The sequence below is a fragment of the Coptis chinensis genome, chromosome 6 (assembly GCF_015680905.1).
Source record: "Coptis chinensis isolate HL-2020 chromosome 6, ASM1568090v1, whole genome shotgun sequence".
Lineage (NCBI taxonomy): Eukaryota > Viridiplantae > Streptophyta > Magnoliopsida > Ranunculales > Ranunculaceae > Coptis > Coptis chinensis.
Genome location: NC_141461.1, coordinates 18,212,719 through 18,284,807, shown reverse-complemented (window position 1 = coordinate 18,284,807; position 72,089 = coordinate 18,212,719). Strand labels below are relative to the sequence as shown.

General features: G+C 36.5%; 2 protein-coding genes and 1 long non-coding RNA gene across 3 annotated transcripts; all 3 read right to left on the bottom strand.

Moving 5' to 3' along the window:
• Window positions 1-40,054: 40,054 nt before the first annotated feature.
• On the bottom strand, window positions 40,055-42,536 carry LOC147491896 (NEP1-interacting protein-like 1). Its single transcript, XM_086565763.1, has 5 exons — window positions 42,064-42,536; window positions 41,349-41,527; window positions 41,111-41,194; window positions 40,851-41,015; window positions 40,055-40,764 (listed from the first exon to the last, which is right to left on the bottom strand). Exons 1-5 carry the CDS (start codon window positions 42,212-42,214, stop codon window positions 40,642-40,644), a joined length of 702 nt encoding a protein of 233 aa, XP_086421889.1. The 5' UTR covers window positions 42,215-42,536; the 3' UTR covers window positions 40,055-40,641.
• A 1,162-nt stretch (window positions 42,537-43,698) lies between these two features.
• LOC147491895 (chromatin modification-related protein EAF1 A-like) lies at window positions 43,699-58,118 on the bottom strand. The gene is made up of 22 exons (XM_086567353.1): window positions 58,091-58,118; window positions 57,803-57,830; window positions 57,637-57,691; window positions 57,504-57,555; window positions 56,567-56,889; window positions 56,071-56,508; window positions 55,850-55,969; window positions 55,500-55,631; window positions 55,146-55,226; window positions 54,228-54,288; window positions 53,625-54,151; window positions 53,442-53,495; window positions 51,577-51,634; window positions 51,281-51,468; window positions 49,939-49,998; window positions 49,774-49,854; window positions 49,470-49,607; window positions 49,207-49,323; window positions 47,905-47,996; window positions 47,494-47,709; window positions 47,004-47,397; window positions 43,699-45,498 (listed from the first exon to the last, which is right to left on the bottom strand). Exons 1-22 carry the CDS (start codon window positions 58,116-58,118, stop codon window positions 44,977-44,979), a joined length of 3,765 nt encoding a protein of 1,254 aa, XP_086423479.1. The 3' UTR covers window positions 43,699-44,976.
• An 8,599-nt stretch (window positions 58,119-66,717) lies between these two features.
• Window positions 66,718-69,791, bottom strand: LOC147491894 (uncharacterized). The gene is made up of 2 exons (XR_015198139.1): window positions 69,694-69,791; window positions 66,718-66,946 (listed from the first exon to the last, which is right to left on the bottom strand). It is a non-coding gene; the product is annotated as an uncharacterized LOC147491894 (long non-coding RNA).
• Window positions 69,792-72,089: the final 2,298 nt, after the last annotated feature.

The following is a 72,089-nucleotide window of genomic DNA, read 5'->3' as shown; positions in this document are numbered from 1 at the left end:
TTTTAATGCCGATCGTTTTGACATCTCATTCGTTCAATTTGGAGTTAAAACAAATAGAAATTCCGCGTTTGAAATTTTGGGACATTTCGGAACATAAAGGGAATTTCCGGAATTCATTTAGGGCTTGGACCAAAAATTAGAACCTAACCCAAATCACGTGTATGGTCAGATACCAAACAATCAGATTTCTAAACGGTCAGATTTTCCATTATAAAATCCAACTCTCCTCATCCACTTTCACTCATCCCATTCTCTCATTCTCCACAACTTAATATTCATATATTTTCATCTTCTCCAACGTCATGGATCCGATCGAGAAATTCAACAAGGAGCAACGTGATGGGGCTTTCACAGTGATCCTGATAACAGTATTTATTGTGGTGATACTGTTAATCATGCATAACATCATCCAAAATATCTAGATCTATGTAATCTACATATCTATTTCCCTTCGTCGTTTTGTACATTAATGTGCATGGTGTGTTAAATAATTCTCAAACATTTGTACGATTTACGTATTAAATGGAGAAGTTCACTATTTAATATTTGTGTGTATTAGTTGTATTTTTTTTTCCTTATCATAAACATAAATAATTATCCACACCATAACAAATAAGCAAAATCAAGAACTCACAAACATAATTCAATCTTAACTTATTGGATTCTTAGAAGCTCACGCACGCTACACGATACGCCTAAAACTTGTCGTGCACGCCGCTCAATTTATCTATCCATCTTCCATTATTGAGGTATGATCATCAATTCAAAAAATAACTGTAGGTCTAACTACCATGTGAAACCTTCCTCCGTGTTTTCTAATGATAAGCACCCAAAAGTGTATTATGAAACCCCGTTGAGACATATAAATTTGGTTAACTATGTGTTTAATAATCATAAAATAAATATGTTTTCATACTTTTGCAGGTATTCGCAGTAGACATGGAAATATGGTTTAAACCTGCGATAAAGCACGAGGAACGACATATATATGAAATCTTCCAAATCCGCACAGAAGCATCAAACTTCCGAAGCTCCTACCTCTTGAACCAGGACTCCGAATGTGACAAGTGAGCTGCTCAAACAATCAGGGCGATGAACTCTACGCATAGGCGGGAAGTTGTAAAATTGCCCAAAGACCGGACCGCCACTAGATTGCACATAGGACCCACTATACGGGCCCACAAGATTGGATGAGTCATCAATCATGGAGCATATCAAAACAAAAATGACAAATTATTGGTGCAAAGTTGACACCTTGCATGTAATTAATTAGATTAGGTGTTAATAGTGAAAAAAAGGCAAGGTGTCACTTTGTTTTAATGTAGTGGATAAAAATGAAGTAAATGTGGTTTGATGTTTCACATGGGAGAAAATGAGATGTCTCTCAAATGAAGAAGAAAACAAAACAAGGGGGGGGACACTCCATTTACTCCCTTGACTTCTTTTCCTTACCTTGTATTATTTTAGTTCCTTAGTCATTTTTATTATTTAGTTTTAGTTTTTGTAAGAAAAGCTTGTAATAGTTTTAATGGAGGAAACTTTGGTTTTCTTCTAGAAAATAAATAAAAAACAAGTTAGTTTAGTTAGTTTTTCTTCTTCCTCTTCCTCTCTCTCTTTTTGTTATTCTAGTTTGTAATCCTTTATCCCAAGGATCATGAGCTAACTTCCCTTTTGGGGAGTTAATCCAACTCATGTGAGGGAAAATAATTGTTGTTGGCTTGGTAGGTTGTTAGGAAGAACAACTAGACTTACATCCTATCCCAAAATGATAGTTGGTGTAGTGTCTAGTTAGGAATCATGTACTGAGCTTAGAGATAAGTCATTGCTTGATTCCAATTGCTAACATGTATGAGTTTAGAAATGAGCCATACATGTTAGGGATCAAGTTTTCTTCCATTAGGGCTTGTCTATGAGTCTATGAAGAATCAAATGAACCTTTTCAAATCAACAACTAAATGTTATTTTCACATGAGGAGGATTAGCTCTCCACCTTTTCTTTAGTAAATTGTATTTTGTCTTAGTTGCATATTTCAAATCTTAATGTTTTTCTTTAATGTTTGCATAGGAAAGAAACCTAGTATTAATATAAACTTACTCACTAGTTCCCTAAAAGTAACAACCAAGTTGTAGTTGTCCTAACATTTTGGTTGGTTCGATCCTTACTTCAACTTTACGAACGCGAAGATCATGAGTAAGGAACTTTGAATTCGCTCTTTCGCCAAATTAGAGAGTCAAATCTCTAACGTAGTAAAAAGCTAATATCATCTAACATTGGAACACCTCATTAATTGTTTTTGGAAATCTGACATGAAAAGACGTACTATGGATACCCATAGTTGTTGTGCATACTTATGTGAAACAACATTACATGGTTCACTTGTGTTTTCAGATTTTAATTCTGGATCTAACTGCACTTGGCATATTGATTCATACAGACTCATATATTGGCTATAAATCTCTTCTTTTCAGCCAGTTTCTTCTCACGCATTCTTCACTATCCTTCCCTCACTCATCCTTCCAAATGGATCAAGCAAGAAAGATAGTGCCCGAGAAGAACTACCTGAAATTTTTTGGTGATGGCCGATTTTCTCCTTTTTTATGACACATAAATTGTACATCGATGATGGATGCCTCTTCTATATCATGCAGAAGCAACTTATTCCAGAGATTTGGTCTTGATGTTCTACCAATTTAGCGGACCTGAAAATGGAAAATTCTATTTCCATGCCTATGGACAACAATTTGAATTGACTGGGGAAATTATCTCAAACATACTTCAAATTCCAATGAATAACTCGGAGTTCCATCTTTCAGAGTCCACATTTAATTCCATCAAAAATTTACTACGGGCCACCGTATCTCATGGCGAAGTCGGAAATAAAAATCACATTGTTTTTCAACGCTCTTTGAAACAGAATCAACGAGCTGTGCTCCACTGGTTGGGACACAATGTGGTGGGTACGTCAAACCAATCTGAAGTCACCAAGCCTCAACTCCGCCTACTTTGGATTATGCATAATCAAAGAGATGATTTTTGCATAATCCAACACCTCTGGAACGTGATCACCAGGAAAACAAAAAGGTTAGCACCTCTGCCTACTTTAGTCACGAAAATTATGATGCGTTGGGGTTATCCAGCAGTTTCTCTAGAAATACCTCTTCAAAGAGCGGTTGTTACTGTACATCACAAAGACTGTGCCAGTGGTTCTTGGACCCCAGATACTCTGCCAGATGAAATGGACGGCCAAAACTCAAACTCTACACATTTCTTTGATGAAAATGTCATGTAGAACATTTTTAATCCCATGGAAGGTATTCAATTTCTTCATCAAGGCATGAGGGAACTACACGCACGTCAGGAAATTCTAATCAACTCTCTTATGGATTTCCAAGAACGTCAAGCAATGCACGATGTTCAACAAGAGGAAATCTTGAAAATCATTCTTAGTCCTTGCAAAATCACGATCTCCTAATAGAGAATCAAACTTCACTCTCTGTCAACCAAGGTAACATTCAACTGCAGCTAAGCCAACAAATTGATGCACTGACAAATCTTGTGCACGATCTGCGTCTCCATAATCATCATGATCCGTGATTTTCTTCTTAAAATAATAATAAAATAACAATAATAAATAAATAATCTAGTAAATTATTACATTTTTCGTCATGTGCTATAATAATCTAAAATTTTTGTTATCTTTGTGTCTTCTTTTGTAAGAAATGCCTACTAGGATTGTCATATTTCAAGTTGTGATAATAACAATTTTAATGTATTCTTTTAAACTTGATTACAGGAGGTTTTATCTTCTTGCATACTCATTCCTCTATCCAGTCAAATTTTCTTGGACATATTTCTTCTCATATCTTTCCCCATCACTTCATTCCATCAAACATGGCATCTTCATCGAACGTAGCATCTTCATCAAACAAGACACCTCCAAAACTCATCCCTGAGCAATCCTTTCAGGCTATGATGGATTCCAGTATTTATGGCCATCTCTTCCGTGACTACATCACTAACATCGGGTGGTCTTCCTTAGTTCTTCAACCTAACCAAACTTATTCTCCAAGTTTGGCTGCATACTTTTATGCTAATATAGAAGACACACCAGCATTCAACCATCCGCATTGCTTCTACTTAGACGGTTTCACAATCCTAGTTGGTGGCACACGACATATTTTTTATGAACAACAGCTTGCCCTAACTTTGGATCTTCCATATCACGAACCGGCCGCATCATGGCATTACATCTATCACAATTCTTACCGTTCCTTTCATTGGCATGTTTTTCGCGAAGCTTACAGTGATGGTCTTGGGATTACACGAGAAGGAGATGGCCATGTGCCATGGCACAACATCACCATTCCCTTAGCAAGCATGACCATGAACATGGGGACTGCGATGTTATTTATACTCTTGAACATCATAGGAGATTGGGACTTTTCTACTGCCAATGAGGCTGCCTGCGTAGTATTCAATGCACTGGCTCAAGGTCATACATTATTTGATATCTTAGGTTGTGTTATCTCCAATTTGAAACGAGCTCGCAATGTTCGGGATCGGTATATACTGTTATCGGTAACCGCTTGCCGAATTATGAGGACACATTTCCCGCAGTTTTCAGCTATATTTTATGACTGGGTTAAGGTTGATTCTATGTGCCCGACAAACAAAATAATCCGCTCATTGAGATTTCGGCAATGGCGACGTCCCGCTTGGTACCTGAGGCATGTTCGTTGTTACCCAAAGGATGAAAAAATGATGACACATTTGAACAAATTTGGAGACAAAGAATGGGCAGAAATTTGGCAGACTATTATCTTTTGGCGCAATGCTAAGGAAATGCATTTCATTATAGAGGATGCCAGACCAACACGTCCTGCTGGATGGTAAATTTAAGTATGCCATTGTACATATATCTAACTGTAAATAGTTATGTTTCGTGTGCTACTATTTTTCTTTGTTTATTTATGTATAATATATTAGGTTATCCAAACTTTGTGTTCCAGCAATCCAGCCCTAATTTTTCTCACGCTACTCAGGTACTTTCATTCTTTATTTATTGATACTTCGAGGACTAAGCATCATTCAGTTTGGCGGTGCTTTAAACCTGTAGCAAAAATTATGCAACTTGTAGGCTGTATATAGTTTTTATTTTCTTGTTAATAAATGTACTTAGTGACAAAGTCTTATTTCTTTTTCAATGATAAAAATTGTCTAAAAATCTCATATTAGCATTCGAATTAGGTTTTGTTTTTAAGAAACTTAAGATAATATGTATGCAATAGTTTTTACATCTTTTCATGAGTATTCATGCACTGAGTATCATCGATTGTACATAGCAGTAAGTTTCTAGAACCCACGATTAGTCTACTTAAACTATCAATCCTGTGAGAATCTAACCAAAAAGCCTCGATATGTGTGATATGTGAGTAATGACACAGAGGAGTAGTGTTCCGAGTAGAGAAAATCACGCGTCTACTTACTTGATCACCATTCGAACCCTAGGCGAGAATTTAGGCCGTCTTTGGATTGACATAGCCAAAAATTCATACTTGTTATAAATTCTACCGCTAGTCACTCCACTGGACCTTTCAGCAAACCTTTCACGTTCACAAAAAAATTTTACCCATCTATTAACCCAAAATAAAATAAAAGAACCTACCTACGTGATGAGTATGAAAAATAGGATGAAATGTAGAAAAATAAAGAGAAACACTTGTCCCAAACAAAAGTTAGTTACCTGCTTTTGGAAAGAAAAAAATAGAATCATGTTTCTTAAGCCTTGGAAAAAAAAATGAAATAAGTACAAAGGCTTAAGAGCAAAAAGTAGGAAAACTCAGGTAAAAGCAGGAAAAGAAAACAATGATTTCTCTAGTGTAAGTATCTTGAAGACCCTATTCTCTCATACTTGTCATTTTTTATTTTCCATTTCTATTTTCTTCTACACCATCACTTAATCCCCACAATACCTAATAAAGACATCTAGCTCAATTAGGAGTAGGATGGTGTGATATTAAGTAGTAGATGTGATCAATCGACCTCGGCTCCTCTGTTGTCATTGAGGTATGAGGAAAAGTGTGCCACTGCACACTGGAGTTAGCAAAACCTTAGTGGAAAAATTATGAGTGAATTTGTGTTTCGACACATACCTGTGAGAACCCATTTAGGGAAGCTCTCCAAAGGATCCAGAAATGGCCCTGCTTGTATATTTCAATGAAAAGTTCACTGTATGCATGTTCATATGTAGATGTTTTAATTATTGTATGCATATTAACTCGAGTTTCAAAGGAATTAATCCTCGTTCCCCGCTAAGGAGATGTATAGATATCTGAGATTAATTTAGGAAACAAAGATGTATAGATATCTGAGATTAATTTAGGAAACAAGCTTTTGTTACTGAGTCGTTGTAGTATAAATGAAGTTTGTGAGTATCTTCTCCAGAAAACTCTCACGAGGCTATAACTCGTCCATTAGGGAATTCCTAGTGGTTTAAGGCCTTGTTGCATACGGTCAATGCAACCGCACTCTGCAAAATGAGATTTAGTTAGTACTACACATTTTTGGCCATTTATCTGTTTTAATGTCTCTTCTTTGCTTGAGGACAAGCAAAGTGTTGTTTTAGGGTAGTGTGATAAGCACCCAAAACTGTAATATTAGATCTCATAGAGACATAGCAATTTGGTTAATTATGTGTTTAATAAGCATGAAATAATCGCAGTTTCATGTTTTTGCAAGTTGGAGCTATTAACATAAAAATAATGATAAAGCCAGCATTCAAGCACGAAATAGGGAGTATACAGAAACTTTCCGATTAAGCCCACATGAAGTCTAACAAAATCTAGACTAAAGCCCAAAGACTCAAACAGTACATAATCCAGTCAGAAATGGGATTACGTGCACAGAAGCGTCAAACTTCCGAAGCTTATATCTCTTGAACCAGGACTCCGAATGCGATGAGTGAGCTGCCCAGACGATCAGTGCGACGAACTCTATGCATAGGCGGGAAGTTGTAAAAATACCAAAAGACCGGACCACCACTGGACACTACATATGGACCCACTAGGCAGGCCTGCAAGATTTGACGAGTCATCATGAAAGTCAAGACAAAGGTGCAAATAATTGGTGTAAATTTGACACCTTGCATGAAATTAATGAAGTGGTTGGATTTAGGTGATGATTATCTAAAAAAAGGAGAGGTGTCAAATGGGGGTTAGTTTTGGATAAGAGGAAAGTAAATGAGGGGAGAGTGTTTCACGTGGAAAAGGAGAAAAAGGCTCTCTTATGTAAAGGGGGATGATTTTGGAAGTAGGCTAGCATTTACTTCCTTGACTTTTATTTTCTTTTTACACTCCTTGTCTTTATTTTTTTAGTTTTTAGTTCTTAGTTTTTTTTGTAAAAGCTTGTAAGATTTTAATGGTGGAAAACACTTTCTAGTTCTTGTAATAAACTTCTTCCTTAGGTAAAAATAGGTTGATATATCTTGTTTCTTCTCTATCTCTCTCATTTTTACTTATCTTACTTGTAGTTTTAATTCAATCCTAGGATCATGAGCTAGAACCCTCCCTTTATGGAGGGTTAATGATGCTTAAGTGGCTTTTGTACTGATTTTCTAGTAGTTGTTTATGAAAAACAAACTAGACTTTATATCCTACCCCAAAATGGTAGTGGTGTAAAGTCTAGTTAGGAATTCAGTTGATGACTTAGAGATAGGTTCTCCTTAGTTTCTCATGCTAGCAATATAATCTTAGAGATAAGTTGTGTTGTTAGGGATCAAAAATACAATCTGATTAGGATTTGTCTATGAATTCTAAAAGAATGTAAGATGCAATAAACTAGAGTCAAACAATAGAGGTTGTTTTCACATGAGGAGAACTAACTCTCCACACCTTTCTATAAATCGATTTTTACTTTGTTTTTAGTGTGCATGTTACGTAACTTTAAAGAATCTAGAAGAAAACTAAATAATTTTAGTATAACCAACCATAAAGTATAAAAAAGAAACTTACTCACTATGTTTCCTAACTTAGAGCAATAGAAATTTGTATGATGTCCTAGAACTTAGATTGGTTCAAATCCCTACTCTAGCTATAAGAACAAAGACACGTGAATAGGAACTTGTATTTATACTAAACCGATAATAGAAACTTTCAATCTAAAGACTCCAAAGTGTAAAGATCACTAGGATTACCGGTTACTTCAAAGGCTGTGTTTGGCATTTTAGGATTAGGTACGGCTTGATCTGGAAACACACCTTTTGGTAGGGCTTTCTCTTGGGTTAACTGTTGGATGGAATGATTAATGGATTGTAAAACCTGATGGTTAGAATGATTCATGGATTGTAAAAGTTGTTGGCTAACCTGTATGAAGGCGTCGAGACGATCCGGTTGTGAAAGTGTAGTGGCCATAGGTGGTGTGACTGGAACTACCTCACGTTGATTATTAACGGGTGGATTGTGATAGTTATTAGTAACTGGAATGATACCTTTATTAGCATTATAATTATTAATTATTATAATTACCTTGTCCTTGTCCTTGTCTTGGTGGAACTTGATTGTAATTTGGCGCTTGCCTAATATTTTGATTATTAAACCCTAGAGGTGTAACCTGATGATTATTTTTCCAATCGAAGTTAGGATGTTGTCTCTAAGGCGCGTTAGGTTCGCTATTAATGGAACAAACATTGTCCGGTTGAGCGGATGGTTGTTCATAGACTAGAGGACAATAGGAGTCAGGATGCTCAAGGCTATAACAAAAATTACATGGAAGAGTGTTGACGTTCATGATAGGAGTAGGTTGTTGTTGGACAGAAATGTCTTCTACCTTTTTAGTGAGAGATTCGATTAAAGTTTTCAGCTCATGATCAGATTTAACCTCAAACATACTAGTAGTCTTAACTGTGGAAGAAGAATTACTAGAGCGGGGGATGTCATTACCCCCCTCCCCCCCAGTTATTTTGACATTTAGATTGATCTTCCAAAAACCTATAAGCCTCAGAGGCACCTTTACTAAGGAAACTACCCCCATTTATTATGTCAAGAACCTCTTTATGGTGATGTAAAAGCCCTTTGAAAAAAGCACGAACAAGCGTGTCTTTCGCAAGGTTATGATGTGGACACTCGATGAGAAGATTAGTGAACCGATTCCAGGCCTCTGAAAAAGATTCATGAGGATTCTAGAGGAAGAAATGAATCTTTTGAAGCATTTCATCTGTCTTTAGCGGTGGGTAAAACTGTTCCATGAATATTCAATTAAACAAGCTTGGCACATGAGTCCACAGAATTAGGCGCTTGGGCAGTTAACTAAGATGTCGCCTTATCGGCGAGGGTGAAAGGAAACACCCTCAATTTAATTTGCTCTGAACCAACAGTAGGATGATGAAATGTGGTAAGAACTTGTTCTATCCTACGCATATGCTGATAAGGCTTCTCATGGTCTAACCCATGAAAAACTAGTAACAAATTAAATATATTCGGGGGGATTCAAAAATCCCCCACTGGGTCTGCAAGAACGATGCATGACTTAGGGCTATTGTTAATGGCCTTGCAAAAATCAGAGAGAGGAGTCTCTGTTTCGTCAGCCATTGGTGCCGGTGTAGTGTGTGGTATTCTAGATAGGCGTGTGCATTGACGTTTGCGATAAATAATAGAAGATGGTTTACTAGTACCGGACTTTAATCTCATACAAGGCTAAGGGCTAAGGCCAATAAAAATACAAACCATTAACAACAGTCAAACAACCCTGATATGCTAGAATTAATCCTTTAACAGAAAAGGCGAGGAGTGGAAGAATGAGTACTTGAATGCCTCCTTGCTACGCGTTTGAATAACGTCTTGTATAAGCGATCACAATGTATTCACGAAGATAGAAACACTAAATAACTTAAATGAAATGAGTTGGAAACTAACCTGTGAAAATTGGGCAAATTCGTGTGGCGGCGTTTGGAACTAAGGCGTGAAAGGCGTGGCGCCTTTGCCTGAACCAATATCTAGTGTTTTTAGGGCGTGCGCGCTCCCGAGATAGCCTACTATAGGCGCGGGGGCGCTCCATGTAGATTTCTGGAAAAAAAAAATTCTGAACCAAACAAACACAGTCAGAACCAAACAAGGGTGGGTGGGTTTAATGGGGTTTTGGTAGGGACGAAAATACTAAAGGAAATGAATTTAAACAAAACTAAGATGGCAACGATGCCATTTGATAAACGTAAAAAGTCTTGTTTACTCCTACTTAACTAATTAAACTTAAACAGAAGTAAAGCTATACTAATTTACTCTAATGTATCAAAGTTATCTACTCTCGTGAATCATGAAATAAATAGAGTAGAGAATTCGTTCCATTCCTAGTCCTTTAAACGTAAGTTTTCGCTAGTTTAATCAATACTAACAAAATGAATGAAAGTAATGAAATGAAAATATACTAATACGGTGATTGAATACTAATTAAAATGTTCTAATTTATACTACGGTAATTCAATACTAAAATGTGAATATGAAGAAGGAATTAGGGGGATTTAAATCCACTTGATGTACTCCTAATATGCTAGTGTAGATTATTTCAATCCTAATCAAATAAGATTAAGTGTTGATCCCTAATTACTCATGGCAATCTCTGCCAACTAATAATTAGCATGTGAGGAAGTCCAACCCATTCTCATGGTAAATCAACTATGATACTAGAGTGAAACTCTTGAAAGCAATAATCCTAACTAACACATCAAGTCTTCATCAAGCTTCAACAAACCCCTCTAATGGAGGTTTAGCTAGAAGTCATTAGACTATCATGAACATATAAATAAGAATGAAACATAATGAAGAACAAACTTTCTTTTATTAATCAAATGAATACTGAAGAACAATAACTTAACTTAAATTTAAACTAATAACAAAGTCTAAGTCCTAACTATCTATCTCTAATTAATTATATCTATCTAAGTCTAAGTATATCTAAATATATGTCTTAGTCCTCTTTATATAAGAGAGGCTAGGTTTACAATTTCGTGCATGGGCTTTGGAGCCATGTTTTGGGCTCTTATATCAAGCCCAAAACCTAATTACATAAGTCCAAAAAGGGTTTCTATGTTAGAAATTATTGCAACAGATTTTTTATCCACTTTTGCTCCTCTGATTGAGTCAAGGCCTTAATTTTAGAAAGCTCTTTCCGAGCCGTTCATTTTGACATATAATAGGCCCAATTCCGAGGTCTGAGTCCAAAGATATGGCCTACGGAAGTTCTGTTGACTTTTCTGCTCTATTTCTACCCGTGTTGACTTTGACTTTTCAGCGTTGACCGGGCTTTAAAAAGGTTTTTTCTCCTTGAATCTTGGCATTTAATCATAGAACTTCTTAGCAACCAACCTTTGCTCTTTTATCTCACAAAAGTGACATGTTTCTTCACATATTTGACTCTAATGCCTGAAATACATAAACGCACGTAAACAGTACTAACTCATATTTATTATACACATAATTAGTCTAAATCTAATGATATTAAGAGGTTAAAACTACAGTTTTGGGCTCTTATCACTAATCTAATGATAACACACATGTGTGTGTTTGGATCTAGAATGAAAACTCGGATTCTTGCTAAAATGGATAACGCTCTGACTGTCACATAGAACTACAAATTGTTTCTGCTTTAGCCCTAGTTCATCGAAAAACCTCTTCATCTACAGCATCTCTTTGCAACACTCAGTGGCTGCAATATACTCGGCTTCTGTATTGGAGAAAGCAACACACTTTTGCAACTTAATTGCCAAGAAACTGGTCCCTCTGCAAAAGTAAATAGATAACCGGAGGTGGACTTGATCGAGTCAACATCACCTGCTATGTCTGCATCAATGTAGCCTTCAAGTAAGGGCTTACTCCCACCAAAACACAAACACGCTTTAGAATTGCCCTTGAGATATCTCAATATCCACTTAACACCTTCCCAATGCTCTTTACCTGGATTAGACAAAAATCGGCTTACAACACCAATGGCGAAAGCAATATTCGGTCTTACACACACTATTGCATACATCAAGTGCCCACTGACAGATGCATAAGGAATCTTTTCCATCTGACACTGCTTATGCTCACCCTTTAGACATATATCTTTGGTCATGCAGAACTGGCCACCTAGCGGACAACTAACTGGCTTCACTTGATCCATGTTGAATCTCTTCAACACCTTCTCAATGTAGTTTTCTTGAGAAAGCCACAACTTCCCACTCTTTCTGTCATGAGTGATCTGCATCCCAAGTATCTACTTTGCTTGACCCAAATCCTTCATCTCAAAGGACTTACTCAAGTCTTTCTTTAGCTTGGATATCTTGTTAATGTTCGGGCTAACTATCAACATATCATCCACATACAATAAGAGCACTATGAAATCCCCATCTGGAAATTTCTAAACAAACACACAATGATCGGAAGCAGACTTCTTGTATCCTTGTTTCACCATAAAGGAATCAAACTTTATATACCACTGTCTCGGTGTCAGCTTCAACCCATACAAACTCTTTATCAGCTTGCATACTAGGTGCTCCTTTCCTTTGACCTCAAACCCCTCTGGTTGGTCCATGTAGACATCTTCTTCAAGGTCACCATGAAGAAAAGTTGTTTTGACATCTAGTTGCTCAACCTCTAGGTTCATACTTATGGTCGGACCAATACCACCCTGATAGAAATCATCTTAACTACAAGAGATAAAATTTTATCAAAGTCAATACCTTTCCTTTGACCGAAACCCTTCACAACAAGGCGAGCTTTGTGCCTTGGGTGTGGATTATTCTCCTCATGCTTGACTTTGTAGATCCACTTATTCTTGAGAATTTTTCTTCCTTTTGGTTTCTCAACTAAGTCATAAGTGTGATTCTTATGCAAAGAATCCATCTCATCATGCATGGCATTCAACCACTTTTCTTTGTCTATACCTTCAAGAGCCTCTTGATAGTACATAGGTTCTCCAACATCAGACAGTAAAACATATGTATGAGGTGGATATTTGGTTGAAGCTTGTCTCTCTCTGTCAGACCTCCTTGCCCCATTTTATTGTGCCTCAGGAGGATGCACTTCATCTGCATCTTCTATATCAATAGGTTCTATCCCATCATGAGCAATAGGATCATCATCATGAGCTTCAATTCAAACCCATGGTTCTCTATATTCTCAATGCCTTCTACACATTACACAATAGGAACTTCTGGTTCTGAATCAACAATATCATTAGTGAAAGCTTCTAGCTTCTCACCATCCTCAAAGTCTACTATGGTTTGGTTTTCCAAGAACACAATATCTAGACTTCATATCATATTCTTGTTAATCAGATCATAGAGTTTGTAGCCAAACTTCTCATCCCCATAACCCAAAAAAATACACTGCTTGGCTTTGTCATCAAACTTAGATCTCTCATCCTTGGGAATATGAACAAATCCCCTACACCCAAATACCCTCAAGTATCAATAATCAGCATCTCTGCCTGACCATACTCTCTCTGAATAATCATTATTCAGAGGCTTTGACGGTGATAAATTTATCACATGCACAACTGTACGCATTGCTTTTACCCAGTAACTTCTCGGTAACTTAGAGTGAGACAGCATGCATCTCATCCTTTCTACAATGGTACAATTCATCCTCTCAGCTATACCATTTTGTTGTGGTGTCTTGGGAACGGTCTGTTCATGACGAATCCCATGACTCTTATAATACTCTTCAAATGGCCCTATGTACTCACCCCCATTATCTGAGCGAATACACTTCAAAGGTTTCCCTATCTCTCTTTTCACCATGCTATGGAAAATCTTGAACACGCCAAGTACTTCATCCTTGGTCTTCAGACTATATGCCCATATCTTTCTTGATGCATCATCAATGAAAGTCAAGAAGTACAAAGCTCCCCCATGGGACTTTACTTTCATAGGACCACATAAGTCAATATGAACTAGCTCAAGGACATTGTCCTTTCTGTGAGACAGGAATCTTTGGAAAAACACCCTGTGTTGTTTTCCTACCAAACAGTGAGTACATCTATTTAAATGTGTACCTTTGATGTTTGGCAATGTCTTTTGCTTGGCAAGAACTTTCATGCCTTTTTCTCCCATATGACACAGTCTCTTATGCCATAGCTCGGAGGAAACTTCTTCTTCTGCCGCATTTACTTCTGCTTTACACAAACTAGCCTGTGTCTTAAAACGAGAGCAAGTTTTCTTCCATTTGGCTGCTCCAATGGAACCTCTGCTCAGTTTCCATACCCCGTTACCAAACGAGTTTAGAAAGCCATCATCATCTAACCTCCCAATGGAAATTAGGCTTAGCCGAATGTCAGGGACATGTCTTACATCCTTGAGTGTCAAGGTGTAACCGACATTAGTTTCTACATGAACATCCCTAATGCCTACAATCTTTGAGACGTCACTGTTACCCATTTTTACCTAACCAAATTTACCACAGTTGTAGGTAGTGAAGAATCCCCTGTGCGGTGTGATGTGATAGGATGCTCCTATATCTATCACCCACTCTGTATCCTGGCATGAGGTACTAAGACAGCACACACCGTATCTATCACCCACTCTTTATGTACATAGTTATTCTTCTCATCCCTCTTAAGTGTTCTGCACTCATACCTGAAGTGGGACCTTTGGTGGCACAATAGTAATATTGTCTCTCTGCCTTAGGAGTTCTAGCATCACCCCTAGATTTGCTTCTGTCATCACCTCTAGAATGAGATGGTTTTCTGCTCTTACCTCTCCCCTGCTTCTCTGTGACAAGAATCTCTGAGTGAGATGAGCTGCTTCTTGAACCCCTTCTTGTTTCCTCATTCAACAATGCCCCGGTTGCCATCTCCATAGAAATAACTCCATCCTTAGCGACTCCATTAAGAGAAACTGCTAACGTCTCCCAATTGTCGGGTAGAGAGTTTAATAGAAACAAAGCCTCAACTTCATCTCCCATATCAATCTTCATCAAGTGCAACTGATTGATGGTATTCTGTACTTCATTAAGATTCTCATACATTGAAGAACCTTCTTTGTACTTCATGTTAGCAAACTTCTTAATGAGCAACACTTTGTTTCCGGCCGACTTCCTCTCATATAGGTTTTCGAGTTTCTTCCACAAGCCAAAAGTTGTAGTCTCTTGGAATACATGGTGGAAGACACTGTCGTCAATCCACTATCGAATGTACAAAATTGTTTTTCTATCAAGCTTGCTCCACTCAGCCAAAGGAATCGCTTCCAGTTTTTCTCCCCCAATCTCAAAAGGTTGTGCCAAGTCCTTGCAATATAACAAGTCTTCCATCTTGGCTTTCCAAATAGTGTAGTTTGCTCTATTTAGACTAGTCATACGAGTGTTCACTGAATGGTCCATCTCTACAAGTTATTTAAACTCAAATCTCCTCTCAAGAATTTTGTCAAACACCTTCCGACGAGCAAAATTCGGATAACAACCTAGGTTAATCTAACCTGGCTCTGATACCACTTGTTGGGGAATAATGATTCCAATTGATCCACACTATATAGATAACTTGTAATATGAACATACTACTACTCCAGACAAATTCTAAATATCTACTACAACCAACCTAGCATGCCCAACTCTCTAAACAACTATCAACAACAAATAATAATGCAAAGAAAAGTAAAGCATACCACAACACAAAGATGTACCGTGGTTCGGCCAATGATGTCTACTTCCACAAGAGTTAATCCTTTTATAATGTGGGAAGGAAGATTACAATCACTCTTCTCAAGTCTCTCCACCTTACTAGATCACTCCTCTCTTTTTACAGGCTTCTCTCTCTGCAAAGGTTTTCTCTCAATCTTGATTGCTCTCAAAATTGGGTTTCAATTTCGTGACTTGTATTGGCTAGGTTTTCCAAAACCTTACTTTTGTTTTTATACCAAAAACAAATTTCGCGGTTACTGTAGCAAAAATAGAAACTGCAAAAATAGGCATGGGCGCGGGCGCGCTCTCGGCAAGGCCAATTCAAGCGCACGCGCCCACAAACCTTATCCCCCAAACAGTAACAAGGGCACGGGCGCACCTTTGGGCTAGGCCAATTTGAGCGCGCGCTTAGACCTCATCACTAGAACAAGACTTCTTTCTTATCCTCATGTGAGGGATAACTCCAACAATAAGAAGAGCACATTTTAAAGACTATATAGGTGACAAATATCAGATATTGTAATTCATATTGTATTACGCTTCAATTTTATACACAATCCCGCTGTCATTCTAATTTCAGATACTAAATTTATTCTCAAATTAAAACACTACACGTCTACACCCACTAACTACCAATTGCTCCACTATTACAAAATTGAAGCAAATTATTACAGAATCTTTGTTGCATTGGTTCAATATTCACCTTCAAGTTTTAATTTACATTTGCAAATGACTTTTGGTGAGTAAATAGATTAAGTATATATTAGATGAAACATAAGAAAAAATGGACAAATGGAAAATAAACGAAAAAATTCACTGTTAAGTAATTTAATTATTTATTACTTTTTTTTATAAAAAAAATTGTCAAAGGTTTTGGCATACCCCAACCTGCATAAAATTAAACTCTCAAGTACACGGTACGCACCTCATAAGTCCTCCACAATTCATTTTAAAACCCAGTAGATGTACAATTACAATACACTACTCTAAGACATAAATAATTTAGATATATTAAGTGAACTCTGAAAAAATTGCACAACATTTACATGGTGTATCTAGTTGATGTATAATCTGTTACCATATTATTATATAATACCATTGTGGCTTGTCCATCTTGTTGGAAGTGTTAACCACTCTTTAGGAGTCGATTCTGACCATAATGTATGTATGTATGTTTTTTTTTTTTTTTTTTTTTTTTTTTTTTTGGGTGATTGGCAAGCCTGTTTTTAATGAGATCAATAACTCTTTGATGCTGGCGGGGTTCGACCCCTAGACCTTTGATATTGTCACCGAAAGGTTTTACCGACTTTGCTAGTTGGCACCTGCATTCTGACCATAATGTCATATACCTATAAGAGATACTTGTTACTATTCCTAGAACACAACTGACTAATTGCTAGAGTTGTCAGCATAAGCATGAAGTGTTTGTCCTCTATATCCACAACCATTGATCGGCATTGTCCATCTGTGTTTGGCACATAACCCCTAGGTTCTAGTCAAATCCATTATCACTATTGAGCTGATTTTATATTGTAACGGAGATGACTTAGCTAGAACCTTGACTTCATAAAGTTCATATGTTTATTCAATATCTTGAATGAACTACTGCAAGTCTTCATTGACTGAATGATAATGTTGGGTAGTTGTTGAGGATTAATTCTTCTGTATTTCATTTTCCTTTTATTCCTTTCAGACTGTATTTTCTACATGGTTGCACACAAAAAAATATTTTCATAATGTTGATGGCACCAGTGACAAACCAAAAGGGAAAAAACAGGACTATGAAGGGTAAAAAGTATTTTGGGACAATGGCATAGTAGCGTTCATGGTGCCAATTACAAACCAAAAGGGGAAAATGAAACACATCTGAATCAACAAAAACTTATAGTTATAACAATATAATTTTATAAATCTGCAAGAGAATTTATTTAATCGCAATTAATGAACAAGTAATGACAATAATTGTAAAAGGATACTGATTTCAATCCACCTCATTACCTCTCTTTTTTATTTATTTACTTTTTTGGTTGTCAATGATTATCTCCTTAATTACTTCATAGGACCACGTACAAACAGTGCTTCAAAGCAAAAATATATAAATAATTGTAGAGTTTACAATTCAATAATATTAACAAACCATTTTAATTGACACCCAACAAACTTTTTAAAATTAAATAGGTAAATGAGTCTCACTTGGTTTCCACATTCTAACAAATACTTGGACTATTATAAATATGGATGGCAACAAAGTTTGAACAACCATCTCTATATGCGAAAATTGAATTGATGTATAGATACTTAAAAATAACCTAAGTCCTAAGATAAGAATTTCTCAAAGCAAATGCACGCATATCCACTATTAGTTGCTTGTGGATATCAAATCTGCCAAATAACCACAATAGTTAATTTGAATACAACGACATCAAAAAATATCAAAGAAAGTCTATTATGCAATCTCAGGTCACTCTTTAACACTCATTAATAGCCATAAGTACTTTTACTGCACTCATGAAAATTTGTAGAAAAGTTTATAAAGTACCTCAACCATAATGAGGAGAAACTCCATAAAAGACCAAATTTGGGCATGTGGGTGTGCCAAGTGATCAAAACAATTACTGTTCCAGTATTTTAGAAGGAATGTGCCTACAAAAGCTTTTGTCCCATACTACTTGCATCCAAACATATCTAATGTAATTTGTGCTTATTAAAAACTCCAACCCAGATCAGTTAAATTACAATGTAGTCCAATCTATATATGCCTTACTGCAATGCTCAATATTCACAAAAGAAAAAAATCTCACAAATAATGTAACAACAAAATCTAGCTACAAAGCAAATTAGGAAAAAGTCGGGGTGTACTGTAATTAATTTTTGGTGTCGGGTATAATACATATAGATCAATGCAATAAGTGGATCCAAAACAAACCATCAACTCATTACTCGGAAAAGTTTGTAATGTGATGAAAGCAATTGAATTATGATAATTTTGCATTAGAACAAATAAAAAACTTTGTATAAGCAACATTTATGTTGTCTATATGCTAACTAAATGAAGAATATCAAGAAGGATATGATAGTATATAAGTTTTAGAACGCCTCATGCATCCAGGAAGATCTTTCTGAAATCTCTCTACATTTGAATGAAATCCTCATTAGACACCTTTCTGAATTCCTCATTTAACAACTTAGCAAACAATCCCATGAGAAATCCACTACAGCTAACATTCTAAGCCCAAGGTTGTATAACACCTTGACTAATTTTATATTAATAGATGGTGGACTGAAAGGCCCCATCCAGTGTTGGTTTGATTAGCCTACAAACCCTTACATTTTCATATATTTTACTATGCACTTAGCATTCCGAACTCATCACAGGACTCCCATAATTAACCATGACTCAACAAAAAAGATAGCCAAATAATCAATGACCGAACAACAAAACTCGACAAAATGAAATTGGGCAAATAATAAAGGAGAGTACCGCAAAGATGGAACAATGGATGAAATGATCGAATCGAAGAAATTGTTCATGTATGAAAGTTACCGATTTCCGTGACAACCCATTCCTAACAAATTGCTACAGGATTTGAACCCTCGATGTAGCATAATTTACGCTCAACATTGAGCTTCAACTGCAAAGTTTAAGAATATAAATATAGGCTAAGCTAAACTACGACACACTCCACATAATAAAATTAGGCAAATAGTAAAAGTATAACAAATGTAAAAGGATAGTCATCGTTTGTAATGAAATAATGGCATCAAGCAGTATCTCGGGCATTTTGCTAATGGCACCATTAGTTCTAGAATGGAAGAAAGAAACTTCTCAAGAATTCTATAAGTTGCATTTTTCAATTCTAAATATGTAGTAATGCTATGATCAACCTACTCAGGCTTATGAGACATATTGGTCAATCTAGTGAAGACTTCACATAGTATCCTATGGTATAATAACTACAATAGTCATAAACATGATTCTTTTGGCAGGCGTTTAGCTAATATATTGTTGGGGGAATTACTATTGATATCATTCCTTTAAATACATCATTCCTTTAATGTAAGAATTGTTACAATGTCCACCATCATCATTTAAAGAAACCCAAAACCTAACAAATCCTTTAAAGAAAGATACGGGCCTCTATGCAAATTGAAAATTAAAGGCGAACCAAATGAAATCAAATAGAGAATAAAGTAAAGAAAGTTCAATTGTTGCAAGCTTTCGATCAATGAAGAATGGGAGGTAGTGTTGAAGAAAAAAAAATCCTTAAAGAGAGCTTAGAATGAAGAAAATAATCAAATGTATATTTGCGCTTAGAAATTAATAAGTTCCAAAGAACTAACCTTCCATAATAGTCAATTCAAATTAACTTGCTTTCATCAATCTAAGTCTCCAAAGCACTATTAATTTTGTCATTTGACTATCTAAGCCACTTGATGTAGAGACTTAGATTCATAGGGGGTTTCATTAAAAAAAGAACATGAAGCGTCTTCACACATCAAAATTTGTTTTATCTTGTCATCTCTTTCCGGATTGCATAGGGTCGTGGGGCAGGGGAGGATGCAGGATTATCCAATAGCGGGGGAGGGGGGCTACTATCACTAATTCTCACTACTATTTTTTTTTTTTTTTTTACTTTTTGGGGGTGAACAGTTCCACTGTATTTTTTGTTTTTGAGCAAAGTTGGGGGCAACTCTTGGATCCATACATACCGTGGGTTTCATTAAGCGAAGAAGATGAAGCGTTTTGTGCATTTTTCAAGGGGATTTAATTAGTGGTTTTAAAGCTCAAACGTTATGAAAACGCACTCGTTCTCGATCTCTCTCACTAATAATAGTCTAATACTAACCCCAAATGTAATGTACACATTATCATCGGCCCACTTCTTGGCCTCAAATAAATGTGTGAAGACTCTATCTCGACCACTGATTTTGTTTTATCTTGTCCTCACTCTATTGCAATCCCAACAGTAGAGTATCCGACCACTATAATTACCTAACCAAAATACATTTATGACTTTAATTATTCTAAGATAAACAACGACTTAAGAAAACATATCAACTATTAAATCATATCATGTGTTAGATGTGTACCAAGCATGTTCACAAATTAAATCATGCCTAGAGTCTATTCATAACTTCCAATGATATAGGACTAACAAATGTATTCCAAAAACTTAACACCATCACTGTAAAATCAGTTGGTCGCACAAGAACACCATCTAACTTGCATTAAATAAATGGAACAGACATAAAAACATAAGCAACTCGTATTAGTGAGTTATGGGAAGATCTATGCAAATGATATCGATATATGTTGCTCACTTAAATAGAAATATGGAAATGTATAAAAAAAAATAAAAAATAAATAAAAAAAAAACTCACCAAAACTTCCTGATATCCTATTTGTCTATTTTTTTGTTTAGGCAGAATCATTTACGAATAGGAAAGTTAAATCTAATATATCGCACAACTGAAAATTCAACATGATAGTTCTTAGCACATTATGTCACGTTGGCGGTATATGTTAGAGATTTATGCCTCCACTTTTCTTAGCCCATTCACCAATAAACCCAGAAGATTAGTAGAAGAAATTAAGACTTAAAATTTTAGAGAGCATGAGAGAGGAGGGGATTACCTGAGGGCTTCACTTGGTTTGAGTCCTTTAAAATTATGTTGGCTTTAGCCTTTTGATTTGTCCTCTTCATGATATCAACTACATTGGACGTGAGTGCAAGAGGGGTTTGGACTTTAGAGAGAAATTATGTAATAAGGTAGTAAAGAAGAGAGATGATATTGGGGTTTGCAGAGGTCATGCGTTTTTTAAGGTTTTAAGCGTTGTAAGTGTTTTGGAATTTTTGGAGGGGATTGAATTAGAATGAACTAAATGATAGGTTTCATTAAAAGACCAATTGTTATGAACCCAACCGTTTCACTAATATTGAACCCCCATACACAACGTGCACATTCTCATCTACCCACTGATTGACCTCATCATGCGTTTACCCTATGTAACATTTAAATGTGAGTTTAATCAACATGTACCCAAACAAATGATATGTGCAGACTCAATCTCGACCGTTTATGTACAACATTTTTTCTAAAACCTAAGAATTTCGAGTATTTATTGTGTCATTTATCACACCCTTCTCAAATCATTAAGTGTTTTAATAAAAGAAGCCCATGCAAGGGATAGAAACATATTTATAGTGCTTGAAGAAGGAGAAGAGTCCCATGATTTGTTTGAATTTTAGTGGAGTTGTTACGCATAAATTTAACTAAGGAGATGAAGGTGGAAGGCCTTTGGGGTTGAGGGAGATGTAAGGCCCTAGGTTTTTTTTTCAGTTTCGGTTTAAGCAGCACTACGTGGATGTGAGTACCCTGTTGATGCGTATTACAAAGAATGATTATTAAGTATAATCCATAATCCATATGAACATCATGTGAACATGTGTAATAAAGTCGTAGTGGTTACCTTAGAATCCATAAATAAAAATTCCTATTAGTAGACTTAACAAATTAGATTGGCAGCGGTCTAATTTAGTAGACTTTTACACACCATGGTTACAAACTACCAATCTTACATTGGTTAATACTCGAGCGTATTTCAAGCTTACATCTCAGGGTTTAATATATTTCAAAATCATACATAATATAGATGAAGACTTGTCAAAGGTGTATTTAATGTGTTAAGTAAACACTTTAAATATTATTTAGGAGACATTTTAAATGTCCTCATTACCCCATTGGTGTCAAGAAAGTCCAATGTATGTATTGAACACAAAACATTTTTTTCCTATTAAATTTTTATTAATTAAAATATTAAGTACGGTTAGGCATCCAATGTCGTATAACCAATGTATGCATTTAACACAAATTATTTTTAATTAATTGAAATATTGATTACGTTAGGCATCTAATGTATGCATTGAATTTGTATTTAAAAATCTTGCTCTTTATGCAAATCCCCACGCACATCTAACTCATATCCCCACGCGATCCCGACCACTTTTTATCTATCCATTTTGTTTTATTATAATAGATTCAGATTCCCAGATCCAGAAATTCAACAGTTAAAGATGGCATGCATGGTAAGAAGAAGAGAGAAACAACTCACCTGTTGTTATAAAAATTGAAGCTACATATGCATAGGATTGCTAATGTTGGCTTTAGCCTTTCGATTTGTCCTCTTCGTGATATCAACTACATTGGACGTGAGTGCAAGAGGGGTTTGGACTTCAGAGAGAAATTATGTAATAAGGTAGTAAAGAAGATGAGGATTGCATAGGTCATACGTTTTTGAAGGTTTTAAGGGTTGGAAGTGTTTTGGAATTTTTGGAGGGGATTGAATTAGAATTAACTGAATGATAGGTTTTATTAAAAGCCCAATTGTTATGAACCCAACCGTTTCACTAATACTGAACCCCATACACAACGTGCACATTCTCATCTACCCACTGATTGACCTCATCATGCGTTTACCCTATGTAACATTTAAATGTGAGTTTAATCAACTTGTATCCAAACAAATGATGTGTGAAGACTCAATCTCAACCCGTACGCATTTTTTCTAAAACCCAAGAGTTTCGAGTATTTATTGTGTCATTTATCACACCCTTCTCAAATCATTAAGTGTTTTAATAAAAGAAGCCTATGCAAGGGATAGAAACATATTTATAGTGCTTGAAGAAGGAGAAGAGTCCCATGATTTGTTTGAATTTTAGTGGAGTTGTTACGCATAAATTTAACTAAGGAGATGAAGGTGGAAGGCCTTTGGGGTTGAGGGAGATGTAAGGCCCTAGTTTTTTTTTCAGTTTCGATTTAAGCAGCACTACGTGGATGTGAGTACCCTGTTGATGTGTATTACAAAGAATGATTATTAAATAGAATTCATAATCCATATGAACATCATGTGAACATGTGTAATAAAGTCGTAGTGGTTACCTTAGAATCCATAAATAAAAATTCCTATTAGTAAACTTTACAAATTAGATTGGCAACGGTCTAATTTAGTAGACTTTACACACCATGGTTACAAACTACCAATCTTACATTGGTTAATACTTGAGCGTATTTCAAGCTTACATCTCAAGGTTTAATATATTTCAAAATCATACATAATATAGATGAAGACTTGTCAAAGGTGTATTTAATGTGTTAAATAAACACTTAAATGTTATTTAGGAGACCTTTCAAATGTCCTCATTACCCCATTGGTGTCAAAAACGTCCAATGTATGTATTGAACACAAAATATTTTTTCCTTATTAAATTTTTATTAATTAAAATATTAATTATGGTTAGGCATCCAATGTAGTATAACCAATGTATGCATTAAACACAAATTATTTTTAATTAATTGAAATATTGATTACGTTAGGCATCTAATGTATGCATTGAATTTGTATTTAAAAACCCTGCTCTTTATGCAAATCCCCACGCACATCTAACTCATATCCCCACGCGATCCCAACTACTTTTTATCTATCCATTTTGTTTTATTATAATACTAGGTATAACCCGTGCCTTCAACGCAGTTGTATTTACACTTATTGATTGATGCACATTGTGCTTAAAAATTAAAAGAAAATTAATATAAGTCATCAAATCCACTTAATATATGTATTTTGCAAAAAAAAAAAAAACTCTTTATTGAAGTATACTGCAGACAAAGGCAAAATATATGGTTAAGCTATTTACAATCTGCAAACAACTTGTACAACAATGACTTTCACCAAATATCACATATAACTTCATTAAAGATGAGCCAACTATTGTACAGATAAAGTAAAAAACTTTGATGAAATAAAGTACACAACAATACAACATTAACTAATCATACATTAAGTTAAACCATCCAAGGTACAACAACCCATAAGGTCAAGCTTCAACGATGATTTTCCAAAAAAAATGCTAACTCTTACTTGTACATGTCAATTGCTTTGGGAGGTTCATCAATTTCCACAATCTATCTTGTATTCAATGGGCAATAAGGTTGGTGGTATACCTACTTGTCATGCTTTAACAACTTCTACTAATTTCTCTTGGGCATTCTTGATTGAGTTGTGTGTTTGTTGCAATTGGGTGAATACACATACATTCCAATGTTGTAGGTGTTGTATTCCTGTTGAAAAGAATAATGTTAGACTTTAGGAGGCTAAATTTCTCATCGAGGATTATCAGGAAAAATAAAGGATAAATTTAACATCGCTAACTTTAAGCTCTGTAAGTCTACTAAGCTTAGTGAAATTTCCACTTTATTTGGAAGTAACCACAAAAACTCATCTAACCATCAACCATAGTACTAACTATATGTCAAATCTCAAAGAATCTTCATTACAGTAGCTATTTTTGTTCCAAGTTGATTTAAAAATGGTATCGATGTCATATACCAAAAGAAATCCATAATTCATAGGTTTTTTCCCAGTTTTATTGTATTGTGAAAAAGAGATGCAAAAGTGTACCTCTATTCCCAAAATAGGTATGGGAGTTGTGAAAACCTATTTACACTGCCTTCTAAAAATTTTGGTTGTACATAACACCAATCATGAAACCAATTAATCCAACAATAGAGGATGAATAATGACATCAACACAAAAGTGACATCCTTTCAAAAATTAGTTAGCATAAAAAAAAAAACATTCATTCCATTTCAAAATCTATAAAGAAAAAAAAATGACTTTATATCTTGGAAACCAATTGTGGAAGTCACGAACACACCATTAAAAAAAAAAAAAAAAAAAAACCAAAAAAACAAAAAAAACCAAAAAAAAAAAAAACCAAAAAGTCTGGTAAAAGAGCTTTAGGAGTCACATTTCTTCAATAATAGTGGCACCGGGTTTGTGAAAATGATTAGTCCCTGGTGGTGACTTTCTCAAGTATGCTATTCATGGTTGTTTTGCTGTGAGAGACATGAGTCAGATAGTTTCAATGGGAGTCATAGAGTTCAAAGAAAAAGGATCCCAGTGGAGGCAATGTCACCAAGTCTGATCTGATGCCAAGAAAAAGTGCACCCAAGTGAGTTATTAGCTGAGTTTCAAGACTTTTACTCTTATAAATATAAAGACATGATGATATACAACATGAATTACTTATCACACCAAAATTACTCATCACATCAAAATTAATTTGGGTATTACTTGAATTGTGTAAACATTGAACATTCTCCACCTACTTCATACACTCCTATGATTTGGGGCTATGAGTCTGCATGCAAATCATAGTTCTTTGACTTGAAGCGTAACCTCCTAATAACAATGCAAATAAGTTTAGGACATGTAAACAAAATTATGGAAAATAAAGATGATATTGCTTATGCTAAAGGCAAATATCTTTGCACGTCTTCGGCTCTAAATGTTATGAACACCAGGTTGTAAAAAAATTCAGTAAAGCCTACCCTGTTTTATTGATATTCTAATACTTTGGATCCGATTATCAAATGAAACAAACTTTCCTACCAAATGAGGCAACACCAACTAATTTTATACTGAAAATCCAAAAGAAAAATTACAGAAGTTGCAAACATACCGATTAACTGAAACAGGCTACGATTATACACTTCTACATTTTAGAGTTTCTGGTGCACATACTAAATTCATGTAACAATAGCAAATAGAACAAAGTAGCCAGCTAACATACCACGCAACCAACTAAATGAAATGGATTGAATTGGATATCAAAGCAATAATCATTTGTGGTGTACACCTCTACTCTTGAAGTGGTGAGAACCTACCTAGGGTTTGCTCAGAGACTTGCTCTTAAATACCCAGGTATTCAGCTTTGACACAAATACTTCGCCTGCAATTGCATTCTAAAGCTTTAGCTTTCACATTTCAATCAATGAACATTCCTAATTCAGTCATAGATATTTAATCTATGTGCATTTCTCAAACTGATGACAATTCATGTCACACCCCGAATTTCGACAAAATTCGGAAAAACAATATTTGTTCCCGACTCTTTGATTTTCGAGGTGTGATGCACTCTCAACTTCCAAAAACCCATAAACAGTTTAAATATGTGGATAATTAAAAACCAATAAAAATTTTAAATTAAACAAAAGTCTTCTTCATTACAAAAATTCACAAATAAGATTAGGTTATAAATCTCTTTTCAATAACTCTTTATTTAAAATTACAAATGAAAATACAAATAACATTGTCTCAACTGAAAATCTATTTCACCTCAAGGGAAAACAAAACCTATCTTGAAATGCAACGCTAACGCAAACCACAAGCAGCAACCAACCTTCTTTAATACTAAACCTGTCAAGACTTATCAACTATGTTCATTTAATGAACACACCCGATAAGCAAACATGCAAATCGGGTTAGCATTATAAAATTGTTGGTGTGAGTAGCTCTAAAATACAACATATACTTATACATATACATACACAATTCATAAGGCAGTTAGTTCCTCCACCGAGGCGCCTTAACTTCCAACAACTAGTACGACATTCGTAACTACAATAAGTAAGGCAGGTAGTTCCTCCACTGAGGCACCTTAACTTCCCACTAACAACACAACAAACCATACGCATAATAAAAAGGCATTTAGTTCCTCCACGAGGCACCTTAGGTTCTAACTAAACTAATAACCAGCCGAGCATATTCTATACTTACCGCATTTCATGCTCAATTACAGAATGGGTCGTCTCTGCACAAATAATTAGTTTAACCCACCCTTCTGCAAAACCATATACAATCATCTATCTAAAGATATATCATCAACCAACATATTACCATAATTATATTAATTAAGGCTTTATTTCTTTGCATGTCCCTAAAATCACGTCGTATCTATGTCTTACCTAGTTTCCCTGGCTACCACAATCGCTTCCCAACGCCGAACATGTACATCCACATGTCTCCCCTCATATAATGAACTACTCCGTGCGTAGCTACCCTGAGCGGGATGCCGCACACCAGATAACCTTCACACGAAAGCCATTATATAAGTACTGCCACTATTCGGCATAAAATATCACGCATCTCGTTCTAATTTTGCGAACGGAATAATCAAGCCACTATTTGGCTACGCCAGAAGGGCCATTCAGATTCACTAAAACGCCAGAAGGGCCAATCATATCACATACGCCCATCACAAGGGCCAAATCACATGAGTTGTGGTAGCTAGGTTCTAGGATTTTCGTTAAGTAATTTATTCAGGTGTCATACCTTAGTATCCCATAACCATTTCACTCTATCACGTGCCAAATAAATTATTGCACTAAACCACCATATTTGGAAAATCTCAATAATAATTCTTGTTCTATCTCATGCCATTATACTTAATTGTACTGAAGCTCAACATTTCTCGTTATAAAACAATCTACATTATTACGTGTCAATACTATTCATTGCACGATATCCAAATATCTCTATATCAAATCTCGAAACTTATTATTTCATGTGTCAATTATATATTGCACTACACCATATGGAATATCTCAATTCTTCATAAATACTACAATTCATTTAAGTAGCAACTCATAATAGTAATCAATCCTGTAACATATTCGTTCAATATATTTATGTGAACTCAAGTCACCATCAAAGGCACGCATAATTATTCGAGTCCAAATCACAAGTCAGGTCAAACTGATCAACCATCAAAAAGCCCAAAACTAAAGTCCATGAATCTGAGTCCATGTGTAGTTTAATTTTCATAAAATGAATATATCTAAGTCTTATAAGAATTCCCTTCTAATTACGTGCCAATATTTATATGCTTTACACACTACTCACGCTAAATCTTAATTAGATAATGACAAACAAGGTTATACAATTTTTCGACAATATTTTATTACTACATTTATCCATATTCTTAAATATATGAAAATCTGGAAAAAGTCAACATTCCACAGTCAACGGTCAATGTCAAAGTCAACCTGTCATTGTCAAAGTCAAACTGTCATTTCCATGTGTGCATGGCTCATGGGCTCATGACTAAGGTAACGGTTTAGACCCAACTAGCCAAGCCCAAACCCAAACCTTAGAACCCGCCCCAAAAGTCTAAACTGGCCTAGTGAATCAACCTGACCCACTTTAAAACATATGGACCAAGCCCAAAACAAAAACTAGAAAAACTGGTCCAAAGAAAACTAATGTGAGCTAGCCCAACAACAAAATTAGATTTCGACCCAGAGAAAATAAAATAGAACGGCCCAAAAGGAAAACCAACTAAGGCCCAACTAACACAACTAAAGGCTTTGGCCCAAAGCCCAAAGCAAACCAACAGGTTCGCCTTCCTCACTTCTTCTTCCTCAACTCACCAGCTCCCTCCACCGCACCAGCTCGCGCGCCGGCCACCACTCATCCTCCTCTCTCGATCCAGCGGTTTTGACCCGGATGAAAAACCCAATATTTCTATACAATAAAAACTCGATACCCTCACACTTCGAAAACTCAACCCCGACCGCCATTGACAAGCCTTCAAGCTCCCAACAGCACCTATGCTAACCACCAACCACCACCAATCGATTCAGTGTTGACCTACATCAAAACTAAATCTTGGGATATGCACGAAAATCCAAACTCCTCACTCCTCACCAAACTATCTCGACGCCATTAACGCCTCCAAGCTTTGACAGCACCTTACTACCCATCGAAACATCACTAACCAATCCCATAACAAAATACAATAGTTTAACATCACAAAAACAGAATTCAAACAAATAAGAACATGATGATTCCGTTCCTTTGGCTGGGCGACGCCATTGACGCCCTCTCAAGCTCCAACAGCACACCCAAATTTCCATCCCGACGTCCCCCGACATCAACCAAATCAAAATAAAATCAAACCACACCACAACAGTATAGTAGATTCAAACCAGATACAGGACAAACGTTGGTTTGGCTCGCGCCACCATTAACGGCCTCCGGAGTTCGAGCAGTCCAACAGAGTTTCAAAAGACAGTTTAACCAATTTTAACAACGACAGGACGAATAATAATAACATAATAATGAACCAAAAACATGAGCAGAAACCTTTAACAGTAAAATTAGACGTGGAATAGAAAACTGATCTACTCACATTAATCTAAAGCTCCACAAATCCTTATCGTCCGAATCGTCGCACTCCAACACTTTAGCAAGCGAGCTTTTATCTCCGCCTCCATTTTTTTTTTTTTTTTATCTCCAAAACCCTATTCTCTAGAAAAATATGAATATATACTTGGGTTTGAAACCTAAGCCCAACACAGACTCGGTCCCAGAAATCAGACCCACATATCCCAAATCCAATCCAGTGAATTTTAAATAAATAATTAAATTAATTAATTAATTAATAAATATGTATTTTAAATACGGGCGTTACAATTCAATGTTTCGAAACTAAAACCATGTTCCATTTTGTGGGTTTTCCGATGGTTGGATTCCTTGTTATGTTATTTCCAGCAGGCAATTCACAATCTAATAATTTCACTTCATTTTGCACAATCAGATTTTGGGTCCAAATTTGGCCCTTGCCTACTGTGAAAACCTGAAGCCAACAATAGGTTTAGGTGCACATACACTTGTGCTCTCAGGGATCAGAAATCTAGCTCCACTCGTCTGGCCTTAATCTTACTCCAGCCAAATTTTCAGTTCTTTTACCAACAACTTGGGGTTGGGCAAGGTATGAGCATGGACTTTGTGCTCAGGCGACATCAGATATCAAGTCTGTTGACCAAAATCTATCTAGCTAGGGTCTGCCTGGAGACATGCTCTTAAATACCCAAGTATTCAGCTATATTCAACTTTAACACAAATTAATTGAAATTTAAAAATCTACTAATGAATAATCTAAATTGAAGAAAATCAATAGTAATAAAACAAAATAATAGAAAAAGCAAAGACAACTCACTTTTAGACTTCAATAGGCCTTCATTTGACAATCTGCGCATACAAATGTACAATTTCTGGCAAAATCAAATTAAGTAAAATGAATATACTACATTCTTATTAAAGGAACACGGCAAATTTTTTTTTTTTTTTTTTGGATTAGGTAGTATCATCTTCATGCAATTTCATTGCTACGTAATAGAATTTGGGTAATTAAGAAAAGTATGTAAGTAAGATGCTTATGGAAGAACATACCTGAGAAAAAACACCTTGAGCTTTCAAGAGGTTGTATAATTTTGAATTGATAGATAAATATTCCTTAAGCAATCACCTAAACACTAATAAATTGTGAATATCATAGCTTCCTTCACTTAGATATTCTTTGATCAATTGTTCAACTGAATGCTTCATGAATAACCTGAAATTGAGAAATAAACCATCAAGCAAAGAAAGAAAATCAGAAAGAGAGAATACAGAGGTGAGTTTGACGGTTTGAGAATGTCTTTATATACCATTTACGATATATGAGAATGTTTTGGCTTTGAAACGTTTCAATTATTAGTTATGAGCAAGCTGCAACCGTGGCCTCTGAAGGTGAAGGGAATTATGTGAGACTGTTGATTGCTATTTAGAATTAGGAAAACGTTTTGTAATAACTCCTTTATAAAAAGTATTTTGTCTTAAGTTTATTGAAAAGTTGGGCTATTTTTTGGGCTTTATACTTGACATTTTCAAATTAATATAATTACCAAAATAATAGGGAAGGACTATATACAGACCCCATATCTCTCAAGGCAGACTCCATCTCAAGGCAGACCCCATTTTTTCTCAAAGCAGACCCCAAATTTAAAATTATCGTTTCTAAGCACACCCTGGGCCTCAAAAACTAAAAACTTTATTTTCTCTTTTCACTGTTCTCTTTCTACCTCCGGCTGTTCTCTTTCTTCCTCCTCTAAAATACAACATTGTGAGCCACCTTTTTTTAAAAATTCTTCTTCCTATGTTTAAGACGTTATAATGATGAAAAATGAGTTTTAAAACGTGTTAAGCTTTTTACCATATTTGACTAAAATCGTTGGAACACTTGGGCCCAAATCGTGATCTGTGGAAGTCCTTGAATCATGTTTAAAGGCTGGGTTATCTAGTAATGTTATGTTTATTTCAATGTTGTAATGTATAAGTTTTTAACGTGTTTAGCTGATATGTGGTGATGTTTTATTGGCAATTGCAAGATTTGATTTTTCTTCATTGAATGACCATTACCACCAGGAGACTCTTGATAATTTCAGGAAACAAAGTGTTTAAGGTAATAAGAACTTTTTTATTACCCATTTTAACTTAACTTTTGTTTAACTGTGATGTCTTATGGTTTGATTCTTTGTTTGTAAGATTTGGGTAATGGGAATAATCTTCATACTTGATTCATAGCTATGTAGTTAGTTTTTTACTCGAGTTCTTGTTTGTGTTTACGAATTTGTGAAGAAAACGTTTTAGACCTTTTAAAGAAAGACAGAGTAACATACTCATATTCAAACCCATCGGCCAAATATGCCCCATAGCTTCCTACAGAGGCTGCGACCAAAATAGGCCGGTGCTTGAGAATCTTTCCATTTTTTGTTCCATCAGACAAATGCTCTGCACATCTCTCATAGTATGTATCTCGTGCCTCACATGCAATTTTAACACTTCTCTGCAGCAATGCTTCACTATCTTCTTTTGACAAGCCTTTAGATTTAAACCCCTAAATAGTAGCCTATGTCACACACAAAAAGATGATGGAATCTTCTTCTTAAAAATATATTACTTACATAACTGGAAAAAAAAATAGACAAAGCTGGCCCAACTACCTAATAAGATGCCGTGAGAATAATATCCACACCTGCTTCAAGGTAATCGAGGTGTACCTGTAACATAAGAGGTCATAATTACAAGCCGAAACTATTCATATGTGAATGGCAATGGAATAAAGAGACATTACAGTTTGGATTAAATGAGGAGAACTGATAAGACACTTGGCACTCCAAAGAGGGTCATTAAGATCAGCACCATGTCGTTCAAGTTCAGTTGCTAGTCCTCCATCAATCAAGGCATACCCACCCAACTGTTGAAGGAAATTGGACATGCTCAACAATGGATTAACGAGTCCCAACCTCATTTTGATAATTTTATAGGTTCTTGTTTTAGTTAGTAGTGGTCATCTATATTATTATAGTTAGCCTGAGGCTAGAAGCAAATGGGGTGACCAGAATTTGTTTTTTTCAAATGCACTTGCATTCTGCAGACTCTTTTGTGAGAATGTTAATCCTTAGACACAGTATTCTCTTCTATGTTAAAATTATCAAGCCATATTCGTATTATCCTAAGTGCCTAATGCATATAGCTAGGTAACTTGAAAACACAGTATTCTCTTCTATGTTAAAATTGTTAACAGTTGGCATTTAACTTTTTGTACCAATTTTACTCTTAACTAGCCATCGTACAGTATGCAGTGCTCCCATTTTCCTAACTTTTTGAGACCGAGCATCGCTGAACTATGAACTATGATGTTATTATTGATGAAAACCAAGTTTAGGAAGCCATTAGAAGTTATAAGCCTATAACTTCATGTTTTCCCACAGGAATTGGAATTGGATTCAATTTGGCATCTTGAATGTCAACTGTGTTCTGTATATAAAAAAAAAGGAAAACTGTCATTGTTCTACACACTTCTGAAAATGCACAGTAACTGACACTGTTCTACACACATCCAAGTAGAGTCAGCAGGAAGCACATTTGACAGTGACAAAGAGAATTTGTAGTAGTAATATTAGTACCATTTTATAATGTTGATACTAAGCAAGACTTTACTTTCCTCTGGTTTTTCTATCTTTAGCTTAATACTGTGGTGTTCAAAGATTGTCTTTTGCTCATTCTGTTTTGAGCAATTTTATTTCCTATCGCTGACGGTGGTAGTTCAAGTAGACTACCAAAGAAGATTCCATGATCTGTTTAAAACTTGAATCTAATGAGAAATTAACTTTCCGTTCTTTCAACACTCGGCATGGAAATCCTGAAATATTTTTTTGTAGGTGTAACTTGTTAAGATCATCTGTCTCGGTATGGCTAACTGATCAATGATTTAAACAAGTGGAAATCCATCGTTTGTTACCAGTGGCTTTGGTTACTCAGCGGGCACTCTATTGTTTGCTGAGTGTTCCATTATTTCCCTTGGTTGGTCACTTGGTCTACAGTCTGCACTGCGTGTAGATTTTGTTTCCCTCATGATTTTTTGCATTTGTTATTGAATATGGCTTTGGTGGGTTATGCACTTATGCCTAGTGTTTTCTTGTGATACAGTTTCCATCTCAGACAACTCTGAGTAGTTTTGTCTGTCTTATGTTGTGATAGATCACAAAATGGATTTGTTTGTTATTACAAAATAGAGGGCAACAATTTTTGCTGCCCTCTGACATTATCGTCTTTTAAGATATCTGCAGCCCCAAGTAATTTTGGGTTAAATCGCAACCGAAGTACCAAAGAGTAAAAACTCAATCGATTCAAACTATTACGAAGACTTGAACAATCTGCAGACAAGCAAAATAAGTACCTTTTCAATACCTAAGTTGTTATGGAGTATAGAGCCCAAACTTTGGAGACAGGTGTGTATCACGAGATGGTGTCGCAATACCAGTGTCAGTCACTTCTGAAAATGCACAGAACAAAGAGGAAAATGAATATGCAAAAGACGGTATCACATACTAGGATAGTACATAGTCGCATACACAAAAAAGTCCAAAATAAAATTGTATGTTACCCAATTTCTCTATTTGGCAGCATGAATTGCCCAACCTGTAGTTTTTTTATGATTCTGTTTTATGCGGAATGTGTCTGTCTAGTTTTATGACTTTTATCTCATTTCCTTACATGTTGTGCTTGGGGTTTCACTTACTAAATTCCTTCACTTCAAAAGCTTGCATTTTCTATCTTGCATCATAAAGTTTGGGTTGTAATTGAAATTTGACTATTGTTAGCTATTGACGATTATTCTGGGGATAGTCATGCCACTAAAAAAAAAGGGAAAGTTGTCTCTAAGTGTAAGAGGCAGTCCAGTCAACCAACAGAGGCATAAAGGGATAGTCTAACTGGAACATCTTTGTTTATATAAGTTAGTTCAATTAAACCATTCCTAATGCAGGACCTACACATTTCGTCTATATATAAGACGATCCATTCCAACTAACAAAAGGGGGCATAGAGTAACCCAATGTGAACATCTACTCTTTTTAAGTTAGTTAAATTGAACCATTCTGACCAACACATCTCTCTTCATTTGAAATTTGAAATTTTGACAAAATATTTCGGTACAACTTACTGTAAGGTCGGATTTCAAAATTCAAATTCAAATTTTAGGCGGGTTTCGAGATTTCACCGAAATTTAAAATCCAATTTCCTATCTTTCTAAGACGGTCCAGTCCAACCATCCAATGCAGATGGAGTTAGCCTAATCTGAACGTCTTTTATTTTAAAGTTGGTTCTAATGAACCGTTCTTAAGACAGGTCCAACACAATTTCCTATCTTTCTAAGACGGTCCAGTCTAACCATCCAATGCAGATGGAGTTAGCCTAATCTGAACGTCTTTTATTTTAAAGTTGGTTCTAATGAACCGTTCTTAAGACAAGTCCAACACAATTTCCTATCTTTCTAAGACGGTCCAGTCCAACCATCCAATGCAGATGGAGTTAGCCTAATCTGAACGTCTTTTATTTTAAAGTTGGTTCTAATGAACCGTTCGTAAGACAGGTCCAACACAATTTCCTATCTTTCTAAGACGGTCCAGTCCAACCATCCAATGCAGATGGAGTTAGCCTAATCTGAACGTCTTTTATTTTTAGGTTAGTTTTGATCAAAATTAAAACTCTAACTAATTTGAAATTTTGGTAAAATGTTTTAGACCAATACATGTAAACAATGAAAGTCGAAACATCAAAATTAAAATATGTAAAATGTTTGGTTCCAAAATATATAAGAAACTCAATTCCATTCTATCAAAGTCTTTACAAAAACTTTTCATCGCAAAAAATGTTTCTTCATGTATCCTCTGTAAAAGTATAAAATATTTCAAACATCTATTTGCCCAACTACACTAATCGACAAAAATTGGATCTCCTTGAAAAGCCTCGGCAGGCAATCCCTTGAACATTCAACCCTTGGGATGCCTCCACACGGATTTTCACTAGAATTTCCCAGTCTTTTGCTATTTCTAGACTATTCCTGCTCCAAAACAACACTATTTTTGGAATTGGGCAACCATCTTCCAAATCTAGTTTAATGTAATGATTACTATTAACATAACTGATCCCAAGCACATTAACATTATTTAGATCCACTGGGGATCTCATAGGGAGAAAGGTATAACAATATGATGTAGAGAACTGTACAAGCACAACGTCAAATCTCGACGCAAACAAATACTTAGTAATAGGCATATCCATCCATTTGTTCCTCTTGGCACGAGTTCTCTTCTTTTTCCTTATCCTTTTATTTAATCCATCAACAGCTTCTTGGGAAAATATCCTCACATAATATTCCTCAAATCTCTACTCATCTCAGATACAAGAATCATTTCCATCTTATTAAACCTTCCCATATAAGAGTGACCTTCCATAGTTTTTGCCATCCCATGATTATGACGACCATAATCAACTCTTAGTGTCCATCTATCTAAACTACCACGTTCAAAACACGCTTTTAATTTAAAAGGACAATTCATCTTTTTGTTCCAAAGATTTCTCAACGCCTTTTCGTTTTGCTTCTACCTTTTTATGAGATCGAAATTTACCACCACGCTCACATATCAAAATAAGTCTAGGAGCCTTCCCACCAATTGCATTTTGAAATTTCCCAGTGACGATAATAGCTCCCACTTCACTTCCTTTATGTTGTGTCCAATCAATCAAATCTTGACGACTATCAAATACCTATAAATCAATTTAAGTATTCATTAATCCATGAGTAAGAAGGTATTAAATCAAAAAAGTAAGTTTCAAAACATATATTCATCCATGCATACCATGTTGGTGTTAAAATGTTCGGTTTGATCTATGTAGTGCTCCTCCGAAGATGCATTTGAATTTTGTGAAGTCCGAAGTGCATCAATTGGTACCTCATTGTGACTGTATAGAGGATCCTATAACATTTACAGTGAATTATAATGTTACCTAAAAATTTGTCACAAGAAAAATATGGGATATCTATCAAAGTAACTAAGAGACGGCTAAATTAGACTGTCTAATACTTCATAAGTCGCTCCAGTTGGGGCGCTAGAGTCTTAGAAAGTTAGTTGGCCTGGGACGTCTCGAACGTAAGACTATTCTCATTTCCCAACACTCACTATTCAAATCAACCATTAAACAGAAGAGATCATCCTTATAGATTGAATTTGCATAAATACTTTGTAATCACATTTTGTACAAGTCGTCCTCATAATGATTTCATAATAAATTGATATTGGAATCATTATGAACAATAGTTGTATATGGAGTTACCTCGTCTTGGTCGCCGTCTTGGTCACTTGATTGAAATTTCTCTTCATTAAATAGTTCATTTTTCACATTAAAAACATCATATGCCCATTCCATTTCACTCAATGTCATCAAAAAAAAAATGAAAAACAAAAAGATGGGTTGTAAATAGAAATAGAACAAAAGAATTTGAAAAAGAAAATGAATATGTGTAGAGAAAGAAGAGATGTGTGGGTTAAGTTTATTTGGATTGGAAAATGAGAGGAGTGGGAAAAAAAAAGTGTGGGTTTAAGGAAGGTTTCTTGAGAGAGAGTAAAAAGACAAAACTTGAGTAAAAAGACAAAAGTTAAAATTTATGTGTTTTCACTTTTTAAGAAGAGTCTGCCCTAAGAGATTATTTAGGGACATATCTGGTATTAAATTTTTTTAAAATGGGGTCTGCCTTGAGATATATGGGGTCTGTATATAGCAATTCCCAAATAATAATTAAGGGACGAAAGTTTGAGAGAGATACTTGATTTCAAAGTGAAACCGTTTACTTTGGTAATAAGAGTTTAATAAGAGCTCATAAATTCCATCGAGAATAAGCCTAAAAGAGGTTTCAAAATGCTCTAGACCATACACGTGTCTCCTATCCAACGCAGATCCCTAGAAAATCCCGACCACCCTTTGTCTACTCATTTTGTTTTATTATAATAGATATATATAGCGCCTAACCCGTCTAGAAAGCCTACGACTAGGGCTTCCCCAATCCGACTCTTGCCTAAGCGTGTTTTAGAACATTACTCACAAATGAATCTTTCAATGTGGTCTACCATTTGTAACAAAAAACTGCACTTTGATCTATAAGATCTTAAGCTGCTCAACTCTGCTAATTGGTTTTGAGTTGGATGCTTCAAAATTATAATTTCGGTTAGAGTAATAGACACAAGTTTTACTTCATTACCAGCCACTCCCGTTATAGCCACTCCCATTATAGCCACTCCCGAGCCACTCCATCTACGTACAAAACCATATCTCATCCTACCAGTTGAATTAAGGGCTAATATATTGTAGATATGATCTCTCCACCATGAATAACATGCCCACAAAATTTCGATTCATTCAAATATGTTTAACCTAATAAAATGTTATTATGAAATCGAAAAATTCTGGACCGTTAGATAAACGTTCAAAATTGAACACTAGTTTTCACAAACTTAGACATACCCAAATAGGATGAAAATTTGTGGGCATGCTATCCATTACGAGAAGATATTATCCACAAAAAATTAGGTCGTAATTCAATTTGTACGTAGATGGAGTAGCTCGGGAGTAGCTATAATTTTATTTTATTTTTGGTAATCTGGGAGTAGCTATAATGGGAGTGGCTCTATCCCTCTCTATAAAACCGCCTAGCGCCTAGCCCGTCTAGGAGGCCTAAGCACTAAGTGCTTCTCCACTGCTTGACTACTACCTAGCGTTTTTTAGAACATTACTCACAAATGAATCTTTCAATGTGGTCTAACATTTGTAACAAAAACTGCATTTTGATCTATAAGATCTTAAGCTGCTCAACTCTGCTAATTGGTTTTGAGTTGGATGTTTCAAAATTATAATTTTGGTTCAAGTAATAGACACAAGCTTTAGTTAATTACCAAAACACCAGTTTAGTTTAGAAAAGACATGATCGATGATCAGAATGAATAATTACTAATTATAGTCAGTGATGAATGTGACCTTATTCCAGCCCAAAAAAATGGACCACTAAAACGCGTTCAATCCGAAACCGACTTTTTTTTAAGACAGAATCCTCCATGATTCTTGGTGCAACGATTCATGGTTTGAACTTCTGCCCATCCAATGCATTCATAGTTTTCTCAGTATTTTGTCTCAAGAAATGTTAGTCATGCGCATGCCCATATCTCTTTTCAGAATATCTCCCCGAAATAATAGCAGAACAGCTAATAGTTAGAAAACAACCTTAAATGCTAAATGCCCCCTACATGTACACTTCTTGGGTTCTACAGTTTCATCCTCCACAAAGATCTTCATTTAGATTCAGCTCTTAACTAAATTCTAGTTGACCTGATCTAATTTTTATTGTTTTTGTAAGATAATGGTAATACCGCCCATACCTCTAACCCTTTCAAGTTTCAATACCTATCGTTCTTATTTTGTACACCGGTGGTCGTTCTTTTTTAATACTGCAGTTGTCCTCGTTGCTGCAATTAAATTGACCATGTGTTGTAAACATACAAGAACTACATCCCCGTGACCCCGTCTGTTTATAAAGATGTAAAATTAGATTAGATAAGTTGTTATGATAATGGAATCAATTCTTCGCATAAAAAGGAAATAACATTGGTTTATATGGTTCTTTCCATATTATGATATTAATACACTACGTCCTTGTCCCATGGACCACTTCTAATAATGTGACCCAAGCATGGATATTAACAACAAGCCGATGTGTGTGAACATCCTAGTTTTAATGGATATCATATCAACTTTGTCTTTGAACGAGTTAACAATTTGGTATACGGATAATCTAATCTGGTATTGAGAAGAAAAATATCATTTGCATTTATACCTAATCTACTAAAATGTTTTACATCTACTGAGTCGCAATAGTAGGTCTAAAAAGTAGGTCCGTATAGCACCACTCATTAACAATTTGGTATACGGATAATCTAATCTGGTATTGAGAAGAAAAATATCATTTGCATTTATGCCTAATCTACTAAATGTTTTAGGGTGAACTAGTGTTACCCCCACTAAATGAGCCAATTAGGATCTCCCCTTACTAGATGGGAAATTAGGGTCTCCCCCTAAACACACAGTACTGTTAACTTTCAAGTCAAATAACTGAAAATGACATAAGTCCTCCCACCTAATTAAAATTGAATATTTTCTTTTTGAAAACAATAAAGGCATTTGTGTAATTTTTAATTTTTTGACTTGAAGTTAACGGTCAAACCAAATTAACCGTGTGTGTGTTTAGGGGGAGATCCTACTTTCCCATCCAGTGGGGGAAATCCTAATTGGCTCATCTAGTGGGGGTAATACTAGTTAACCCTTCCAATTTTTTTTGTTGAAGTCTGTGTATTTGAAAATCTACAAAACAACTCGTACTGAACTCTTGGCTCTTATTACACAGTACTGTCTGTATTTGGGTTAATGATAAATGTGCTTTCCTTTCCATACGGATACTCTAGTACAAAGTCCAAACTACAATACCAAAGGATAACTACAGACAAACATGTATGATACAAGGAAGTTGAAGTGAGGAGATTAGCTTTCCATGAACAACTGCTTAGGCAAAATCAAAATGTTGGCTGAAGAAAGAAATGCATATACTTTTACTCCTTCCTTGAACGATTTCCCAAAGTATAACTAACTAGTTCATATGAGCGGCCTGCTTTTTCCATAGCTCCTTTATAACGCCTCCACTTGTTTCAACGGAAGGAACAATAGTTTTCTTGACATTAATTACATACAGATCTATCTGTAAACTGAAATTCCAAAACTTGGAAGGAAAGCAACAAACGTACTGAATTTTTTTTTTGAGGAACGCGTAAGAACGATGATGTTGTATGGACAAAATATAAATTAAATTAGATGACTGACTGGAGGAGGATCATCAATGGAAGTGTTCAATAGTTGTGTGTTAACCAAAGGAAAGAAATGAAGAATCACAGGTCACTTCTACATAGTGGACAAGAACCCTGTTTGATAAGCCACTGATCGATACAATGTCGATGAAACATGTGGTGACAATAGGGCAAGTTGCGAACAGTATCGCCAATCTGGAAGTTCTGTAAAGAGGAAAAGAATTGAACTTAAATAATGCATAAACCTCTTAGTACTTCATCTGTAAAGAGGAAAAAAATTCAAGTCGAACCTGAAGGCATACTGAACAGGGGATCTTCTCTCCACAAGAATCCACATTATTTTGAGTTGTGATTTCAATTATTGGGATGTTTTCAACTAAATCACTGGGCAACCCTTTGGCTTCAGTCTCAAATATGTCCAGAACCTCGTCAGAGCTTGCTTCAATTTCATCCATCTGAAAATTCATTAATTCCAAGTTTCCAACTTACAGTGAGACAACTGCAGTGTTTAGAATCAATGGCATGACTAATATTGAGAGCTAATTAGTACCCGATTCCGCATTGGACACAGCATCATTGCACCAACTCTCTCCCGAACTAGTCTACCACTCAGAACGCTTCCAAGAACATCAATCTATTAATAGAACAAAACCCAAAATATGAATTGGATGTCAGGAAAAAGATTAGGAGACAACAATTTCATAATGCTAAACTCAAGAGCCGCCCCCGATCTCTGTGAAATGGTACTGTACATAACAAGGGTTTGGTAAAGAAAGAAATTTAGTCACCAAGTAGCGCAACCACTGAACTCCTTTTTCATTGTTTTTCCAGAGACGGCGAACAGATTCAAAAACCTCAATTGATAATAAAGCTCCTGAGACAGAACCAATTGCTGCACCACGAAAAAGTCCACAGCCAGTTTCTTGGCCTGTTACAGCTCCTGTTATGGCTCCTAACAGAGTACCCCCTGCAAAAGAGCACAGGGAAAAATGTATTCGTCAGTGGCAATTTGAGACACTGCCTTTTCTTTAAATGTAGATGCTTAATCCCCCTAACTCTACCAGAGCCCACAATCTCACAGTCTGCAAATCTACATTTTAAAACGTCCATTATGAATTTTATGGTTCTGTTTCAATCTTCTTTTATTTAAGGGCCATTTCTCAAATGACAAAAACTAAGAACACCTACCTGAGTTGTTTCCAACAAGAACTACTGTTCCTAATAAATACATAAAATATAAAAATAACATAAATATCAATGGTACAAAATAGATCAATGTCATTCATGGTAGTTGTTAATACTAGAGCACTTGAGAGAAAATCCATGTCAAGAACATAAAAGAAGTTCAATGTTCCATTGAGATTCGAGAATAACTAAAATCATGCAGAGAAGACTACATAAGAAAGGAATGTTTCTTTTTCCTTCAAACTTTAACCAACATAGGAACCATCTTTGAAACATAACAAGAAACAAATATTAAGAAAGTAAGAAACCATGACTAACAAACTGCAAAAAAGAAGCTGAAGAATGCAGATACTATATTTCCAAGAACTGCAGAAACGGTCATGCTGAAAATTTGGATATATCTTCCAACCCGAACTACAAATGATGATGATAATGATGTCGCTGAAGACGGGTTTGTGCAGAACTCCATATTTTGGTGGAAAATTAAACAAAGCTTAGGACATCATAACAAAGTTAGGACAATATATATTTAAAACTAAGGAATGAGATACAAGGATATTTAGTCGTTCAGACAAGATGGAATAACAAACTCGACTTAAACCAACTAACACTTAAGCTCTCTTGTTTCTCTTTTAATTTGAAGATCGAAGAAACAGAACACTTGACGTATTGGCTTAACGGTTGTTCACCTGTCCCCATATGTGGGACTTAATGGATTTGAAAGTTAGTAGGGTCGCCTAGGGTAGTTTTGACCCCTGTAGTTACCATTGCAATCTACACTCGTCATGACTAAACGGAACTTTTCACCCGGAACCCAACTTAAATGTAAGTTCACCAGATAAGAAATTTTCTTCTTTAGGAAAAGGCTGTATACTACAATATATGTCCTTGATCAACGTCATTGTCCCTTTATACACTACAGTATGTTCCAATCAAATTTGTTAGTGATGTGTGCTCCTGGCCTCCTACATGACTTTAGCTATGAAGTAACTATCAATAATTTTCATTTCCCTTTTTCGGTAAAGATCCAAATTAGTTTTTTTTTTTTTCCCTGAAGAGTGAAGAGGATGTTTCCTAAAGTGCGTAGAGAAAATTGTTGCATTTCGCATCTAGCAATTGAAAGGAACTTTGGATTTCCAACAACTTATCAAGATTAGAATAGACGTCCATCAATAATTGGGTGGGAAACGAAAGTCAAACAAAGTGAAGTTTGAAAGATGTTAGTCATAAAACTGTTGCAATAAAAAAAATTAGCAATAACGTATCGTCATTTTATATCAATCAGTTAACAGTCATTCTAGTACATTACGTACCTTACAATTTGAATTCCAAAATATAGCATTCTTTTCTATCCTGAAAAACCTTGAATTAATGTGATTGTGTTTTCCATACCGTTAATCAGAATTTTCATCCTGGCCGTTATGGGAAGGAATTGCCTTGAACCTTTTGATAGAGAGGTGCATGGGGTATTCACAAAACTGAATAACTGAATGAGCTCAAGGACGTTCGGTCCATTTGCAGGATTAAACCAAACAGGAGGTCATGTTCCTTTTGCAGCGTCAGTAAGAAACCAAACTATTGTGAGGTACTGATATGCGTTGCAGTTAGACCTTCTGTCACCTTCAAATACATCGTCGTCGCTCTCTATTAAAATAAAGTGGTCGTTAACACGAACCAGCAGAAAAGGAGTCACAAAAGGCATATCATGAGATGGGGATATTGTCGTGGCTTCACAAAATTCAGTCTTAAGACCTGACACGTTACACACCTGCGTAAATACAGCTGCCCATAATAGATGAAGCAGGAGGACCTTATATCCAACTCAAGCAGCCTTTGTACCACCAGCTTAAACTTTTTATGCGAAAAAAGGACAAAAACATAAAAACACAGATGCAGACTCACAGAAACACTTATATGCTCCAACGGAACAACAGATGTCTAGGGGCTTGAAAAAGAAACTAAAATCTGCATTCATTCTCTATATCCCTCTTTTAACCCTCAATGCCTTAGGGTACATGAGTAATGTTAAATTTTTATTTATTTTAAAAAAAAAAAACCGAATGTTTAATTTCTATTCAGAAGGGGTTTGCGGCGCAATCTGTAGCTCACTTGACCTGTAAATCCTTTCTATAAAACTCATGCCATTGTTTCTTTGGTTTCACTTCACCTTTTGTATCTTAAAGAACTTGGATATCATCAGTCGGGTACGTTTATAAATCACTCCTAAGTTACCTTTACCAAGTTTTCATAAAGGCGTTCCTACCGCAGCCTTGACTGACTCTCTGTTTTTGCAAACATCAAACTAACTCAATCACTTCATCCTGACCGAGATAACGTTGCCCAGCTTGCAGAAGCTGTTTTTGTTTGTTGTCGCCAGTACTGGGTGGGCACTTGGCTGTTCTGATGGCAGGAGGCAGCAGTGGTAGTGATTGTTGAAAACGACTGTTGACCATGGTTTCAGCCTTTGTATTTTCTGCTGCCACTACATCTCCATGTTATGCTGGTGAAGGTCATACTGCCAGAGAACGGATTCTCTCCTGTCTCTGCCAGTCTATCCAGAGAACAACTCAGTTAAACATAAAAATGACACCCAAACTCTGTCAGTGTGTGCTGTGTACACTTGTGTCAACCTGAAATGTGTTTTCTGTATTGAGCATATCTTGCATCAGTGAGTCAGATTCATGATTCTCGCATTCTCAGGATGGTTTAATAATAGCAATTGACCACTGTCCACTCTCTAGGTTCTGAGAAGAATAGAATAAATGCAGGACGGCTATAAATTTGGAATTACCATGTTAAATGGTGAAGCTTCATTTTGACTGCTGAATCCTGTTGAAAACTGTGGGTGTTGCTTTGACAAAGTAATGACAGGAGTAGAAACAGGCAAAAAAGAACCAGTCTAAAAACTCTGAGGCAATAATCATTTCTTCTGTTGGCTGTGCATTGGATGCGTGACCTTCTCGCCTTTCTCAGAAACTTTGTATCCTTGAGTTGTTGAAGGGCTGATAACATGGGAGGGATCATCAGTAACTTTCGCTTCACTCATTTGATTCACAAGCTGCCGTTGTACAATATAGTTTTCCTGAGCAGTTGAGGTTGCTTCTGTTGCCTCTTCTATTGCTTCAGCATCTGATCGGAATGGATGAGACCTCCTGCTTGAGGATTCTGAATTAAGCTTGTGACTTTGCAATTTCTGTTGTTTCTTATGGAAATCTGAAGAAACAGGGATTATTATCGAAGAAGAATGTGACTGTTTTGAACAGCGCGCGGTGATTCCGACTGCAAAGACACCTGTTGCCGACCCAAGGAGCTAGTTTCAGGAAATGATAATACAGAAGGCTGGGAATATGATTGGCCATTGGGCATTGAGGAGTTTAAGACAGCATGATGCTGATTCTGTTTTTGTTGCTTTTTCTGTTTCTGTTGCTGCTGGGGATGATTCCTATTCACTAATCGTTGCTTGAGCTGCTTCTCTTTAGCAAGCGGAGGAATGTCAATCTGCTTCTGTTGGATTGAAGCGGAGTTGCTGCCTTGAAGATGAGAGTGGTCAGGGTTGCTAAATGGGTGCGACTGTTGGGGCTTCTGATGCTGCTGACGCTGGCTTGGATCTTTTTGAACAGATGAAGAGCCTACGTGATCAAAGAAACCAGTGGATAACCCATTGACAGAAAGAGTGTCTTGGCTGCTCCCTCGTCTGACCTGCACCTCAAGCTCTTTCATTGTCTCTCGTTTTTGGTCTCCTGGATTTGGAGTCTGCAACATTAAAAGAAAACTTAATGTCAGTAAACAAAAACCAATAATGTGTAATTAAAGTAATGGTATTTGCTAGAAAATAAGTAAAACGAAGGGTGGAATCATACCATCTGAGTCACTACAATACTGTTTGGAGAAGAAATTACTTCAGTTTGTTCAGGAAAATGTTTTGTCAGTTTCATTGAAAGTCAATTATGGTTATAAAATAATTAATGCGCATTAATATAAGGGAAGATGACGGTTCCATCAATGAGGTAAAGATACTGAGAATTTAAATGGAGTTGAGGATAACTAATACGATATCGCAGACTACAACTTACTTGATATCAACACGTTGTGTTTTGGTCAGACCTTTCACTATGTAAAAGAGAGTTAATCTCTCAGAATTCATTTACAGAAAGCTAGTCCTAAATTTATGCATTTTGCTAAACTAATCAGAAAACTAATTACAGTGACTGTTCATTTTTATTTTCCTCTTGGAGTTAAAAGTCTGCAAAATAGCTAGTAAAGGGTCACATGCCATTCAAGTCTCACCCCTTTAATTCCAATCACAGGTTTGTTTTATAAGGAATTATATATATATATATATATATATATATATATATATATATAGTCCTTCTCTAAAAAGTAGCTACTTAACTTTAAAATAAGTATGTAAATAAAACTTCACCTACAAAATGAATTCAAACCTATTTTTTTGTGGATACGATATACTCATTATTAAGATCATCTCTAAAAAAATTCAACTCATTTGAAACCTTTAACATTGGCAAAAAACGATTACAAAAACTTAGCATTTCTGGACCGTTAGATTTCTTTATATATATATATATATATATATATATATATATATATATATATATATATATTCTCTAAAAGTAGCTACTTAACTTTAAAATAAGTATGTAAATAAAACTTCACCTACAAAATGAATTCAAACCTATTTTTTTGTGGATATGATATACTCATTATTAAGATCATCTCTAAAAAAATTCAACTCATTTGGAAACCTCTAACATTGGCAAAAAACGATTACAAAAACTTAACATTTCTGGACCGTTAGATTTCTTTTTAAAGATGCTAACAATTTTTATCTATGTTAGAGGTTTCCAAATGAGCTGAAATTTTGTAGAGATGATTTTAATATTGAATATATCATATCTACAAAAATAGGTTTGAATTCATTTTGTAGGTGAAGTTTTACTCACGTACTTATTTTAAAGTTAACTTAAGTAGCTACTTTTTAGAGAAGGACTATATATTTATATATATAGGGTCGAGCCTCGTGTTGACATCTTATTTTGCAATGAGGTTAGACATGTTCAAATGTCTTGATATTTTGTGGAGATTCAATCCATGGTAGGAAGATCTTCTCTACCAGAAATCAGCCCTTAGTTCATTGTGTAAGTTGTAGATGTCAAAATAAGATGTCAACGTAGCCTGACCCATATATATATATATATATATATATCGTTTTGTTTCTTCAAAAGCTTTCATGAACTCACCCGCACCATATGCAAAGTCTCACGACGTATCACTCTCGAATTTCCCTCGCAAGAAGCAGCTGCAACTCGCATACTAATAGAGCTTGGTGTTCTAATCCTGTTGGACGAAAGTAAACTTCCAGAAAGAGACATGTTCGTTGCAGCATGTGAACCTATCCTCTGCAACCCAGGGTGAGGAGTTGCAAGGCTTCTATTCATCCCATGCATCATCTCTGTTCCACTTTCCCCGTGTGGTATTTGAACACTATGATCAGAAGCAGGCAAAACCCCTGGGACAGAAGAGCTTGAGTACTGAGTTCTAGGAATAGATAGGACTCGACTTAGTTGTCGCACTTTTTGCTGTTCAGAAATCAGTAAAGACGGTCCTCTTGCCAAACCAAATTCATTACCATACCTAAAGATTCATGTAACAACCCATCCATGTTAGTTAAAGGAGTTAAATGATGATAAATCGTACTTTCATGTTGTAGATCATGATCAAGGTGTGTACCTCGTAGAGGGCGTACATGTGGTAGATGGTGTTGACAAGCTATTGTCCTTGATCATATCAGCAGATCCTTGTGGCATAGAACTTGTGGTGTCAACAGGAACTACCGGCACCAAAGAAACAGTGTTTAAAGTCATTAAACCACTAGGATGAGATCTTTGATATCCATGGGAGAAAACATCTGGGCCTGATGTAGTCGAGTCACACAGATCAAGTGGCCTTCATTTCAAATAAAACAAGTTATAATGTTACTCTAGAGGAGACAAAAACAAACAAACAAAGAGCAAAAATAATAATAAATGCAAGAACACGAGAACATGCACTGTAAGCAATTGGAGATAAATCAAAGAGTGAATATATATCACAAAATGGGTAACTTATTTTGCTATTCACAATTACAAGACAAAGACTTACGTTAGAGGGCCTCCATTCGAGTTAGCTTGGGAAATAGAAAGAACTTGAGAACTGTGGACTGGCATTTTTTGTTTCTGGTCCAAAGTATTATTCTGAGTTAAGAAGAGAATCAAATCAAAAACACAGATACAAAAATAAATTTAAGTAAAATGGAAAAAATCATTAACTAGTTAGAGACTATAAAATAAGAGCATCACATAAGCTAGTTTAACGAGGGAGAAAAACCAAAAGCTACCATATGAGGTGGTTTTTGAAGTCAAAGAACACTGATCTACAGTCCAATATTCTTGATCGTGTTGATTGTCCCCACTAAACGAATACGACCAATATAAAGTGCAGTGAAACGTGGCTGCTATAGAAACATCTGATTATGGATCTTGGAAGCAGTTGAAGTCCCAAGCTAAATGATGTGAGAATAAACTCCAGGCACAACCTTCACCCATTGGGGCAAATTAAGCACCCATAGGACATCCTCAGAGTATCACAGTCCAGCCACATTTATGACAACCCGTACTCAGGCTTCAATACCAGTTTTACATGACTCAATTCCTTTTAACAAACCCACTACCCAACTTAACCACCTCCGAAGGTCCTCAATCATACCATGCTTAAGTAACCCGACCCACTAGGAAATTAAAGGAAAAGTTTACCTCCATGCCCTAGACGGCTAGACCAACTACAGAACCCACAACGAGCCCCATTTACCTAGATCTCTTTAATTTAACCTCTAAATATTTAAGGAACCTCCAAATAATTGAGATGATTCTGCAACTTAACAGGTTAAGAAAAAAGTTTTATTTACAAGCACACACTACAGGTAAGAACTTAATCAAATATATGCCTCCTCAAAAGATCATCTTGCATTTAGAAATAATATCAATTGTCGAGAACCTTTCGGATTCTAGACACCACCTAATGGACATTGACGCCTACCACTTAGTGCTGTTTATTAAAATTGCTGTTACAACCTCCAAACATGTGCAGTGTGAGACAAATAATACAAACCAGTTATGTCGATCCAACTCGTGATTTTACACCAGTATTATCTTGGAACTAAATATCAATAGTGAGGCAAGCTTTGCAGGTGTTTTCTTTTCTTTCCCTTTCCTTTTTTTTCTTTATGGATAAAGTTAGAATTTAATAATTAAATATAATCAATGGGCACGCAAGCTTTGCAAGTATTTTCCTTGTAGGAGTTTTATGTCTTATGCTTACGCCTCTTAAAATGCACATCTAAATACAAAGTTATGAACCCACAATATCAAGATAAAGACAGTACACTCGAGATGACCAAAAAATAACCTGACTTTTCAAAGTGTGTCCCTGCTTCCCAATCAAAATGATTTTCTGAAAACGAGACTTGAGAATATCAAATTCTGTTGAATCCACCACACGCGGACACACATTTCTGCCATTGTCCTAAGGCAATGTGCAACACCGGAAAAAAAAAACAGACAAAAAGTTGAGCTTAGGTAGATAACAAAAGAGGTAATTTGTCTTCCATACACAATATAAGTCATAAAAGATGCATCTTTTATTTATTAAGAAAGGAAAAATAATCATGCCTTAAAAACATCGGGCGAAGTAAATGAGTTTAAAGATGATCCGAAATCTTCTTCATTACTATCAGAACCATCACTGGCACAATTTTCCAGTATAACTTTGTGGCGCTCCTTGCATTCTTTAGGTTTCCGAAAGATGCACTGTCAGTGTTGGACAGGCTCAAAACACATTAGCATCTTTTGTCTTTATACAATGGTTAATAAATAGAATAAATAACAAGTTCAAGTCAATACAACAACATGTGAACCTCAATTGGAACATCCTTTGGACTGAATAAAGTGGAGGAAGAACTCCAACCATATTTACCTTGAATAGCAGAGTACTGTTGATTGCATCACTTACGAGCTCCCAATTCGGGCCCAAATCATGTACAAAGACAAAAAGTGCCTGTAATAGTAACACAAATGTACTTATTCCCGATTCCCAACAGCAATCCAAGAAAGAGCATATAATGAAAAAGAGCACAATAACCTGGTCTTGAGACGGAGACCATGAATTTCCTGACCTTGATTCTGATTGTCCGGTAGGCATCTGCATAGAAGGTATAATTTGGACATTTTGACAGAAAAAGAATTGCTAACAACACATAAGATACACCAAAAGATACTTCAGGGGCTCAAATTAAGGACACACCGCTACAAAGAGAGACTTAAATATACTCGTAAGGTTAAACAAGACAAAGTTAAAAGGACATGAGCAAGCTGATCGAGATGTTAAGATTCACCATATATTGACATTAACACACACCAAATTCTGCAGGACACAGAAATCAACACATGCAATGTGTAAATTTATGAATGCATAAAGTGATAAGTAAAATAAAATAAAAACAGGTGAAAAGCCATATAAACCTGGGTGGAGAAGCATCTGGTTTGAATCAGATTCAACATCAGCAGTCAAAGCTTTCCAAAAGAATGAAGGTGCATTGGATGATCAGAGCCGCATGGGACAAGGTCAAAACAAGGGCAGACTGGATCGACATCACTTGTACTTGGCATGAAGCTAACTCTTAAACAGTGGAGCATCCAACTCAAAACAAATTGGCGATGAGTAGAGAGGCCCGGAAACTTTTATACTGTACTGCAAAACTTTATATAAGTCCTATGTGGGACTATGGTAAACATCACTTGTGTTACTTGAGCCTAACTCGTTGACAACATACTTAGGTGACTTAGAGTGAATGGGTCATTTGGGCCACATACAATAGCAAGCTCTGATACTATTTTAAACATTGGGGCGTCCAACTCAAAACCAACTGCCTATGAATGGAGAGACCCAGGAACTTATTGACGGTTATCCAAGGCTTCCAAAGTCCCATGTTGAACTATAATATACATCTCAACACGCCCCCTCACATGTGGCGTCGCTTGAGCCTAACACGTAGGCAAACATACTTGGATCACGTGAAATAAAAAACGAGCCCTTTGGATCACGTGAAGAAGCATTACCGTTGGATATTGGTCTTAGGGTGGTATCCATAACATTTCCTTAAAAAAAAGGGAGAGGGGGAGGGTCATCCCTAACTAACCCTTTATTTTTTTTAAAAAAACTGTAATTCTTCATATAACTGATTTTATTTATTATTTATTTACTGCTAAAGGTATCTGTATCGATAGCAAAAAGAGTTAGGAGGATTCTACGAATGCCTAGCTCGGTTACACACAACGAAGCAACCTTCGGAAGAATCAAATTCAAAGGAACTTTAAGTTCAGAAAAGTATATTTACGTTTATTTACTTTCAAGCAACCAGAAAATAGAACAAAACATGTACACAACAAAATATCAACTAAAACATTAAAATGGCAGAGCATACCTGCAGAGATTTAGTCTTCTTACGCCGATGCCGACAAGAAACCTTTTTCATGGACTTATTTAGGTTGGACGCATTACTTGTTTCTGAAGCCAGTGGACATCCAGTCCGTGCAATGATACCTTGAGTAAATGTATCTGATAGTTTCTCAAGGATACTTGGCTTCTTCACCACATGTTGGCCAAGTGGACCTTTAAAGCAAGCAGTCAAACGTCTTAGACATAAATAATAGCATGAAACATGCTCTTACATCTGATAAAGTAAGCTGTGTACTAGTAGATTTAAGATGAGGAGCTTACCACTATAACCATTTGATTCATGCTGATGATACTCTGATCTTTGTTCTGAGTGGTCTCTCTGCAATCATACAGGATAAGAATCAGATAAGCAGTTAGAAAAGAGGTTGAATACAATGTCTTGTTTGACCAGTGACCCAGAGAAACAGCAAAACCATTGTAAGGAAACAGGGGGCATTTGGAAGTTCGTCCTTTTTGCCAGTTATTGGGCTTTATGGAATGAATGATATGTTTGGAGCTCTTTAGAAACAAGAAGTGTGCCTAAAGCAATCATTTTGTCTCTAGTGGATTGTGGACTCACGGAATATTTATTCCTGGTTAATTGTAATGAAGATGGGAATCCTACTTAAAAACAATTGTCAAGTGGAGAGGCCTCAGGATTTATATATATGATTGCAAGGCCTTAGACACCCAATATGGGATTATAATCTCAACACATACCGTCACGTGTGGCGTGTTTTGAGCCTAGCGCGTGGACAATTTTTTTTTTTTTAAACGGGTTACTTGGAGTAACTTTGGCCCTTTGGGCCAAAGAAATAGCATGCACTGATACCATATTGAATATGGGCATCCAACTTAAAACCAATTGGGCGACAAGTGGAAAGGCCCCAGGATTTATATATTTCATTGCAAGGCTTTAGACACCCGATATACGATTATAATCTCAACAACTTGTTTTGGCTTATCAAGGTCCTCTGTTACTATATTACTTCTTAATAAAGTTGGTATTGCTATACGTCAAGTTGAATATCATATGAAATTCAACTTCACTCATAAACAAGGCACAAAACAAAAAACAAATAAATACTGCATGTAAACAATTGTACATAAGTTACATGGAAAACATTCACAAGAATTATGAACCCCAAGTTTGACCGTGAGGTAAAGTCTTGTTGGTCTATTTTCAATTTTGTGTTAACTTAGTTATGGAAATTAAAATTAAAATTAAAATAAGTAACTATAATTTTTTTGGGTAAAGAAAAAAGGTTTGAGATAAGCTACAAGTACAAGACAAACTACCAAAACAAACAAACCAAAAAACACAATAAACTGAGCAGGGCCAGCCCTCCTATGCAATTGCAAGAATTTGTCTTGAGCTCAAATATAATATTCGAAGTTTAAAACTTGAAAGGGGGGAGAGAGATCCCCCCGGTTTTGCATGTACATCCGACCTTGGTCCAAAGGGTGTAACAATACATGTCAGAAATCTGTAAAATCTTATAGTTTATGTGTTCTTGTTACTATTGGCTTGCTATTTTTCCAAGTGAGTCGGTTAGAATAAAAACAGAAAATAGTACAGCACAAGGCAATTAGAATTTTTACTTTGCCAAAGAGTTTGCATTGAAATAGTTTGTTTCAGTTACAGGACCTCACCCTCACCCACCCTGCTATTTGGCGAAGACTGGGACCTGACTGTGAGTACTCTATATTTCTTGTTTGTCATTTAAGAGTATCATTATATGATTTACCTGCTGTATAGGAATCATAAATATTATAAAGATTATGCATCATGGGTCATGGGTCTCAAACTATGGAGCAACCAACTCAAAACCAATTGGTGGTACCGAGCAAAAAAATTTTAAAAAAAAAAAAACAATTGGTGGTGAGTGGAGAGGCCAAAGAACTCCTATAGTCCTATACTATGTGGGACTATATTAAACATCTCAACAATGGGAAAACATGTGCCTTCTAGTATGTCTTAGGTCATACCCTTTATTTTTTATCCAAGGAAAACCCAAAGAAAACTAAATTTCAGTTCTGGTGCTTAATATTAGTTATAGACAGCTGAGCTTTAGCAGTAAATTAGACAGTAGAGAAGGCAGATGCATCATACGATTTAAATTAACTTTGTTAAGGAATAAAATCACCTGTTCCTTTGGCCCAATGGTATCACGCTGCCACCCACATTCATATGCAGAATCCTAAAGCCAAGAAGGAAGTAAACAACTCAACCAGTGACCAGAGGAGAGAAATTAACAGAATAAGAAAGTGCCAAGTCTTTCCAGTAACGGTGTTATCAGTGTCTAGATCTTTCATGAGTTCTTACATACCACATGCCTAGCCTCTGCATTTTCAAGTGTTGCTGGTATTTCTGTGCAATCAGTAGGTAAGTTCTTTTGGAAGCCTCTTACACACTCAACATTCAAATATTTACTGATATGCAGATCCTCGTGTACAATATTTTGCTGATCCTGAAATGAATTAGTATCACCACTTGAAAGATCAGTTATCTTTCCCACTTGCACAACTTCAGAAGCTTCACCAATAGATGGACATTGAACACGCTTCCTTGAAACAGTACGCGCACGCTTTGTTGGAATTGAACCAATCTGCAGGATGTTTAGAGACCTTTTTTCCATTATTATGGATGAGTGAGACCCCAATTTATTCTCGCTGTGGTGTTCATAAGGTATACCACCTCTCACTTCATATGATCCTGCAGTGCATGACTTTGGTAAACCTTTCTGCCCCTTCAGAGACGATCTCAATGACTTGCAACCTCGAAAAGCTCCAGGCACATTATATGGGCTCATTTTTTCCTTCATCTCCAACACATGCATTCCCCAAAGCTTGGAACTCTAAACCCAAATAAAATCGTCATGAACATGAGGTCGTTTTACCAGTATGCCAAGAAACAAGTCATGATGTGTTACCTGATTTAGAATCATCCATTATAATATCAACTTCCTTTTGCTGCCTGTTGTCACCGGTTTTCTGAAACAATATCACTTCGCCAAATAAGTCAACAAACAGAAAAGCCTTTGGATTCAATATAAAGAACTTACATATTAGCTCAAAGGGGTAAAGGTTTGCATAAGGCAAGAAAGAGGCCCAGGAACTTATATACTTTTATGTCTCATGTGGGAACTTACAAACACAGAATGATAGAATAGGTCCAGGCGATATTAGATCGGACAGAGATACTGTTTTCATGTGATGTTAGTTGCTTTGAAACTTTGTTATGTTCTTGTGGTTCCACTTCAATTACATATTACTATTCATAGGTTGCTGTTCGCAAACTTAAGTTTTTAGGAACTTCATTAAGTACACTTGGACTACTTTACTTATTCGCTATAAACGCGGTCTTCAAATCTAATATTGGTGAAAGAAAAGTCCATGACCTTTGAACTTTTTTTCATTAGCCTGAACATATGTTGTATAATGTAAGGATGGTGTCCATTTAAAGATTTGAGAATATTGTTGTCCGCTCATCAGTTCATTCTATGTATTTTATGTGGCTGTAAGGGAGTCATGGACAACGGTCAAAGATGTGTTGTATACATGTACATATATGCATAATGTGATAATAAAAAAACACACACACAATGGCATGCACATAGCCACATAGGGCTCTCACGGAGATCAGTTATATGATTAATATATCTTACCATGAAGATCATTAGGAAAAGTCAATTACCTATAAAATATGGAATCCAATTATGAGGGGAAATAAAGGAAGCCATTGATTTTTTTTTATATGGCTAGAGAAGTCAGAATCAAAGCTAATAAATAACTCAACTACTCTCATGAGGCTTCAAGAGCAATTGTGGTATCAATAAGTATATAATTACCTTACTTTCTAACCAATCAGATTCCACTAAATTTCTGTAGCGTCCCCACGCACCAGTAGAAACTGTATAGAATAGACTTTCCTGGCAAGAAAATCTAAGTATAAGAATCATGTGCAACCATTTTGACAACAGGACAAGCAGAAGAAGAGAATGCACAAGTGTGTGATTCGTTCCTTTTAAGTCATCTCCTCTATAACAATGAAAGCTATAATCTTACAGATCTTTAAAACATTGAGGAAAATGAAAAGGGGGAAAAGGTAGTCACAGTCAGCGACTGAAAATTGAATATACGTAAGATTAACCAAATGTCATTGGCTTAACTACATAAGCGTATAAGAAAGGATGATCCCATACTTCTAAAAACTTCACTTCATGTGGGATCTCCACATTGCCCAAATCAGAAATCTTATCATCAAATTTATACCGAACAGCAGAAGCAACCGAGTGACAAACTTGGGCTGCAGCAGCTATCTTCCAAAGGCGCTCCTATGCACAAAAGCAGCAAGGTTGAATTGTAAAACTTATGATACATTTACTCCAACAAAAGGAATTCATCCAAAAGTAGCAACAGACAACTCTGTGATTGAATATACCGCAGAAGATTAAAATAAGTTTTTCTTTTATTGTTTTCATTTCTTTCTTTATCATTTGCTTGGAAAATGAAATCTGAACTGAAAAGGTAAACTGTAAATATGAAAAAATACCTGCATGAAGTCATTCGCTAACCATGCCATTTCCTCGAGTAGGTAATCCCAATGAGATCTTTCTCGTGTTTCTAAGAAAAAACTACACAGAGATAACTCTGCAATGCTTTTGTACCTTTCCTGATAAATGAGATTAGTCAGAACTTGACTTGCATTGAACATAGAAAATAACTAAAATTAGAACAAACCGGAAATTAAAATACAGAGGCATCAGAACCAACCTCTATAGCTTTTGCCTCTTTCAATATGGAATCTTCATGAGCCTGGTTCACCAATTTCAGGTTATCATTCAAGCAGCTCTGAGTCACAGGAGAGATTGTGGAATCCCCTTCAGAAAGAGTGTTCGATGTAAGCTCACAGCTAGAGCTATCCACAATCCTTGGAGATCTGCTTTGAGAGCTTGAACCTGGAATCTTGAAATTGGACACGTTCCCTGATTGGTTATTCAAATTTCCCTTTTCTTTTAACAAAACGCTGTCAACAGGTCCGAATTTCACATAATCTGTGCACGGTATCATTCCATTTTTCTTTAACAGATCCCTTATTGGATATTCGATTCTCAACCTTGACCGAAGAGCCCTTTTCACTGAGGTTTGGACAAGTAGAACACTCATTCCTAACAGCATCACTGACATCCTTATTACTGTTCTCTTTAGATATGTGGACGTTTAACTTAGGATTCCCTCCTAAAGCTAATGTTTGATCTTTAGTATTTACATTAGAGTTGACCTTCCTTGAAAATGGAGACTGATCCTTGGCAATATTTCCATGTAACTGATGGTTGCACTCAATGAAATAAGATTCCAACTGTAAAACATTTGTATTAATGGGCACTGATTGATTCTTTTTTTCAGTTGGCTTAAACCCACTGCACTGGAAAATACAAAGATTCTTCTCTTCTGCTGTTGCTGGCTCATACTTCAACTCATATTTTTCGGACCCTGTACTGAACTTGCAATCAGGCACAACTTTTCTTAGGCCACCAGTTGTTCCATGAGCCTTAACAGCAACAAGTTTCTTATTAAACTGATTATCAGAATCTAAAGTTTCAACATTACCATCCAGACATGTGGATTCAGAAGTATGAAGAGAAGATACGCTATGGCCTTTCGGATTGTTTGGTTTACACAAGTCATTTGTGATCCTTGAATTCTTGCACGAAGGTAAAGTCAAAGATTTGTTCCCATCACCCATAGGAGCACAATCAGTGGCGTGTGGTCTGATACTGACACCTTTTGATCTCGACTTGTTCCTCCGTGTATATGGCCGAATTTTTGACATACCGCAGAAGATTGCCGAGTCATTTCCATCATTTTTATTATATTTCCCCTCCGACAGAAAAGGCTGTTCTGATGGAGCAGAGTTACTTTTGCTAGGATAAAGAAAATTTCTCTTTCCCTCAGACATTGCACTACCACCGTTTAGAAGTACGTTTTACCAATGATGTTCTTTTCATCCTTTCATATCCTGGAAGACCGTCTGCTTTACCATTGCAATTGATAAAGTCGTCATTAGGAGAGGAAGTCAACACAAAGCTACCTTTTGCCTAAGCAATAACCACATTGTAACCACATATTGATATCATTTCAAACCAGTTATCAACTTTATACAAGGATACTACCTCGTCAGAAGCTATTAGACAAGTGAAGCAGACTGAAGGCTATCTGAAGTTCCAGGGCAGAGTTCAAAATACAAACGCGTTGCCCCTGGATAAAACAAATTAATTAAATCCCTGAATATGTGCAACGTTGCATCAGTTCCATAAACATGGCACTGCAACATCATACTTCCTCTAGAAATTCTAGCTTCCTTCTCCGCTCCTCAAGAACATTGTATTCCTGTCTGCATTTGGGTTAAGAATAAGCAGCCCAGCTATTTTACCTTAAATAATCATCCAGAAAAAAAAATTCAAAGATAAAAAAAAATAACAAACAAAAGCCATATATGTGCTACCTCAAATCTGCCTGAGTCCTTGCAATTGCTGCTTGACATGTAGAGGTGTAATTATTCCAATTCCGTCATCAATAGTGCCTCCTATATCTCAACCTCTGCAGTTATTATCGTAGCAGACTAAAGGCTATGTCCATGCACTCTTTTCAGTCCTGATCGTTAATCTATACTTCTTGAGCTCAAGGCTTTGGTCAAATGGAAGAGGCTGCTAAAAGAATAATAAGACAAGAATGAGGACGTAAGAATGTGAGGTCACCAAATGCATAGCAGAGTAATATAAGTGGCAATTACCATAAGTAAAACTGTAAAAGTATACCATATTCTTACCTGTTGAATAAATAAACAGAAGTGTGACAAAGGAGGGTTTAAAAAAAAGTATGAGAAAGTACTAGTATACTACGTTGGATAAGAAAGCACTGAAGCATAGAGACATGTCATGTGTATCAGATTGCACCCACAGGCCAAAAATTAAAATACTAAACGAGAAGTCTGGACTTAACAGAGTTACACTTCTTAGCATTTCACTAGGAAGATATTGGAGTTGCCCTCTTTATATACCTAATTCTTGTGTTCTTCTCCTAAACGAGAAGTCTTGAGTTCAAATAGTATAGATAAACAAAAGTTTAACCGTCTGTTCTATGAAGTTATTTTGTTCTAAGAAGCCATTTTATTCTTCTCATCTTCTTTCAAAGAACCGTCTGTAGGCCATCCACAAAATCTTGACAGTAAAAAACTAAATGAGTACACAGAGCAAACAATATTGGGCTCCCATTGTGGTTATTCTTCTCTAGTCTATCTGTACAAGCAAAATGACTTCTCCTAGGAATGGTTGACCAAATCGAGGGATCTTCTTCTTTTTGAAAATCCACTCCAAACCATGTGTGTCATCCATGGTGCTAAGTTGACTAATCCCACCTCAAGAATTGTCACTCCGCATGGGATCCTAACCGATGTGACTAAAGCACCGACTGCAATCATCACCTTGCATGGGCTAGGCACCTTTCCAAGGTAAGACGTACCACTTGTCGTATTACATTCTTTCTTCTTTTCTTTTGATCAGTATGACATTCTTTCTCCAGTTTACCTCTCATGCTTCTCACTCCTACAGCATTTACCACCTCTGTGAAGTATCAAACCAATACTCCTGAACAGCCCAAATTGTCAAGGAGTGGAAAGCTAATTAGTAATTACTTAATCAGGATCCTAACATTAATTCCACTATGCTTCCAAGTCAACATCCTCGTCGGCCCACTCGACACTACCCCATCATAGTATTTCCTCTATGGATGCTCCACTCATATATCAATATTTCATCACCAGGCACCATGCTTGTAAACAATACTGCAGAATTTTAACCTAGCCTCTACGACGCCCCTCCCAAAAAAGCAGCTAAATATAGTGGCACAATGGCATTGTCCGAGATAATAGCATGAAATAAGGTTAACATATATGTAAAATATAAAGCATTCACTAAGACTTAGAGCCATTTTAAGATAATTAAAATTTGTAGACAACATGTTTGTATAAATGCATGAAAGAAGACGTAAAGCTAATGAGTAAAATACCATAGTGGTAAAATTCCAAAAAACTTCCCACGTCTTGTTTACTTTTCCCTTTGAAGAAAAACTCGAGCATGTACTGCATTTCAAGCAGCACTACTTGAACTGCCCAAACTATTTCTTCAAGTTTATACATTATACATTTGTAGCTGAGCACTCAAATGTAGAACTCAACTCAAACTTTAAAGCCATTGAATGAAACAGTGGAATGGAAGTAATCAAACTATGGGGTTTGTGTTGCGTTCATGGTCATGTGCATGTTGCGTTCGGCTTTTTTTTTATTAATTGTTGACGAAATTTTTAAATAATGGAATGTCAGCCCGATACATTGGTGTGTATAAGCCCATGAGTTGGAGAAACTGGGCCCATTTAAATTCTTGTTGGGTTTGGGTCGGCAAAATGAGGCATTGTTTAATTTCCAAAATCCAACCTGTAACATAGTTGAGTGGTTTCTTTTTCATTTATTATTTTTGCCTTCATTTACAATGTAGATCAAAATGTCTAATGCCTGCATAAAGTTGTTGAGTCATAGAAGAATGAAGGGATAGTCTCTGATAGCATAATATGACTCCTAATTTCAATATTGTCATACATGTAGATATATTCAAATCTTACAAGCATCAAATTGTAATTAACTGAAGAACCATTGCAAATATTATTATATTAAAGTGAATAAATTAGCACATTTACATACAGATTGACATGTTTAGTGTGCATGCAAACTATTAGAGTATTAAGTCTAAAAACTCAACAAGTATAACACATAAACAATAAGATATTATCGAAATAAATAAGCATAATTGATCACCGGGATATAATTACCTGAAACAACCGGAGGTATCTCTTGAACCGTGAGCTCCTCTGTCAACAAAGGCACAAAGAGGGGAAAGATATAGAAAAAGATTTTGTGGTAATAGGGTGCATAGAAAGAAATAAACTACCACGTGTTAAAGTTTTAAGACAAATGTAGTAATTAGTTCATATGTGATAGGTGAAGTAAATTCAAACTTACCCCTATGCAAGTCTGGAAATGAGAATAACAAGTCATCTTGAATGTTTTATTTAGTAAAAAGCACAAGCGTGACTAGGAGTTTGAGTTAATATTGTACAGTACTATTGCGAAGATTATCAAATATCAAATGCTTAAATATATGCATTATGTAATTTGTTTGCCCCATAAAACTATAAATAATATACCTTAATCATAATCTTGTGATGGTTTTTCTATTACATTATTGTTAACCAATTAATTACTTGTAATTGTGATACTCTTGTAGGATATGAATTAAAATAATACCGTAATCAGTTTGTCAATTACATCTCACAATGGAACAAAATTATTTACAAACTTCTTCATCGATGCTCCTTTAGTAGAAATCTAAAGTTTGTGATGTTAGTTGTAAATGGAACTTAGTTTTGAATTTTCAAGCTTTTTTATTTTGTAGTCATCGACGTGGAGGGGAAAAAACACTAAAAACTAATAATTAAATTAAAAATAAAAATAAAAAATATATAAGTGTTTGTTGTTTAAATCAGTGTATGTCTTCACCATATCCGTCAACAAATTTACAAGCTAGTAATTTAAAACTCTTAGCTAGATTATGATCATTTACAAAAATTATATTAATCTCTATAATTTAAAATCCTATATTATCTAGGATCAGTTTGTTAAGTATTTGAGAACTTATAAAAAAAATTAAACTCACAAAACTCAACATATTGTAAATCTATATATGTGGTATGCATAAAACTACTACAATATATCGTGTATAGCTGTTTTTTTTATTATTATCATGCTATATTTGTAAATTAATGTTAGCTAGATCTTCATATCGCTAGACTTGTCAATATTTACGATGATTAATTAGTTGCAAAAATTGTTTTATGGAATTACAATTATGAAATTTCCGTTTTATAAGAAAAGCAAAACGAAAACTTTATACAAAAACTTTTGAGATTTTTTTTTTTCGCAACGTCTTTTGATCGTGGTGTACATGTGTACCGAACACTACACGATTAGTTTGATGACTAATTCATTTGATAAAATTACAATTAAACAAATGTTCCCTTACAAAGTAAATGTTCTTTAACATATTAAATGACATTAACATAACAAAGAACTTTTATGTTAATAAGCACCAAAATTGCATCATTATCATGCTATAGAATTATTTACAAATCGTACACACCTCATTTATGCAAATAATATATTATATCCCACATATATACAACATGAAATAAATGCTAATTTTTTAAGAGTATGCCCAGAATATCATGGAGATCATTATTTTAAAGGTTTTAGTGATTTCCCAAATTACCAAATTGTATAACGAATGAAAAGTTTGTTGAAACTTCTGAGGTAGATTTGCAAAGTTTAACACTTTGAAACAAATTGATTTTTTTTAAGTCAGCAATCTGCTTAATATCAATGTCATAGTGACAACAAATCAAAGTGAACTCTATTATGTATTTTAATAATACTAGAGGAGTGGCACGCATTTTGTGGTGAAACAACACTACAACATCTCATAAAAAATGTGAAATCTATTTTATAAACTAAGAAAAATTGATCATTTAATAATATTTGTTTTCTCTAAAAACAACTCTCAATGGTCTATTTTGGTTTTTACTCAATTTGAATTAGGATGTAGCAAAAGAATAGATGTACGAGAAATCAATAATGAGAGCAATGACGATTTTGTAAATGCCGAAAAATCTTTCAATATATATAAAAAAAATTGAAGATGTTTGTCACGTGGTAGTTTTAAACTTAGTAACAACACCATTAACTATAAAAATGGTCATCTATCTATCTTAAGGAGTAAATGAGTTACGAGTGGAATGACCAAATGAGTGAAGAGTTATGAGTGAACATGTTTAGAGGTGTCTTTGAAGCTACGAAACATAGACACCGACATGCAATATAGATATGACACAACGCGACACAGACACACTGACACGACATTTCTCAAGAATGTTATACACGAATACGTCACGGACATGGTAAAAAAATATAAAGCATTCTATGCAAATTAAAATTAAAATGCCAACTCTAGTTCATAACATGGCCAATCTAACATAATAAATAGCAACTTACATGTCTAACAATTTTAAGAAGTTAAGTACACAATAACTCGAAAGGGAATAAGCAATGGAAATTTCATAAGAAGTTCAAAAGAAATGGAAGAGAAAGGAATTAGGGCTTAATGATAAGAGAAAAATTCAAGAGGAGAGAGTAATGAAAGACTATGAGAAATGAGAAATGAGATAGATGAGTGAAAACCAACTTGATGCGTGCAAAGAATTAAGAGAGGTGTTGGTGATGGAGACGAATCATATAGTAGGGGTTTTACTTCACTCGCCTGTTTAAGATAAATGAGGCGTGGCTGCCACCAACACCTACTGTAAGTACCCTATGTGCTACATTCATATCACTACAGCACACGTGTCCACACACCAAGTCGTACATCACCAACTCGTACCAAGTCATTAGGACATAACAATGAACCAGACTTAGGTTGTCCCAAACATCAAATACAAACATATATGGAAGCAAATGATCTACATGATCCCGGAGCTCGACCAACGCACCAATCAAGAAGACAGTTACTTTGTAACACTAGGAGTAATAACGAATCATCAAAATAGCACAAAATATGGATCTACACTTGACAACGACCTGGAGCAAATAAGGAAGGTCAGCTCAAACATCTATAAGTAGAGAAAGATGAATTATGTAAGACTTGATTCAAGTTTACCCAAAGAACTTGATACGAAGGCAACTCTTGTCCCAAGAAAGAGTGCAGTCATTTCCAACCATCCACAACATCAAGTCGTAGACCCAAAATATCACACCTCTACATTGGCGCCGTCTGCATGTTCATTCCCTTGAGAAAAAGCACACACACCATTTTCTCAAGTTCACGAAGCTGGTCAGAAAACTACCGTGGAAGCACAGCTACAAGCCCTAATAGATCGAGTCAAATTTCTTAGCGAATCATTCACCACGCTCCAGTAAGAGAACCAAGCTATGCGGGATCAAACAACCTCCAACAGCAACAACGTGACTCTAGACGCAATCGAGAACAACGCAGTCACAACCCTCACCACCACCACCACCACCAACCAACGACTATAAGACTTCCCCAAAGATTGGAGAAGTCGTTTAAAAGGCCAAATGCGAGCCGGATCGTTCAAAAGATGCTCCACTCGTACAAGGAGTCACCATTCACCACTGAAGTCAAGGACAAACAGCCTCCCACATATTTCATCCAACCAAAGTTCCCGTTGTACAACGGTAACTCATGTCCAGGCCAGCACATAGCTCGCTTTAGGCAGATCCTCGCACTCTACAACACTCTAGACTATGACTACTTGAAGTGCAAACTCTTTCCAGCCAGCTTGAAGGACGGAGCATTAGACTGGTTCTATACGCTCACTCCTGTTTCAATCAACAACTTCGACAAGCTGGCCGAAACCTTCGCAGTAGAGTTTGTCCACAATAGAAAGAAACAAGCTGACTGGACTCCTTGTTCCAACTGAAGCAAGCACACGGCAAGACGATCCGCGCTTTCCTAAGACGTTTTAAAAAGGAACTCCTATCAATGGAGCCAGGCCTCAAGGACAGCTTTGCAACTTATGCATTCACCAACGCTCTTTTAGACGACTCCAATCTAGCAGGGTCTCTCATGCGTAACAAGCCAGAACGCCTACATGACCTGTACCACAGAGTCAACAAGTACATGAAGTACGAAGAATGGATGGCCCAGTGCAAAAGCAAAGAAGTCATCGCAGTAAGCAACAAGCGGGGACCCAAAGAAAGCAATCAGTACTCAGGCAACAACAACGAGGGCAACAACTCCCACAAGCCCTTATACCACCAAGAGAGAATTCTCCAACTTCTCCAGGGCGCCAAGCCATATTATCATGAAGAAGATATATATAACACCTTACTTCAAGCCAAACATCAACAAGGTGATAGCAGTACCAGGACGTCCATACTGCCATTTCCACAAACTCAAACACCATGACATCGATGAGTGTTGGAGTCTCAAGCACTACCTCCAAGACTTAGTCGAAGAGGGAAAACTGAAAGAGTTCCTGCTGGAAAGTGACCTCAAGCATAAGTTGAATGCCAACCGCAACAGAAGCAGGAGTCAGAGCCATGAACGACCTACTCGCAGAAGGAGCAGAAGCAAAATAGCCTAACAATTTAAATCTCCAGGTCGGTCGAGGCACAATAGGAGACAACACTCCTCCGATCACGACGAGGAAAATGTAATCCACATGATTACAGACACCTCCAACAACAAAACCTTGGGTCGTGAAAAGTGCAGGCGGGTAGGAGCACTGCAAGAAATCTACCCACCTATCCCACAAAGCTGAAGTAATCACTCATACCAGCTCTCAGGCTACGAGCTCCATATCATTTACCGAGGAAGATCTTGACAAGGTGTACCTACCCCCACAATGATGCCCTGGTAGTGCACGTCAAGATTAATGGATGGACAATCAAACGGGTCCTAATCAATCTAGGCAGCTCCTACGACATCCTTTTCTACCAAACTTACAAGGATATGCACCTACCAGACTCGGTGATGATAGAGTTAAATGCACCACTCTACGGGTTCAATGAAGACCGCACAGATGTCATTGGAGACGTTATCCTACCAGTCTACATTGGAGAAAAAGAGGACATGGTCAAGACTTCAATACGCTTTAGCATGATTGATGTCAAGTCGTCCTACACTGCCATCTTAGGAAGCAGGTGGATTCACAAGATCCAAACAGTTCCATCAACCTTACACCAAGTCCCGGGTTCCCGGACCCCGAGGCATCATGGAGCTCAGAAGCAACCAACTAGAAGCTCATCGATGCAATCAAGTCAGCGCAACAGCCACGGCCAAAACTCAGGTCGTCCAACCAAAGAAATCCCAAAGCCGCAAGATCTTCAAACTTCCAGCCCTCTAGCATTAGCATCAGACAAGCTCAATGGGAAACAAGCATAAATCAAACCGGGAGAAAAAGTCAATTTGGACACAAATGATGACCCTAAGTTTGTTTATGTAGGGGCTGATTTAGACCCCAAGCTCAAAGAACAACTTGTCAAATTTCTATCTCTCAATAATGATATTTTTGCTTGGTTGTATATCGATATGTTAGGAATCGACTCTCAGGTCGCTTGGCACAAATTACATGTAGATCTAACTGTAAAGCCTATCAAACAACGACCTATGAAACTAGCACTCAAATTTCAAAAAGGCATCAATGAAGAGATAGAAAAGCTCAAAAATGTTGGATTCATCAGAGAAATCAAGTACCCGACCTGGCTAGCTAATATCGTAGCCGTTCCTAAGAAAAATGGCTAGGTACGACTCTGCATAGACTTTACCAACGTCAACAAGCATTGCCCAAAGGACAGCTTCCCCCTACCAAGGATCGACATACTGGTATATCAAACCTACGGATCTGAGCTTCTATCATTTATGGACGCATATAGTGGATATAATTAGATACCACTTGCAGAGGAAGATCAGGAAAAAACGTCTTTCATAACCGAATAAGGAATGTTCTGCTACAATGTCCTACCATTTGGTTTGAAGAACGCCGGGACAACCTACCAAAGACTTGTCACAAAGATATTCAAAGACTTGTTGGGCAACACTATGGAAGTCTACATAGACAATATGGTAGTCAAAAGCGAAAAGGTTGGCCATCACATTTCACACTTGCAAGAAGCCTTTGAAAGATTGTGCCAAAACAAGACGAAGCTCAACCTAACAAGATGAAGCTCAACCCAACAAAATGTGTATTTGGGGTAGCCTCAGGGAAATTCCTAGAATACCTCGTCTCACAAAGACGCATTGAAGCAAACCCAGAGCAAATACGAGCTCTCCTTGAGATGCCAGAACCAACTACCAAGCAACAAATTCACAAACTATCTGGCATGGTTTCAGCCCTCAACAGATTCATCTCACGTGGATCTAACAAATGCAGACCGTTCCTATAAATACTCAAGAAAGACGTAACATTCACATGGACAGACGAATGTCACAAAGCCTTCAACGACCTGAAGGCTTACCTATCAATGTCACCCGTCCTGTCTAAACCAAATGAAGGAGAGACACTGGGGCTTTACCTTGCAACTACTGACTTTGCCATAAGCTTGGTCATCTTTCGTGAAAGCGAGGGAATCGAAAAGCCAGTCTACTTCTGTCACACCCCGAATTTCGACAGAATTCGGAAAAACATTATTTGTTACCGACTCTTCGATCTCCTAGGTGTGACGCACTCTCAACTTCCAAAAACCCATAAACAATTTTAATTATGCGGATAATTAAAAACCAATAAAAATTTTAATTAAACAAATGTCCTCTTCATTACAAAAATTTACAACTAAGATTAGGTTACAAATCTCTTTTCAATAACTCCTTATTTAAAATTACAAATGAAAGTACAAATATATTGTCTAGACTGAAAATCTATATCACCTTAAGGGAAAACAAAATACATCATGAAATGCAATGCTAACGCAAACCACAAGCAGCAACCACTCTTCTTCAACACTAAACCTGTCAAAACTTATCAACTATGTTCATTGAATGAACACACCCGATAAGCAAACATGCAAATCGGATCAGCATTATAAAAATGTTGGTGTGAGTAGCTCTAAAAACAACATATAGTTATACAAATATATACATAATCCATACGGCAGTTAGTTCCTCCACCGAGGCGCCTTAACTTTCAATGACTAATATAACATACTCAAATACAATAATTAAGGCAGGTAGTTCCTCCACTGAGGCGCCTTAACTTCCCACTAACCACACAACAAACTATACGCATCATAAATAAGGCATGTAGTTCCTCCATCGAGGCGCCTTAGGTTATAACTAAACAAATAACCAACCAACATATTACCATAATTAGATTATTTCAGGCTTTCTTTGTGTGTCCCTAAAATCACGTCGTATCTATGTCTTACCTAGTTTCCCTGGCTACCACAATCGCTACCCAACGCCGAACATGTACATCCACATGCCTCCCCTTACATAATGAACCACTCCGTGTGTAACCACCCTGAGTGGGATGCTGCACACCAGGTAAATCCTCACACGGAAGCAATTATGTAAGTAATACCACTATTCGGCATAAAATATTGCGCATCATCGTTCTATTTTGCGAACGGAATAATCAAGCCACTATTCGGCTTACGCCAGGGGCCATTCAAATTTTTATCAAACGCCGTATAAGGCACCAAGGCCATTCAGATTAACCGAACGCCGTAAGGGCCAATCACATGAGTTGTGGTAGTCAGGTTCTAGGATTTTCGTTACGTAATTTATTCAAGTGTCATACATTAATGACTCATAATAAATTCACTATATCACGTGCAGGTCAATTACCTTATTGCACTAAGCCATAATATTTAGAAATATCTCAATTATATCTCATAACCACTTTCATACTTTCACGTGCCAATATATTATTGCACTACACCACACTCCCGTGGGCAAATATTCACCAATACTATGCTACCTCATAGTAGCATCTCACATATATAATAATGGAGTATTTATACATTTATGTCTCTAAAACTATTCCATTTAATATATATATCCCAACATATATATGATTTACACACTACTCACGTCAAATCTTAATTAGATAATGACAACTAGATTTATATCAGCTTCCACAGCATTTCCACATTTAATTTGTCCATACCATTTACAACATAAAATGTAGCACAATTATACAGTCTACAATCCACAATCAAAGCCCAATATATATATATATGTTTTACACACTACTCACGTCAAATCATAATTAGATAATGAATATAAACAAACGTGTGAAAAACTAGAAAAGTCAACGTTTCCTAGTCAACGGTCAAAGTCAACGGTCAAATGTCAAAGTCAAAGTCAAAGTCAACCGTCAATGGATAAAGGTCAACATGTCTTGGTCAAAGTCAAACTGTCCTGGTCAAAGTCAAACTGTCATGGTCAAAGTCAACATGTCATAGTCAAAGTCAACGTGTCCTAGTCAAAGGTCAACACATCATGGTCAAGGTCAAACTCAACATGTCATGGTCAAAGTCAAACTGTCGTTTTCATGTTCGACAGGTTCATGGTCATAGCCATGGTTCATAGCTAAGGTCAAAGGTGCATGGCTCATGGGCTCATGACCAAGGTAAGGGTTCGGACCAAACTGGCCAAGCCCAAACCTTAGAACCCGAAAGTCCAAACATGTAAAGACCCAGAAAGATCTATTTTAAGTCCAATGGACTGGCCCAAGCAATATCAGAAACGGGCCCAAAAACAGTTAAGTGGTTCGGTCCAAAAATAAAAAAAAAAACCCGCCCACAATTACAAAAATTAGAATTGGCCCATAACAAATTATCAACTAATAGGAAAAGGGCCCAAACAAAAAAAATAGAAATGAACTGGCCCAATACTTTAGAACATAATCGGGCCCAACCCTCTAAAATAGAATCCGGCCCAACCAATTAAACTAGCTAAGCCCAAGGCCCAAATCCAACCGAAATCTATTGTTCATCATCTTCACACCACCAACAGCCACCAAAATCCGGCCACCACTCCTCCACACACCACCCATTTTAACTAGGCGGTTTTACTCCCCGCAAAACCCCTACCTCTTTAACAAACACACATTCCTCAAATCCTTAAATCCGACATCACCAAACTAGATCCGAACCAACTTTCCGCCATTAAAGCTTGTTCCAAGCTTAAGTCGACAACCCCTACCATCCCCACTACCACCAAACATCATCCCATCAACCCACCATACAAAACACACAGTTCAAACACAACCAAATAAACCCAAATTTCAAAACCTTTCAAGAGCCCAAGAATGGCAAGAACGCCATTAACGATGGCTCAAGCTTTCTCCAAGCTTCACCGCCTCACTCGACATCCCCACACACACAACCCAACAAACCATTCAAGCCGGCAATTTAAATTAAAACAAACAAAACGATTTACGTGGTCGACGCCATTGTCGTCGTCCGTCGGAAGCTTCGACAGAGCTTTGAAAGCCCAATATCAACCAACGAATTTCAACCAAATCCACAGTTCAACTAAAAGTATTGACACCAATATCAATGTCGACAGTATAGACACAGTATCCCAGTTCGACAGTTTAATTACAAAAAACGAAATTTAACAAAGTTAAATAATACAAAGACACGAAGTCCAATACAACAGTTTTAACAATGCTACAGATCGAAAGTAATGAACAAGAAAATTAGTGAAACCATAGGACAATAAAACGGTTTCTGTATTCCGGTGAAATAACAAAAGAGCTATTCACCTGTATGAACAGCTCCTACGAATTTCTCCGAGTCCGAGCCGTCGCGCTCCACCCTCCAGAAATCCAGCTTTCATCTCTGCCTCCATTTTTAATATTCTATTATTCTCTGAACCCTATTTTCCAGAACAATGTGTTTATATACTTGGGTCCGAAACCCAAGCCCAACACAGACTCGGGCCCAAAACCAGGCCCACGTATCCCGAGTCCAATCCGACGAATTTTTAAAATAAATAATTTAATTAATTAATAAATATAAAAATACGTATTAAAAAATACGGGCGTTACAACTTCACCAGCAAAACTTTGGCAAATTCAGAGAAGCATTACTCTCCAATTGAGAAAACAATGTTATCTCTGTTATACTCTGCTCACAAGTTTCGACCTTACTTCTAGGCTCACAGCATCAAAGTCATAATTGATGTACCCATCAAGCAGATTTTGAGTTATAACAACAAAACAGCCTGCATGGCCAAATGGGTTGAATAACTCGGCTAGCATCATAGCGACTTTGTTCCCAGAACGTCTCGCAAATGTCAGGTCGTTACTGACTTCCTTGCCGACTTCCCCATCGAAGATGTCAACTGGGAACCCGAGCCCATCATTTCACTCCATTAACCAACCACCCCAGACACATGACACCTCTACGTAAATGGAGCTTGCAACAATAGCAGTAGTGGGCTGGGGGCGGTGTTAACTCCACCAAAAGGAACCCAACTACAAAAGTCAATCAAAATCGATTTCGCAACATCCAACAACGAAGTGGAATATGAAGCGTTAATCACAAGCCTCCGCATGGCACAAACATTACAAGCTCGAAATCTCAAAGCTTACAGTGACTCCCAACTAATCGTCAAACAGATTATGAAAGAGTATGTAACAAATGGAGCAAACTTAGCCAAGTACGTTTAGGTCGTCAATGAGATCATCAGCTCGTTCATAACATTTTCTTTGGAACACATTCCCAGAGAGGATAACATACATGCAGACAGCCTGACTTTCTTAGCCTAAAAAACCTAAGATGCATGTTCTAACATTGTTTATATTGACATCCTAGAGAGGCCCGCCTACCAACAAGAAAGTGTCAACAATCTCACGAACTTCCAGCCCTCATTTGTCGAAGACATCAATCAATTTTGGATAGGCCCATTTATGAAATTTATCTTACATGGCGAGCTGGCAGCAGAGGCAAAGAAGGCTCGTGCCATACAATTTCGAGCTCCCATATACACCGTGATTAACGAACGATTGTTCCGTAAATCCGCAGGAAGACCCCACCTAAAGTGCATAACTCCACGCGAAGGCCAACTCATCTTTGACGAAATTTACAAAGGCGAATGTGACAACCATGCAGGAGCAAAATCTCTGGCTCATAAAGCAATCGCCCAATGGTATTACTGGCCAGGCATGCACATCGAGGCAAAGACGTATGTTCTCAAATGCCACCAATGTCAAACATTTGGCCACAACCACCTAACTCCAGCACAGGAGTTTATCAACATAGCTAGCCCCTGGCCTTTTCATATGTGGTGGCTAGACATCATAGGACATCCCACAAAATAAAACAGGACTCAAATACGTCCTGGCAGCCACAGATTACTTCACCAAATGGGTTGAGGCAATCCCACTTGTTCATGTCATCAACTTCATATGGACCAATATCATCACAAGATTTGGTCTACCCCACACCCTCATTATGGACAACGGAACCCAATTTGTTGGCACACAAGTCAAAGCTTTCTTGCAAAAATTGCGCATCACTCAAGCATTTTCTATACCTAGATATGCACAAAACAATGGCCAAGCAGAGGCCACAAACAAATCCATCAAAGAAAATCTCCAAAAAAAGTTTGAGAGCAAGAAAAGTCAATGGCCAGAATAACTCGAGAACATCTTATGGGCATACAGAACAACAACTTGAGTCAGTACTAACGAGTCTCCTTTCACACTTTGCTTCGGAATAGAAGCAGTCCATACAATCTGAGCTTATATTCACAACCACACGTTCTGACATCGTCGAATCAGGAGAAAATAACAATATCTTAGCCAAAGAAGTCGACCTCCTAGAAGAACAAAGGGAAACAACTACAATATCCCTAGCTCGGTATCACTAAACAATCCAACGATCTTACAACAAGAAGGTCGTCCCAAGATCTTTTCAAGCTGGAGACTTGGTCCTCAAAAAGACCTTAGCACCAGCCAAGCTTTACCCAACTTGGAAAGGCCCATACATAGTTCACAAAGTCATTGGCAATGGAGCGTACTGGATCAAAACTCAACTCGGTGATGTGTTTCCCCGACCTTGGAATACAGCTCTACTAAAGCATTTTTACCAATAAGCTATATCCAGATGTATCAATCAGTTGAATAAAATTTCATCAACATTTCGCGTATATATG

Coding starts and splice junctions, on each gene's coding strand:
- LOC147491895 (XM_086567353.1), bottom strand. CDS start 58,118: ATGGTATACTTTTACAGTTTTACTTATG. Junction 56,509..56,566: donor CAAGGAAGGTCAACTCTAAT/GTAAATACTAAA, acceptor TAAACGTCCACA/TATCTAAAGAGAACAGTAAT. Junction 49,999..51,280: donor AGAAGACTAAATCTCTGCAG/GTATGCTCTGCC, acceptor CCTTCTATGCAG/ATGCCTACCGGACAATCAGA.
- LOC147491896 (XM_086565763.1), bottom strand. CDS start 42,214: ATGGAGTTCTGCACAAACCCGTCTTCAGCGACATCATTATCATCATCA. Junction 41,195..41,348: donor TTCAGTGGTTGCGCTACTTG/GTGACTAAATTT, acceptor TTCTATTAATAG/ATTGATGTTCTTGGAAGCGT. Junction 40,765..40,850: donor CCTGTTCAGTATGCCTTCAG/GTTCGACTTGAA, acceptor TCCTCTTTACAG/AACTTCCAGATTGGCGATAC.